Raw genomic sequence first — 72,089 nt, 5'->3', positions numbered from 1 at the left:
AAATACCCAGGAAGACAAAAAATGGAGAAAGTTGACGGCATTGAAGTAGCTAGAACGTTCAGTGCAGCGAGAAACTCGTTATTATTAAAATCTGCAGTCGCAATACCTTGTCAAAGGTACTTAATATAAATGAAAGAATTGGTTGCAATTCCTTCATTACGATTTGTAACGGTAAAAAACCGAGATCAAACTAATGTAAACACAATATAAGAAGGATGTTAGAGCATGATGTTTGTTATAAAAAGAGTCTGTAGGCCGTCACCGGACTGAAGGCAAATATTTGGACTTCTCGATCTTGTTACAGCGGCTCCATGACAGATGGATGTTTACGTACTGCTCTATGGCGATATACAAGACGTTAGCCGCTACGAGTAACTACGTAGTAAAGAAAACTTCCCTTTACTTCTTGCATTGTTCCTCTTTTTGACTCCCTAATACAGGCCTACCCTTATGTTGTCTTGAACCAGCCACAAGAAGAGGCCGTAAGCGGAGCTGAACTCAGCCTCTATAGTGATCTCTCTCGACTTCAGCCAGTATCAGCGAGTCTGGTCTCTTTCAGTTTCCGAGATCGCATCGCTCATACTCTTCCGCCGCTGTGTGCGCACTCCCCGCACGCTTTTCCTCCTCTTCTTCTTCTCCCCCCGTCTTTTATCAGAGTCATAGGCGTTACCCGTCGCTCTTTATTATTTCATTTTCTCGCTCCGGCCACATTAGTGAGCCCCAAGGCTCCGACACCGCGATCCCTGCGTCATTTTTAATGCACGCGGTCACTTCCGCAGATGAAATAACAAATGCCATCCGCTTCCGTATTCCGTGCCTTCTTGCGGAAGCCTGCGGTCGCTGTGTGCTGCCGGGCGGGGGGGGGGGGGGGGGGGGGGGGGGGGATGTGTGCGTCGCCTGTTAATAAGCTTCGACTAAATCCCAAGGGCTGGGTTGATTAACCTGACCGGCACATGTGCGAAACGAAAATAAACAAACAGAGGCGACGGGTCAACAACCATCTGCACAGCCTCACGTCACCGTGATGAAGGGAGTAAAAATACACCGCAAAAAGGAGGCACAAGTTGAAATGTCGGCAGCATGAATACGTTCATGCAAACATGGCAGTCAATCAGCCGATGTTGCGAGCAAATCTAGATGGTTTGGTTTAGGGGGGTTTATCGTCTCAAAGTGACTCAAGCTATGAAGGACGCCGTAGCGGAGGGCTCCAGAAATTTCGACAACCTGGGGTTCTTTTACGTGCATTGGCATCGCGCAGTACAAGGGTTCCGTAGAATTTCTCCTTCATCGAAATTCGACTGCCACGGCCGGGATCGAACACGCATCTTTCGGGGGAGCAGCCGAGCGCCATAACCAGTGAGCCATCGCGGCGGCTAAATATAAATGGTTCGATAGCTATGTAAAACATAGGCAGTGGTCACCGGGTTCCTCGTTGAGGGAATAACAACTATTCTAAGCAATATAACGTGTTCGCCACGGCCAAATATTGCCCCAAAAGACAGCGACGGATTTCGAAAATTTTACTCCGCGGGATTCAAGATTTGACAGGGCCACATCACGTCCAGAAGAAACAAACATGCTCAGAACTGTGCGACAGGGCTATGTTGTTCTGAAGTACGTTTATATGTGACTGCTAATGTAGAAGTGACGCTTCGCGTAGTACTGTTCAAGTGAAGGTGGAACTTGTTTTAAATATTTCTTGACATTTCGAGACTCATTGATAAACGTTCTCAATTAAATTCCCTTCACGGACACTTGTAGTGTCTGTGCGTGCATGTGTCCCCACCGTCGTCACAGCGGCCGAAGCGAACGCTGATTTGAACGCCGCCGAATGCCAAAATCTTTTTGCTCCGGTATAGGAGAAAGGTACCTTTCTCAAATAAGTTCCGCAGGTTTTGCACGAAGCAAGCGACGGCTGGGCTCACCGAACTCCAACTCTTCAAGAATAAGAAGTCTCCATATCTCTATGCAAGCATGCTGAAATGTGGCCAGCGATCAAAGCGATAATCAAGCACAGAACTCTTCGACGTTGAAAAGAGCCCGTTAGGTACTGATCAGCGACGTTTCCTGATAACTAGACTCTCTTGTTAGCCTCTCCTGTGGCTCTTATATCTCACCGGCCTGCAAAAATTTATGTAACCGCGCTCTTAAGGTACATTTTCACAGCAATCTTCTGACATCAACGTCGGAATATGTCGACGAGCCACCCAGGCAACAGAGCAGACGATGCTATTCCGCACGCGCCGATCCTTCTTAGACTAGAGCCGCCTAAAGTTGCCCGCAGGTATGCCGAGTTGGCGCAGAAAGAATTCAAGTTATGCGGCAAAGCAACACATCGCGTTTCCAGGAGACGCCAAACGGCGTAACTCGGACCGGGAAATCATCGGGCGATTACCTTTGGCAATCCCATTCCCTTATTTTACCATGGACGCCGCTGACTTATATAATCATACCGATTAAAAGGCTCCGTAAGCTTGTCTCGCTCCTCGGCTTTGCCGTATAGCTCGGATGCTGTCTGTGGTAATTCTGGAGACCTACGCACAACTCTAGGTACTTTTACAGTAATGCTATCTTAGATTACTTCGTGGCGCTGCCACAACGTGGCATCGATTTCATGAAAATTATCAATAAAGGTGGTGCTACAGAGATCAACCGGCTCTTGTACCTCTCTCTACGCGCAGAAATAAAACAAATTCTGACGTCTCTGTTTTGAGATCCTCTGTCCGTCAAAAGTCGTGTGAGTGTTTTCAACCTCATCCAATCGCCTCATGACTGCATTCGACATCGTACCACCCCTAGCACAGGCATAGGCCTATGACATGAACTTGATGCCTCCCGACAGCATGCCTGCATGCTGTCTGTTTTGAAGCAACTGGCATCTTCTCTTCGTTCACTGTCCCGCAGAGTGGTGCGGTTGCTCAAAGTCGATCACGCCGGTTAATAAAAAAAAAAATGCTCAAGGGCCGGAGTCGAACCTTACACCATGGATCTAACGTAGCCTCTGCAGCATGTTGAATAGCGTAGCGTTCGCACCTTCCATTTGGGTCACGCTCCCTGTGCGATCACCTTACAGCCGCGATTGATCAGCAGTACTCACAACTGATGTTCCAAACACATTACGAGGCAATGTTCTAGTTTTAATATCCTTACGTGCGTTCATTCGAATGCTGTAATCAGTCTACATGCCTATAGCGTTGTTATTTATTTGCAACATACTGTTCGAAACTGAACGCTGCATAGCACACGTTCTTGGATGTGGAAAAGCTGCGGGTTACCGCGTGGTACGACACCTTGTTACTCCCTCTCCAGCCTTAAGGCTCTACATTGACCGCCGATTGCTTTGTCTGAGGCCACTACGGCCCCTCTATCGCAGGAAATATTTTAATTTATTCTTCCCACCTGCCTCTCTGCAGCTGCTACCTTTGATGCCTGTCATTTGGGGCCCCCTCCAGTGCTAAAATAAACCGCCTGTTTCCTGTTATCGGAATTAAATGCCCTAGCTAGTACATATTTCTTCATGTTCATTCCGTTTAGGGTATCAATAACTGTTTTTTTCTTAGAAAAACATACTTCTACCTCTCGGTCTGTTCATTTTACCCCTATGACTACTATAGCTCAGTGCGTTATCCTCGATATAATTTCAGGATTTTCATCAGTTTCGATTATATTCTCGCTGGAGACGACTAGCAGTATGCAACCAGTGCATAGTTTTCTTTGCAAAGATATCGGTGAGCTTCTCTTCAAAACCTGAGAATGCGCGTGAAACGTTCCATCCATTCATTATCTACACGTTCCTTGTTCCTGCTCTCTCACAAAGTCCTCTTCCGGCTGTCGATTTAGTACTCTCACAAAACACTGCGCCATGCACCAACTCGTCCTCCCTGGGCAGGTCAGAGCGAACCGATTCGCCAGGAGAACCATGGCACAGCGATAAGCCGGCCAGGCCCCTCATTTGAGGATCAATGTTGCAGCGCGATGAGTGTCATCGTACTGCAACAGTGATCCACAAATGAGGGGCTTGGCCTGCTTATCGCTGTGCCATGGTGACAGTCAGTGTGGCTGTCAACCGTTCCGAAAAAAAACAATAGATTTCACTCCATGAAGCTCGTAATAAGATACAATACTAAGTCATAGTTGTTATTTCTGACAAACCGCCTGATACCGTTGACGAATTCATTCTTTGTGTACGTAGGCGGTCGTTTGAACAGTATCCGTGAAGAGCGGACAACATGATAACGTATAATAACGGAGACTGACGACAGAGAGCTGTACGGAAATTGAAGGGAAGTAAATGGTTGCTGTTATTTGATCTAGACTGATGCCCCACAACTTATTTATAACGAGTACGTTTTCAGGGGAAACGGTAAGGATCTTATTTCAGCCACTGGAAACGTGTTTCTAAGCCCATTTTTCAGCTGGGGATTCAGCTAATGCTCCCATCGAGACAAAGACTCGTTGAACGCATGAAATAGAGGAGGGACGATGGTTACGTTTCAGGAGCACATGCACACCAGTTCCCGTCAGCATTAACAAGTACCTCTTCCGTACTTGCGCCATATTCCTTAGTTTATACAACAGACACTAAACAGCCTCACTGAAAAGATTGGAATCCAAACATGTAACCAGTGGGGCCAGTATTTAAACATAAATCCACCACATAAATATATCTAAGAAAACTGGAGCAGGCATTCTGTGAGGATTGCTCTGTGAATTAGCGTTTTGTTTTTGCCATGCCACTGTCTTCACTTCGAGCCGGAGCTGTAGGCTCAATCGCTCGACTGCTGTCAGCTCTGACTTCGCAAAAAGCAGCAGCCAATGATGAAGAGGCAAAAAGGCTAACCCGGAAAATAACCGTTACAGAAAACTACGCTCGTGTCCTGTGATGAATGTGTTACTTGCTTTTTTAAGGGAGTGGATAGTGATGCTAATAGCATACATAACGATAGATACATGCAGTAGTCCTGGGAGCACCGAACTGAATCATTCAACCGAAATGATGAAGTAATGTTAGTTTTAGAGAGCACAGATAGATTTCTTTTAACGTTTGGAAAGAAAATGTATGCAGCGTTTCGCATGACTTGTGCACTGGCTTCACTTGTATCCCTCTTTGCGGGTTTTTTTTTTTTTTTATCAATGCGCATTTAAGCTTTTACTTTCAATGCATTGAGAACAGTTTCAAATTTTATGATGATGGTGATGTCCTCAGACTTAATCATCATCATCAAACTTGAAACTGTTCTCATTGCTTTGAAAGTAAAAGTTTGCTCCATTCCCGTCAACCTCGTCTTCTTTGTCTGTCTTGTGTTAACAATTTGTTGTCGATTTAAAGCCACGAACCAACTCGCCCAGCAAGAGGTACTTCAAAGAGCACAGGGGTTTACAGCACGAGAGAACATGAGCTAAAAGCCGCGTTCTGTCATTTGTTAAGGAGGCCAGTTTTGTGCCTTTGAGAGTAAACAAACCGCTTTGACGTTAACGGAACGCACGGGCAAACCGCTGACCTTGTTCACTCTTTCATTCATTCAATGCTTGTCAACAGAAGGCAAATGATTCGATCAGTGCATATTCCCTAGCAAACTTCGTCTGCAGTGCCATACATAGACACGACAGTGTCCTTCCACGAACCTTTCACGGTCACCGACCAATCTGCTGCTATCAGTCCGTGCCTACGCCATTCATGGCCGGGTAATATAAGCTGCTTATCGCAGCCTTTTTTTGGGGCCTCTTTTAGGCTCTCACGCGCAGCAGCAATAAATGCCCCGTTTCTATTTCCGTGTTCTGCTGCATAATGCCCTTGGCGTGTCCTTCATTTGTGCATCTCTCAAGTCATACCATCCTTCGCGTCTTACCTTTCTTTTTCCTTCTTTTTCTTCCCCCGGCGATATGCCAGACTCCCATAAACAGCCAGGAGGGATGTTACCGGCCACTTCCAAGTGATCGTCATCAACATCATCTTCTTCTCCTGCCATGCCCATTTGCTGTTGGACATGAAGGGCAACAAAAATGCAGCCAAACTTTGGTACAGACGCAGGCACACACGGAAAACGAATGTGGCGAGGCATATTGGGTGGTACGCGAGACTGCCAGCGCGGTCGGAAATGAAATACGCCGAGCGCTTCTACGCACCCTGGAGCCAACTACCTACCCACAGCTACCCACAGCAACAACAATCTTCGATCGACAAGCTGGGCTTCGGCGTTGTTCGCTATTCTGGTTCCCTGAAGGCGCGAGCGCTTCATACTTTTTCTTTTCCTTTTTTCCCACCTTCTTCCTTCGCATGTTTGTCGCGACGTGTTTTCTCGCGGACGTAAATAACTTCCTGCTAGGAGCCCCGCCGAGTCCGGTCATTTTCGCGCCGACCGTGCAGCGAGTTGCTTGTTCCGATCGCGACAATCGTTAATTTATGCCCACGTCTACGAAGCAGACGCAGGTGTTTGGTACGAACTTTTTTCTGTCAATGAAGTAATATTCGGGCAATACTTACGATCTTCCAGAAATTAGGACTTTCGTTACGGAAAAAAAAAGATAGGTCCAAAGCCGCAATTCTGTCGTGATTAGGCTCAGTAGTGTCCGTACGCTTTCAGCGCTGTAGCTTTAGGGCAGAGGGTCGGCCTGATGCTTCTATGCCCTTTGAGACATTTTAAATGTACAATTTCCCCGAAATTACTACAAAGATTCTTTTTTAGGTTTGTTTCTTTTACTCACATTTGCTCAATTTTCCACTCAACAGGAATTCTTGTTTTCTAGGAAATATTCAGAAGTATGTAATTTTTTGTAGAATCATCGTTCATTATTGTTTCTGCATTAAAACTCCGTGAGTAAAATTGAAACAAGTAGATAAGCACCATTCTAGTTGAGTTGCTTTATCTGTGTCGAAAGCTCACAAAAATTAGCCTTCAATTTTTCTTCATTTTTAGCAATGAGTCAAATATACTTAAAATGAGATTTTAATATGTTCAAGTTTAAAGGCACTTCAATTTTTTTTTTTTTTTTGCCAGAAGCAACATGCGCTGAAATATCTGTTTACCAGCCGCAACACCAGCGCATCACAACACCGCTTTCAATTTCATGCTTATCTGCCTGTCATGTTGCTTATTTGGACTCTTTCGTAATTCTTTCTCCATCTCTCCAAGTAAAGTAATTTCGGCGACGAATCACTCCGCGCTACTTTATCACAACGTAGTACATGAGTGATATTCCAAATGACTGCGCGTGACGTTCACTTTGGCCATGCTGCCGTCACTGAAAGTGATAACTGCGTCCAGAGAGGCAATTCGCGCGATGCCCGACACAAAGCATTTTGGCATGGCCATTGAAGACAGTGAAGCAGCGCCAGTGAAGACACTGGCGGGTATTTGCGCAGAAAAGGGAGAAGTTCACCACCTGGCTCTTGTGCTCAAGCAAACTTGGTAGGAGGAGGGGGGAGGGGTAGGGCTTTCGTACGCAGCCAGTTCAAAGGTTGTTGTTTGTAGCAAAGTGGAAATTCGTGGTCGAAACAGCCGTTCACACGGTTTGTAGTCCTCTATTGAAAACCATTAAAAGAGCCTTCAAAATAACCATATAACAGTGAAGAAATCGTGCTGCCCACAGGGAATAAAAAGAGAAGGGCGTAAAATTTGCTTTAGAATTATTTTTTGCTCTCCATTACTGCTGTTTACAGAAACTGCTCAGCTTACAAAAAATTTCACGTTTTGCCTTCAACATAATTTTTTTTTCTAAGACGAAATGTGAGAGAGTGGAACATCTGTATAAAAAGGTCTTGCTCGCCCACCACTGGATTTCGAAAAGTAGGCTGTCCTGGAGATAATAAGTGGTGGATAATCATGCTGGTCAACGAATGATGTCCACGAGAGCTTCAAAATTTGAAGTTTTTTCCCTCTTTTTATGCCCGCATGCACTGAGCACCCCACTCCCTGATTCTAAATAAAACGGAAACTCCGGACGAACTGAAAAGTAGTCGTTCATTCTAGTCGTTATATGTGCGGAAAATAGAATAGCTTTCACGAAACTCTGTGGTGGTTACTCCTTTTTCTGACATTTTCGTGCAGCTATTGGTATCCGTTACGCGCACTACTTATTTTATTGACTACACTGTATGCAGGCTGACGAGTTTAGCTCCTTTATCATCGCGCGCAGGTTTTCAGATTCAAGTCAACTACAGATTGTTGCAATGGAGGCAGATCACGTTTCACAAGGCATTTCGTCGGCGGGTCATTAGGGCAGAAAACACCCCGCTGAATTTATGTTAGAGCATTGAAAGACTCATCAGCAAAAAAAAAAATGTTCTGTCGGTCACCACATTCGCACATTGGCTGGAGAGATGTGACGTCAATAGAGCAAATAATTCCCCATTGGGTCGAGAAAAACGTCACTTCCACTAAAGGCATCAACAGCTTCTAAAGCTGTCACATTGCCAACACATCAAGTAATTACGTGTCCCCCTGGTAATTTTTTTTTTGTTTTGCCTGGTTTACCATAAAGTCCACACGGCCGAAGTTTTACCACGAAGTCGTGACCTCCTCAAGTTGGCACGTGTAAGCAGTGGTGCGTAATATTTGTTTTAAATATAAGTGCGGTGACACTTTCATAGAGTTAATCCCCACTATGTTGAAAATATGCGTAAAATACACATCCCACTCAACCAAGCAGACAGGAAATGAAAAAGGTGGGAAAATTTGAATTCTATTGCGACTTTAGTTTGTGTCGTACGTGATCTTTATTGTTATTAAAAGGCCAAGCGAACGCAAAAAAGCGCAGAAATTGAAGCTGATATCAATAATAGGGTCTCTTATAAGCAAATTTCTAATCTTGTTGTCAGTGATTTTCAAGAATATATGGTCCTTAAAAAGTATTGCCTGTCTACTCTTCGTTCAGGGCCGAAAGGGTTGTTTGCTAGCATACCTGAATATTTTTCGCTCTCTTATTGAAGCATAGACTTTAACGAACGCTGACTTTTCATAGTGACTTCAGTTTTCTCCTACTCTCTTTTCCCTTTAATTTTTTTATCTCCTCACTCCTTTCCCCCCGTGTAGGGTAGCAAACCGATTATTCTTTCGGTTAACCTCCCTGCCTTTCCTCTTCTACCTCCTCCTCATCCTTATTGAAGCATAGACATCTGAACAGCAAACGTGCCCAAAGCTGCAAGGCAGAATGCAGCCCCCTTTGAAAGCCTGTGAAGCAATAATGGAAGCAGCAAAGCCTAGCGTGAGGTTATGAAACTGAAAATGAGAAACACGTGAGCGTTGTAATTAGCGGAAATGGGAACGAATCTTTAAGAGCGATGAAAAGGGGACGTCAGACGTTGTATGGGAAATTAATGTGGGTGTAACCGTCAGCCAATGCGCAAAAGTTGACCAATAGGGCTTCAGTAATCTGCAGCCGTGCACTCTGTGGTCTGCGTTGAGAAGCGCTGTTCAGTTCATTACGTTTGCTGTCATTTCTCCGCTTTCATACGGCACCCTAATACAGGGTCCCCGTAGAAGCGACTGAAATACGCAACGACAAATGAGTGTACTGTAGCAGCGCGCACCGGGCTGCGGGGAGATTACTGGGAACTGTCCGCGCGCTGACGCTCGAACAGGTTTTTAGAAGGGCATTACACGAGTCTTACGTGGGCGAAGCGGATTTTGTTCGATGTCGTAATGAAAGAAAAGTGGGCGTACGCCCTGACTTAGTTCACCTAAGCACGCATTCTCGCATTGACGTCGACAAGCGTTCGGCCGTGTTTGCCTCCTCGCGGCAATTTTGACCCCGCTGTCCATAAAGTGAAAACCTCGGTCTGCGTAGGCGCGGTCGCCGATCTAGGGCTGTGATAACTTTTCGGTGCTGCGCTCTGTTGTTCCTGGAAACGTGAAGCGGCCGAACACGAGTTGTTTGCGTGCTGCTTTGGATACAGTCAAAACGATAACATGTATCACATATGGGAACATCTCGAAAGATGAAGATAAGAAATGACCCCCGCTTGTCTTCCATGGTTACTCACTTGATTAGCTTTATTAGAATAGAACCAGCAAAGTAATGCTTAAACAGTCTACCTTTGGAAGATAGTCGCAAACAGAAAGTCTCTGGTCACACTTTTTTTTTTCATATGTAAGCGAAATTCGGCGCTTTGTTGTGCAGCCTTTGTTAACTTGCGCCGTTTGACGAGGGCAGTTGATCGAGCTAACAGCTCACTTGCAAACTGTAGTCTATGGAACTGGGGCGAAAGACAGCATCTGGGTTAGGGTTCATACAGGATCTCTCACGGAGCTTGAAATGCTCGCAATTTTGCTTCTGCGAACAGAGAACCAACGCAGCGCTAAATAAAACGCAAAAAAGGCTTATATCTGTCAGTCATGAAAAAATAACGCGATAAACTAAGAAGTCTTGTGAAAAAGAAAACAAGATTTCGAATTTCTGGTGACACTCTTCCTGTTCATCTTTTGTTCGGTGGACAGCTTCCATTATGTACGCCATCGCACGCTGTATTTTGGAAAAGGCTAGAAAAAAATGGACGAAGAAGTAAAAACAAACGCATCAGTGCTCTCCGCAGCCAGAACTTCCCATTCGATTTGCTCACTCCCTGCCCTCACTATCTGCCCTGGTTTTCAGTCGAACAGCGCGGCATTGTCTCGCTGATGGTGCAGCAGCTCGTTGCGTCTTCTGTCTTCCTTCCATTCCCTTTTCTTTTTCCGAGATGTGAAGTGAAAACAAAGGTTGTGTTCAACCTACTTCTTTTTTTTAAGAGCCCGTTTATTTTATTATTTTATACACCTCCTCACATGAACGGCCTGTTCTGCGTTCAGTAGCTTTTTAAGGAATGGTTATTTTCGGAGTTTTCTTCCGAAAATACGCGCCGGTAACATCGAACCGTGGTTGTTTGACGGGCACTTTATGGCCAACAGGAATAGCCAACGTGATGACAGTTAAGGTTGCGCCCAATTATAAACCGACATAAAGCACGAAAACTTCCCATCAGCCGTGTCAGTCTGAATGAAGGCTGGTTCACGCAAACGCCCTCACGCTACAGGACATAAGGCAAAAATCAAACAAATATTAGAAAGGACACACTTAAGGCCAAGACGCGATAGCGTAATGGGTTAATTCCCATATAAGCAGAAGGTCATCCTCTACTTTACATTCATAGCTCGCTGTGTGTCCTCACAGTCCTCCTGGCTCAGTGGTGCGGCGGTTAAGTGCTGCGCCACTGCCCTGCGATGGCAGGTGCTCCCAGCGGTGGGCCTTGCGCGGTACAGGTTGCTTTCACCGAGCGACCAATAATTAATTTAACTGCCACCTTCCACGGTGGGCAGTTTGCTCAGTATCCGGTGGGCAAATTGTGGTGACGCTTCAAGGTCACGTGACCTAAGTGCCTACCTCTTAGGTTGCTTTCTAGGGACCACCTGTCAAAGCCATGGTCGTGATTTTTCGCTCACAAAGTGGACGCCGACAATGCCGACACCGAATATTCTGGTGAACGGGGCCTTTAACGTTATCGCGTTAATAGAGAGTTTTAGTATAGCGGGCTTTGCGTAATTGCGTGCATAGCGGAATAGCGGGTCCAGAGTGCGCATGCGCAGAACGCTAACGGGGAAATAGCGTTAGCGTACGCACGCAATTTTCAGAATTTAGCGTTGCGACATTTGCGCCCTTAGCGTGGAAACATGGCGGCGTCCTTTCAAGCGACAGCCGCCCGCTTCAGCCGATTCAGCAGCTCTTGCGATTCCGGTCGGCATGTTTACCGGCAACTACTGGTGTTTTTGCTTTTCGCTATGACTTACCTTGCTTCGCCGATAAAGTTTAAGCTTCAATTCAGCCCTGTTTTTAAGATACGCTCTCGATTCTGGAGAGCGCAAGCCTAATAGCACCTCCAGCTGCACTGCTACCGTCTGCAACGGCCCGAAACGCAGCAGCAACCAGCAAAAACGTCTGGAACGAGACAAAAATAGATTTGGAGGCTTTTCGCGGTGTTTTATGGACTTAAATTACGTAAAGAGAGTTTATATTAAATTTACAAAAGTTTTTTAAACATTAGAGGTCATGTGATAACAAATATTCTTGCTCCAACGGCTTGTAGTTAACATTGCCTTTACTAGATGGCGCCACTGTTTTACGTTTTTATTTCATTTTATTGTAATTTCGGGGTCATTTTGCAGACGAAAATGAACACTGCACTAATAATTCGTATAAAAAACTCGGAAATATTATAATTTGGCAAGTTAGCGGCCGTGTCGACCATTTTAGAAGGACCATTCGCATCCATGTCAAGCAGATGGCGTTTAACGTTTTCAAAACGCTATACTAAAACTGTCTGTGGGGATAAGTTGCTTGCGGCACGCTAACGTAATTTCCCTTAGGTCCGCTATCACGCTAACGCTATACTAAAACTCTCTAATATTCTCAGTGCAGCACTCCACAGCTGGCGAAGCACGAGATATGGGGGCGTAGCACAGCACTACACATCTGCGCAAGATGCGCAGGAAATAGCAACTTCAGAGCTCGAATGCTCCCATTCAACTCTACAGCAGAAGACAGTGGCATTCTGTAGCGGCTAAAATTCTGTGTAAACTCCGGTACTGGGCTAGTGGAGAGCGCTGTGAAGCAGCTGAATAGGTGGCGATCTGTGTGGTACTAAGGTTCGGCGTGCGTCAAACAGCGCTGGTCTTGGTTTCTTCTCGTTTTCGATGCTCATTCGTTCGGCCGTGTCGTCTTGGCAAGGCAACGAATGGAAACCATCTCCTACAGCTTTCCTCATATGTTTTTCCTTGGAAACATTTGACCGAAGTGCTGATAGCTTACTCATTTATAGCTCTAGTGCTCCAGAACGCCGAGAAGAGCCGGCAAAGAGCAATTCAAGTAAAAAACACTTCAAAACATATCTCATGTGACCAGTATATACGGCGTCACATCACCTTTCACTTATTTAATTGACATCAAGATTGGGGCACCATTCACTGGTTGCTTCTGGTTGTACGAACAAATTCTGCGGAATGGGAGTAGCTTAAGAGCCCACTGGACACCAAAGCTCCAGAAATAAATAAGGTTATTGCGGCGCGTAGCAGTGGTACTCGCATGGTACTTACGCAGGAGAATGGATTACTAGGTGCACACTAAACAGGCAACATGATAACCTGCTTCTGAAGGTTACTAAGACGTGCACTCCTCGTGTTCTGGGACGTAATGTTTTTCTCTGCAATGTGCCTCTCCTCCTTTTAGTAGCGCGTTTTGAGTGCATGTCGTCTCTGTATTAGACGCATAAGCAGAAATACATAGAATGTCAGTGCTCCGCCTCAGCATCAAGTTTCTTCAACGTGCGAACTGGCAGGCCGTAGTGAGCTCGGCTAGGAAATTAAGCGTCAGAGCAGTAGAGGGCAGGAAAGAAGTCCTCGCCTCTCACTGTTAGCCTCTCTGTACAGAAAACTGTCAAACTGGCATCCATTAAGCAAATTATTGGACCCGCAGGCTTTGTCATTGTGCCAATTGCCAACATTTTTTTTTTTGTTTCACGTGAAAGCAATATGCAGCCGTCCGCCGCACATTCAGCACTTACGACGCCGACGGAGAACTCTACATCGGTCCTGACCACTTAAAGAACGAATCTGTAATTGGCTCGAAATTAAATGCCTAATCACACGGTTGCAACGTTGGCCCAGCAAGTCGTTACCAACGTTCCAGGCCCTGTTCATTAGCTTAAATACGGAAACTTAGGCTTCGTGGTAAACGAACTGCCACAGAACGGGTCGGCCGACCGGACAGCGCGGTATGGCAGATTCCCTCTTGGATATGCCATAACTTAGGCGCATTTGCATTTCGGAGGACAGCCGGGCAACGTAAGCCTTCCGGCAGAATCGGCAATGTTCGCATTGCTGCCAGGACTGCTCAATAATTAACGCGGCCGTTCCGCGTACTTACGCAATGGACCGGCACTCAAGCTGAATGCAGTATCCTAAATTATTCGCTGAGCCACGAAGCGGCTTCATTAGTCAAGCAAGAGGCTCCACTAATCGCAGACTCGGGTAATCTAATTGTGAAACATTGTTAAGCGGATTACAGGTGCGCGTGCCCGAACGCGACGGGCGTGACCATTGGTGGGCGATATCAAGGTGGAGTTGAGTGACCTTTGTAAGTAGACCTCGCGGGCTCGAATATTTTAGTGCACGGGGCACAAAGGTTCAAGAAAGAAAAAAAGAGGAGGCGAGAAATCAGTACTGCAGCGGCGAAGTCCAAACAGGCCTGTAGTTTCCTATAGGGAAGTTAAAACACTTATTCACGGCCGTTGAGCGCCTTGTCATACACATTGTTTCACAGAAGCCCGCCACTAATTTTAATATTAAGCTTTTGAGGTATCACGAAGCCTTCGCTGGCAAAAATGTAGCAGTGTTGTCGCTCATTAAAAAAAGGAGTTGAATAATGTGGACTGCTTAGACGGATAACTATTTTCTGATCATTTACTTCTTAACTACCGTAGGCGCCTGGTTGCAGTTACAGAATTTTAGGCGGTCGTCTTAATGGTCATATCAGTTGTTAGAATTACGAGAATTCTATTACCTTTGTCGCTAGAGCTCAACAAATTTTGGCCAATATAACGCCAAAATACGAGCAAGCCCCCGGACAAATCAACACCTGCTAGCCACGTCACTTGGCGGTGAATGCGTCACATGACCTTATCGCTCTCGTACTTGCTGGAGCAGGGACCTCAGTAGAGCAGCGCAGCGGAAGCGGGACAGAGAAGGTAACGTCGCAATTGCGTAATGTAGTGAAGTTCTCGGTGGGCCGTTCCTCTACGCGTGGGTTATTCGAAAGCGCGAGTCGCTACGTGCGTGATGACCAAATTCTTTTGTGCCACTGCGCTGAAGGTAATCGCATTTTCGCATTTTTAAAAACTGACATGGCCATTACCATTAACGTGTGCCTCTAACTGCAACCAGGCCTAACTGCAATACTTACAAAGATAATTGTCACAAAGTAGGCATTCATCTAACTAGTCAGTATTTTTTACTCCTTTTATGATGTCCGCCAACACAGGTATTACTATTCCGCAAAAGCTGTCTTCATGCCTCCAAAGGCCATTTTTTATAATTAGTGGCACGCTTCCCTAAAACAACTGGTAATCAATACGCAGAGGCGGCTGATATATGTCTTACGATAGTGTACCATAACTATAGTGAGTATTCTAGTTCACTATAACCATAACCGGCTCTGAAATTTCTTCGTCGTTTCATCAGGAAGAGCGTAAATTAAGGAAAAAGGAAAAAAAATTACTACACATTTCTCTGGGGTCCCATTTATTGATGACAAAATTTTAAGTATCTGCTGTCATACTGCTGCGCACCGATGTTTTCTGCCAATCAATCCTTTAGCAAAATATTGGCTGCTACAAAACCTCGTCATAATTTAAACATGGGCCTTTCTGTAGAAACTGCATAGGCAACAATAGCACAAAGCTTAGGAAGATCAAACCTCACTGTTTGCGTATCTCATTTACAGTATTTGCCCGCTATCCTCAATGCAGTTCAGTCACTGCTGTTTGGATCCAGGTGGCGTGGTCGGGACGGAGAAGGGACAAGGAAGCCGAAGACGCTGTTGCGATGAAATAACGAGAAAACTTTGGACAAAATAATTGCATGATGGCCATACTATAAGACTAGAAGCGAGGAAAGAGATCAGTAAGGCAAGATAGTGTCTAGATGAACCACGAGAAACTTAGCACACAAAACACTGCTCTTTTTAAAGCGTGCCTCATCCCTAGGTAGGGACAACAGTTCCATCGCAAGCGTCCAATAGGCTGTACGCACGTGGGGCCACCTACAAAAATATGCGACACCAAAGCCCTCTCGCAGCAGTTCCGGTAGTGAAGGCGATGGGGCCACGAAGATGCAGCACTTCTAGCCGTGGTGAAAATTCGCTACCATGTCAAACAGCCCCGCTGGAATCGGACGATGAGCCGGGTCAGCCTAGAGCCCCCTTTCCAGAAAGGTTACCTGGCCTTGAGGAGGTCGCCGTGTTCTCTCTGCAACGATGCGTGGGGAAGGATCCCTTTCTTCCCACTGCCGCCACTGGGGTTAGCACAGGGAATATGAAGGCCTTTGTCTACCCCCGGCGTCATCCGGCCGCCGCAGTTGACGCGCGATTGTCGAGCCTCGCTGAAGTGGCTCGCTGACGACAAGGGGTATAAAACCATGTTTCCCATAACAAAAGGGGAGACGCTGTCGCCGCTGCCTGGAGTCTGATGCCTGGAGTCTGATGCCAATCCCTCGTTAGTATGCCGCCATTAGTGACAGCTTTCGGGTCTCCTAAATATGAACCCGGCGCTATTCGGAGGGTGATCACAGAAAGCAGTCTTTCCAGGAGCCTTGGCATAACAATACGTCTATGAGCCTTGGCATAACAATACGTCTATGAGCCTTGGCATAACAATGCGTCTATGAGCCCTGGCATTACAATGCGTCTATGACCCGAGTTCGCATTATAATACTTTAAAATATTTTATCTCACAGGACATGGTAATTCTATTGCCTTGTGCTCTATAAAATTTTGTAACCACTGCATACAATTTTCCTGCATATTTGCACCGCGTGCAACGCTCTGAAAAATTTTTGCGCATGATATATGCAGGCGATTATCGTCATCGCTAACACGGCTCTATGGTACAGGAGGCGGTCCAGCGGCCTCTCTTCAGAATGCTGACTTAACTATGTTCAGCATTTAGTTACCATTATTTCGTCACAGTTGTCAAATGCAGCGCCAAAGATAGACGGCAAATGCCCACGCAACGATTAATCCACACTCTGTGTAGTCATTGCCGAAATTTCCGGAGCCCTTCACTACGGCGTCTCTCATAGTCTAAGTTGCTTTGGGACGCTAAACTCCAACCAACCATTATAAAATTAGTTTCCTGTGTGGCGATCGTCGATTTCTTGTCCCGTAGCATCCGCAGTGCATGCCTTGATTACTAGCAAGACTGACCCCTCTTAGCCCATAATGGTGCTAACGCTTTCCTGCTCCCAAGCGCCAAACCGCGATCAGGATATCAAGACGTCGAAGGTTCGTTGCGCGGTTCTAAGGTGCGGTGCGCGGCTTTAATCTCCTTATCAGCTGACAATGTCCTTGGCATCATCTTATCCCCTGTCCTTATCACTGGGCGCTTTCGGCCGAAGTTCCTCGCTACTGTTTAGAAGCTTTGTTAAAATCTAGGTGAAATTACATAGCTGCACTTCACTTTTAATATTCAACTCGCCCTCTAGAGGAATCCATGGTGGCGCAATGAAAGGTCGCGATCGCGCTTATGGCCAAGGGCTCGAAGGCCTTGCATCCGGCGTCCATATTGCCCGAAACTAAAATATATGGCTCCACGCAATGGCGACATCCGCGTCTCGACGGCTAAATGAAGACAAAGTAGTCACCGGTGGCGCAAACGACGAGCTGCTGTCTGGCGCCGAAGACCTTTCGAACCGCACGCGCCGAAGAACACATTTATTGAACATCCTGTACGCCTGTGCGAGGTAGGAAGCCGGCACTCTGAGAGGGTGGGGTATAGAAACATCATACTTTGTCTGTGGCAGACCATGCCACCATTCCCTTGTCCGCCATGCTTTAACATGACTTGTTAAGTGGCAAGTTTTAACCGAGTGTGAAATTTGAAGAAATTGCTGGAGGAGGATTGCACAGAGCGCCAAACAAATTTATTAGATAAACAATTTAATTTCATCTTCTACATGTTGGCTGCCCAGGTAGAAGATCCTCTCTCATATCGCATGTATTGGGAGTTTGGTTGGTTTATGGTTGGTTCATAGGGTTTAACGTCTCAAATCGACTAATGCTATGAGAGACGCCGTAGTAGACGGCTCCGGAAATTTCGACCACCTGGGGTTCTTTAACGCACACTGACATCGCACAGTACACGGGCCTCTAGAATTTCTCCTCCAAATAAATTGAGCCGTGTGGCCAGTGATACAAGAGAAGTCTGAGAAATACTGAGTCCCGGTGATACATTACTCGTAAAGAGAGATTGTGTCGTTTGCCGGCAGCCATAAATTTCGCTTTCCACTTCAACTGACGGGTGTCATTCCACCAGTGACTTTCCACTGCCTGTCAAGTTATAGACTAAAAGCAGAGAAATTCACTCTATGGCTTACGTTCCAGGAATAAGCCCTCATTTGTTCTAAGAGTCCATCTTTGCAATTTCCACCACCACATTCCTAGTAGCGAACCGCAACAGACGCACAGTTAAATCTCAGTGAAGCCACACACCCGTCCTCACTTATTTATTCCAGCTTTCTGCCTCGATAGTGCTTAGTTCTTATAACTTCCCTGTGGCCTAGCCTTACTTCCCGCAAACTGTTTATTAAGGAGCAAGGCCCACGATTTGATTCATCGCACTGCAAATTGATCAGTTCGTCTAAACTCCACATGATTACAGACATGATGAGGTGCTTGGTATTCGGGATAAGACAACCTCGCAGCTATGACAGCGTAAATATTCTGAATAACTTCAGCGGCATGGAAGTATTTAAAGTGCAGTGACAGCACACGGGTGTCTTTCCATATCTCTCCAATCGAAACATGAATGCCGTGTCCTGCAACTGCTCCGGTTGACCAATACTGCGAGATAGTGACACGAGTGAATGGGTAAAGAATAAAAGACTCATTACAGCCTGCAGAATCCATGCTGCACTTCAGTGCAGAATGCCGCACAGGCCCTTTGTTTTTTTTTTCGTAGTTTTTTAAGGATGCGAAACTCTTCTAAGAGGCTGCTCCACAGAGCACGTTGAAAATATAGCACTGAAATTTTAAAGTGTGAAGAACGTTAGTAGTGAGACGTTTGTCATTATTTCCTAGGCAGCTGTAGCATGTATGTTTATTGACTAGCACACCGCCCTTACACTAGCGCGTCATCTAAGCAAATGGGATGATGGAGAAGTGCATGAAAGAGTGCGTCAAGACTGGACGACCGCGCAGCTGCGACAGTTTCGGCGCTCGATAACAGTGCGCTGATAAAAACACACTTGGATGTTTGGGAGAGCTGGCTGATGCCGATAATGATTCAAATGATGTAACAAGAAAAATTGCTGTTCGCAGTAATTTCGGTTTTGAAATTTGTGTTTTACGCGCTTGCATTTATTGCAGGCGGATTATCGGAGAACGCATCGTCTTACTGTAGGCGGCGAAGTCCGTGGCTGACAACTGTGCTTGGTAAGCTGTGCTTTGAGACATCTTCGTGCTGTTTCCAACTTAAAAACTTGTGTTGGAAGAACAATGACCCATTTTTTTTAGCCACCTTTAAGGGCAATCATGGTATCGAAGAGTCTGTCAGTAAGACCTGAGAGTTGCGTGGCCGTCCCGAATGTGAGCCGCTTAATACTGAGAAAAAAAAAACTCCATACCTGGGTGGCAATTGCGCAATACTCTCTCTGTAAACAGGGTAGGTTAGTTTTCCTTTGTAGTGCCTCATTAGAAGCCAAAAACGATGCTGCGATGACGCCATTGGAAGAGAGAAATGTCGTTATCTGGTGCATTATTGTCGCCACTCCTATCGTTCGGAAATCGTTCTTGAAAGGCGCAGCGTTCTCTAGAGCTCCAGAGCCAAAACATAGCGGCACGAAGCACCTTTTCACAGAACGCGACGTGACAAGAACAAGAGGTGAGTGAGGGCCGTATAAACGATCGCTCCGCCGCGAGTTTCTGGGCATGCGTATGCGTGGTCACGTTCGCCCTACTTTTAGCACCAAAATATTGAAATGCATGGAGACAAGGACATGCACTACTCAGTCGAGCCCTTCCTGTACGCTGGATTATGATAATTATTCAACTAAACAAAGTTTACTCAGGGGGGACGCAAGCAGCAACTGTATCCTCGCCACCGACAGGATTTAAATTACGATCTTGAGCACTCGAAAAACTGCCTCCTACCCGTTCTGTAGCGCAAAGCGAACGCTCACTAGATTCAAATCGCACGTACGAAGGACTAAAAATAGGCGAAAGACAGCAATGCTATCGCTACTGATCCTTTGTTCTTGAAATCTGTGAACCAAAACTGAAGATGAGTAAGTCGTTTAGAATTGATAGCAATCTCTGACCACTTCTGTCTCCTTTCGAAAAGTAATGTTAGCCATAACCAGAGGACCGTTTCCGAAGCACAAGCATATTATTCCCTTTACGAGTGCGTAGTTTTGCGTCTAAGGAGACGCCCATGCCAATTACATACTTACCAGTCGTGAGCTCCGGCCTTCGCTGTCATGAGGCGGAGTGCAACGAGGTTTAGCAAAGTGCGTCGTGGCAGGGTGCTTTAGTCTTACCTTCTGCTTGCCGCACTTCAGTGAAATTTATACCAAAGCACCACCCCGTTTTAAACGAAAGTACTAATGCAGATATTTAAAGCGTGTGGGAGAAAATATTGCAGCATCTTCTTACGCTGGGCTGCCATCAGGAGCGGGAAGTACAATGCATTGGGCAACTCGCATACACAGCGGGTCTGCAAGTACAACTGTATCATTTATTGTCAACACAGTATCTTACAGAAAACCTTCATCACCTCAGTGTCGCTAAAATACTGATTTTTTTCCTCTTTCTTCTTTCTTTTTTTGTTACTTCAGCGCATCGAAACAGCACCGATGCACAACGGTATGATGTTTACATACACAACAATGCACACAGTGATCTTACCACTCGTGCCCGCCATTGCGAAGCAAGAGCAGATAAATATGTGACAGAACAACATGGCTGCCACGGTTTCTTTTTTTCTGGTGGCATACATGCTCGCGATAGAAACAGCATTGCGTGACAATGAACTCAGCCACAATTCCGCAGTTTCAATGCCTCTCTCTTTCCGAAATGCTAACGTGAAACCTGGCGGCCTTCTTATTTCCTTTCTACAAGGTGCTTCTTTCGAGCTTTACTTCGACTAACTAGCGGAAGTAAGTCGGCAGAGTAATCATGAAAAAAAAAACAGCCCTGTCAAGCGAGCTTGCAGTCTGAAATGAACTCGCCATATGTGGAAGTCCATTTTTAACCTTTATATATGCGGCAGCAAGGATGAAGAGGTGCGTGCACAGTAAAACCTATCGCTTTACTTGGAAGAGCAAACGATGCTTTGCTTGGAGAACGTAGACTCGTTTGTCAGTGAATGGGGTGTCTGGAAGTACTCAGAGGGTAACTTAAACTAGAGACTTGCAATTTCTGACAAAGCAAACGCAAGGTATTTTCGTAAAAAAAAAAAGAAAGCACGTCACACTTGGAAGCGTGGCGATCAGCTGAAATAACTACCTTACATGTCACAGGCATTTCACACCATTCAGTGCGCTCACTAAGTGACCAAAGGTGCGATTAGGTGGTGTGTGTTCTTGCCGACGCATACCGACCCTGAATAAGTAACATGTCTCTTTGCACTCGTGAAAGGAGTACGCGGGCAACTGCCTTTGGCAAGTGATGATGTCGGTCAAGATGAGCACATTCAACAGTTGTCTCATGCACTGATGATCATTGTGACATAAGAAGGAGCAGACCGAGCTGTCATTGTGTTAGAGTGCTGTAGTAGAAAACTACTCGAAAACAGCGGAACGGTCCGTACTGTTTCAGCAATCTTAAATAAAGGTGATTCCTTAGCGTCGACATCTTTGCAGCTGCAGCACTGAAATCGCACGAAAATACAAGTAAGACACAAAAAAGGCTATATTTGCCGACTACTTACCATGCGAAAGTTTTATGCAGGAAAGCAGGCAATGGAGATAGTCTCCGAAATAATAGAAAGTACAGAACTGCAAACGCGCAGAAAGGAAACGTTACGATCACCTTTTAAAGAAGGAACGAGATGTGGAAGAATTAATTGTAAAGCATTTCACTGGACATGACAATCACTTGTGTTCCCGTGCAGGGCAATGGCGGCTTTTGTGTTGTAATTTTAGTCCATTGTATTCTGTCGCACTGTAATGTATTGTGTGTATTAATTGTATCTTTTTTTACAGTAAGGTATTGTATTAAACAAAGCGCTCAAAACTTAACAGCAGTAGAAGTTTGGTTGAAGCTCAATTATTGCAGCAGTGGGAATATGGCATCAAATAGCGATTTCAGTTCACCAGAAAAAGCCCTAAACGCTCCTGCAACTCGGAAAAAAGATAAGTTACACACATCAAGGCGGCAAAAAGTTCTATTTGTTTCACAAATGTCTAAAACTTCAGCGATCCCTTCAATACAATTTAAACAGGTCCTGTGCCTGAAGCAGGCTTTGGCTAAAACAAATCCTCTGGGATATTAACATGATTGGTCAACATCTACGCTTATGAAGACGCGCATAATATGGTTTCTTCATTATCATGATGTGCTACGGATGCAATGCATTAAAAGCTATAATCACAAGACGCATTTTCCAAATATTCGCCTCTTGAAAATGTCATGCACATCTGCCGCGTAATGAGCACGAACATCTTAATACTGTGGTAATATCTATCGACACTTAGAATCTCGGGCTTAATCACACAAAATAAAAATCTGGTCCAGATCCTTCATAACATGTGATCTTTTATGAGAACGCAATGCATGAATTAGATAGTGTTTGAAAAGGAGTGTTTTCATTGGAACAAAGAATTTCGTTTTCAATCAGTGGAATTGGTGCGTAGTAAATAATTTTTTTTTTACGATTTACATGCAAAGCATGTTTCGTGATGTAAACGGAAATCATGTCACAACCGAAGCTGATGCTAAGGCCTCACATAGTAGCGAAAAAAGAAAACTAGCGAGCGAACAAAGTTCGTCAGGAAGCACGCGTTGTTTGTTATGCCAATGATTTCATAACTTCGCGACTTATTTGCAATAAATAGTATCATTCTTTCTGACAACATCGTGTGACAAGGTGTTAGCCAGGAACCAGGCCAGAATTATTCTCTAGATATTGACTCTATGACATTTCAGTATTCTGGCCCATGCCCCTTCATTTTAAGTTGTGCAATGCACCGGTGAATATTTACAGTTCTGTCGGGGCCTTTTAGACAGGCCATTCAAAAGATGTGCACACGGCGAACCAAATTCTCATATTGGACAACATTAAATCAGATTAGTAATCAACACTATTAATTGTTTCAGTGAAGTATGCCTAAGTATCACAGACCCAGTGTGTTCTCTTTCTACCGAGGCTGATCATTTAACCGACGCGGAGTTAAGTTGTATTAAAATGGGTAACGCAAACAGTGGTGAATGATAGCAGCGCCTTGCTGTCAAACATCGTTTCTTCTGCAAAGCCACCTCTAATAACTCGCAATTTGGTTTTCTGACCATTGGACTACGCGGTGTAGGTTCACTAACGAAGAAGAAGCATTCCTGTCATTTACTTTTCGTTTCTGTCCTTGTAACTTATGCTGTGACAGAAAGGTCGGGTTAGTAAGAGCCATGCTCATTTAATATAGTAAGCTTTACCTCACGTTAATGTCACGCTCCGCATTCTTGTACAGGATGAAATTCGGGCACTGTTCGCAGCCCAAGTTGATTTTTGTATTTTCAAAACAGCAACAAGAAAGAAAAATGAAAACGTAGGCGCAGTAATTGTCCACACCCAGGCATATGTCCATGCCAAGCAGAGGCAAGCCTGCAGCGCTTATAAACGTATCGTTCTTAAGCCGCCGTAGTTACGTAAACGCGCACACTTTGTAGGCGATAAGTCGGAACATCTTTCTCATGTCAGAAAACTGCAACAACAACATGATCATCACAGTTTTTTTCGTGCGGTTATTAAGGGCGTGTCTTTTCTCAAACCTCTTACATCAAACCCCTGCGGGGACACTTTTGAACACTGAAAATTAAACGGACAGCACTCGAGACACGCACACCTTCCACGAATCACCACCCTGTGCGTCACCTCACCCTCTCGACTAGCGTGAGAACGACGCCGAAGAAGAGGCACAAGAGAGCCTTGTCCATGTGGCTCCGAGACGCGGCTGCCGCAGAGTTCCTCTCGCGATTGCGTCTGAGCACGGCTTCGCTGGGCGCCGCCTTCTGCTGACTCAGGGCCACCTCGACCTCATTGTGCATGCCGTCGCCACCGCCCGGTCCTCGGTCGTGACCCTCGCCCGGCGGTCCCTGAGACGGCGGCGGCGGTCGCTCGACGATCTTGTTGCTCCCGTCGTGATCTCCCGCGGCGCTCTTCTCCTTCTCTGTGTCGGCGCTCTTTCCCGCGAAGCCGGACAGAGCCGTCTTCTTCTCGCGCGCCGACGGCAGCTCGGGAGGCTCGTAGTCCTCGGGGCATCCCAGGTCCTTGAGGGTCAGTCTGGCCACCTTGGTGCCGCTGCTCAGATTGCCCGGGGCCGGCGTCTGTTCGAAGCTGCATTTGACGTGCCGCAGCTCGCGCCGAAACTTCTCGTTGCGCGTGGCCTTCTCCAGGTGCAGGATCCACGCCAGGCGGCAGTCACAGCCGAACTTGTTGCCTGCGGTTTACAAAAGAGGAATTCAGCATTCCGTTCCGGTACCATTAGCAGCAGGCGGAGCGGGGAAATGGGCGGAAAAGCTAATCGAATCCAGCAGTCGCCGACAGAGAAAGACAGACTTATATAAGAGGAGAAAAGTAGGTTGGTGATATATAAGTAATAAACTAATTGATTTAGAAAAAATGGCTGGCGGATTAGCACTGCTAGCACGAAATATTCACAGTTTTTTGTAGGCAGACATTACCGCCAAGTAGCTGGCATCGCGACTGAGGTGCCCACTGACCAAGGGAGTCAGTTATGCGCCTTTCCTTCTTTTCGTGGCTAGCTCAGAGGCTTCAGGTCCATATGAAGATTTTGCGGGGTATGAGGCTAAACTGCTTTCGCACTGAAAGAGGCGCCGTAGTGGAGGGCTCCGGAATAATTTCGACCCCCGGGAGATCTTAAACATGCACTGACATCGCACAGCACACAGGAGCCTTCTGGGCTTCGCCTCCATCCAAATGTGGCCGCCGCGGCAGGGTTCGAACTTGGGTATAATAGGCTGACTAAATAGTGCTTTGCTGATTACCCTACACGTGGAAAGAGGAACAAAGGTAGCAAACGGCATTCGCAAGTGTCGAGATATCATGGTAGATAAGGAACACATTCTATTGCCATATAAAGCTGCCGATACCGGCCTATAATTTTCAAACCCTCCATTTTCCTTGGCATGCTTGTTAGCTTCAGCCGGGCTTTGCTGGTAACCATAAGGCCCTAGCGAAGCAAGCGCACCTTTTCATGAGATTTTTGTCACAACAAAGTTCTTACATGATTTTTAATCACGTGGCGATCAAAGGGACGTCAGTCACGGCGCTGTGTCTCAGCTCCCTATGGATAGGCGAGGACAGATTATCTACCTGTCAATGGAGCTCGCTGCCCTAACTACTTCTTTTATCTAGGCTGCTTAAAACTGACATGAGTTTGTAACAATTGCTGTCTAACATTTCAGCCAGTCACCGCCAAAAGGATTGAACCTCGCTCTTATGCTCTTTCACATAATTAGCGCTCTTTTTTTTCAGTCGTGGCGCCGGTGAAGCGTTCTTCCAGTACAGTTTCGAGGATAAATCAAACAAAATTGCGCCTCGTTTTGGGCACAGAGAGTAATTCATTAACGGAGTGACGCGAAACTGACGTGAACGAGAGGTATGGTTAACGTGCGCCGTGAAGCCTTCCCATTAGACACTATTCTGCGACGGCACACAGCAGCATAGCCACTACGTTGCATGCCATCACGCAAAGATAATCAGTTGCAGTACGTAAATAGCGCGTAGACGTCGTCTGAGCTGCATGCATGGAAGCCTTGTGCAAGTGAAAATGAGCACTTGTCTTGGAACCAGATTACACTGGTTAAAAAACAAAGACGGGAGGTGCGACGGCTTTTACCTCCTGTCATAGTTTTCCATAATGATTGCACGTGTATGCTAACGAGCTCGGTGTATTCCGAGAACAAAGCGGTGCTTCTAGAGCGTCAGGAAGCATATGTTCAGCTTTGTTTTTTTTTTTTTTCCCCGCGTTGTAAGCTATGGCGCACCGACGTTTTTTGCTATCTCTTGGAACGAGAACGTTAACTGCAGAGTACAATTAGAGGGCAGTGCTCAGGGTATTAAGATAAGGAAAATACGTCTTAAGGATAAGAATTTAACGTCGACAAGCATTAAGATAAGAATGGTAGAGGAGACAGGCGGCAGCTTAATAAGTAATAAAGATATAAATCTCGTTTTAGGTGTTCTTTTAGAGCTCGGATTACAATAATAAAACTCGTAATAATGTCCTTTTTAAGATACTTTCAATACCGCAGGAATCAGTAAATCAACGTGTACTACAAATATTTCATGAAAAATCTGTAGCGCAGCAGACGACAAGAGACAAATTGAGAGTCACGAACACCACGAGCGCCACCTTCCAACAACGTTCGTGCTGTTCGTGTTTGCCACTTTACCTTTCGTAATCTGTAGCGCGTCACGCTGAGATGAAATAAATTATCATAATCAGGTACGATACGTCTACCGCCCGGTCTTCATGTATTCCTGTCCGGCAGCCATCATAATGCAACAAAACTTGGTAATCTCGACTTTGCATGTAGCTACGTTTTGTTCACCGGCTGTAGACTGGAAAGAAGAACGCTGGTCTATTATAAGGTGACACCAGATTTCACAAAACATACTAGTATTATCCTTCCTGCCCATTTTCTGCGTTATAATTCACCTGCGCAGCATCAGTTTATTTTCAAGGTTTGTAAGCCGGCAGTTTCAGGTGGCGCCATAAAAACATTGGTTCTTCAACTGTACTAGGTTTAATTTCTGAGCCCCGCAGTAATCTCTGCCAGCCAGTCTGGGTAACGGCCGCAGATACCACTGTTTCTACAGCTCGTTAGTACTTTGTGTTTACTCCAACTGACATACAGGTTAATTTATCTATGATAACCGCTTCACGCTTATTGCTTTGTACTGATCTTGTTGAAAAAGTAGAAGTTTCTCACTGCCATTGCCCGCGATACATTAGTGGTGCGGGGAGTCTTCTTCAATTAGCAACTACACTCTGCCATTGCCCAACAGCGGCCGAGTGCTATCTCTCCCTTGCAATAATGGCTTCATTAATTAATTAATTAATTAATTAATGCATGGAGTAATTAATTAATTAATTTTCAGTGCCATTGAAAGAGGCATTGAGTTCTTCATGCCTTTAGGCCACTTAAGTGACGCTTTCGTCATGCAGTGAGCTCCCGAACTTAATATTTCCTGTAAAACCAAATTTTCATATTAAAGGCACCTGCTTATGTTACTCCCGAGACCGTGTTTCTGAAAGTTTCAGTTTCTAACGGTTCTGCACATACCATGCTTGCGTTCATATTCTCCCCTTCAAAGTAATGTGCGCAGGGCTCCTATTAGCGGATAAATGGATCAACAGCATGCCACCTGCTCCGCCCTCTTTATGCGCAGTTATTACTGTGAATATTTTTAAAGCCCAAGAAAACCTTCTTTACAATTTCCGTGCAAGTATTCGCTACTGGAACGCTTGCGAAAATAATGGGCCGAAAATTTTGAACGGAGAGTTGCAGTTTTGTCAGGCAAAAAAGGAGCTGAAGATTAAAACTTTTTTTTTTTACGCTGCCGAAAACTGGCACGAAACGATGTACTGTCGTGCTTTCTTTTTACGCTTGTAATTCCTCGCAAGCCCGTTGGCTCATTTCTTCGTTATCTGTTGCGACGGACAGGGAAAACTATCTGCTGGAAGGCGTTATCCCTTTGGGCTTCCCGCGGTGCATGAAGTGTGTGGAATTCTTCGTTTTTCTGGCATCGGCTCTCTAATCCATGCTAATGAGCCGTGTTGAAGATGAGACAGGGAAATTCCAGTAGAGTTATTAGTTTAGAATAAAACATCTTTGCCTTTTCTTGTCGGCTCCGAAAGGCCTTAAACAGCATTGGCATTAAAGTGTCAGAGAAAAAAGATGCCCAGGCTTAGCTTGGTTAAGCCAAGAATGCGTTGCATATTGCGCGGTCTTTTTGCGCGAGGTATTGCTTGGCGGCACTCGATTTTCTCAGCAGCTTTTCCTCCGTGACGTATGGATGGATGGATGGATAGGAGCGCCCCCTTTGAAACGGGGCGGTGGCAACCGCCACCATGCTCAGCCGTTCTCTTCTTCTTTTTTTTTTCTTTGTTTTTCCTTTTCTTTAGTTTTTGTTAGTTTTTTTTTCTTTTTTTCTTTTGCTGTGTTTGCAATTCTCACCAAGAATCGCCATCATCTTTACCTACGGTTTTTCCTCCGGCTGTCGTGACGTCACGTCACGTGGTTTGGTGGCTGCCCGGCCGCGCCCAAGGGCTGAACTGAGTGATTGCAATATGCTACGCATAAAAAGAAAGTGGTTACGAGGCTATCTGCTGACCCATAAATAGTAATTATCTCGCCCTTTGGGCTTAAAGTGTGCAAAAGCTTGTACGTGGGTGCCTCAAAGGTAATCTCACAGATCTGATTTCCATTGCTCACGAACCAGACAGATTGTGTGTTTCAATGTATTACAAAAATAGCCTTACATAATCTGTTCAAAAGAAGAAGAAAAGCCTTAGTGCTCAGCTCTGCAAGTACGCATGTTGTGAACACAATTTCACTTTCAGGTAGTCCTCGACACAGTTTTTCTACAAACCAGCGTTTCTCGTTGTGGTGGACGCCAGAAAAGAATGCCGACTTTTTAAGAGACCGAGAAATGGAATTAAAAAGGCTTATATATTAGCCGGATTAACGAAAGGCTGACCTGGTACTGGGCAACTGCTTGCATATATGGATGAATAAAAGGCAGACGGCAGTGATGGCATTCGATACAGAGATCCTACAGCTGACATACCCATAGAGAAAGGCACATGAGACACATCGCACCGCTTTACTGCAGTATTCTGATGAGGCATCCGGTTCGGAGCATGCGTCACGTTTGCCTCGCGCCATCTCCTTTCCTGAGCTTCAGCGCCAGACGACAGCTTCTAACAACACACGTCGAGAGCAGACGCTTTCTTTAGAGTCGCGAGAGTAAGTGACTGGAGCCTAAAATGTTCTAAAATTTTTCTCGTAGACTGCCCAACGCATCGTGAGTCTCTCCAGAGGCTAACTACGACCGCTTCCGACAGGGGGCCGCTTGTTCAAGTGTTCCACAGTCATCTGCAGATGCCTGCTCGGCGATTTCGACCACTATACGTTTGTTGTGCTTTGTTGCCTGTGTGGCTTTTGGGCCATTTTTATGCGAAGCATACTACTTTAGCTACCACTTCAGCCCTTCACCGTGGTTATGCGCCTCCAAATCACGTGATACATGACGTCACACCACGTGACACGATGACGTCACGACAGTAGAGAAACGGGGGCCCACCTCGCGCCGTCGCTGTGGTTGTGCGCCTCCAAATCACGGGATACATGACGTCACACCACGTGACACGATGACGTCACGACAGTGGAGAAACGGGGGACCACCTCGCGCCGTCGCTGTGGTTGTGCGCCTCCAAATCACGTGATACATGACGTCACACCACGTGACACTATGACGTCACGACAGTGGAGAAACGGGGGCCCACCTCGCGCCGTCGCTGTGGTTGTGCGCCACCAAATTACGCGACACGATGATGCTTCGCATTCTCCAGGCTTAACCAAGTTAAGCCTCAGCCTTTTTTGGTAGCAAACTACGAAGTGCTCGAAATGGGAACCAAATTATATTGTTCCGGCTTTTATAGGTGAGGCCAGGAAATTATTGATTGAGCCTGCAGTATCGTGGCGCCACGGGTCAAAAGCACAAAAAAAAAATTCCAGTTTACTTCTCTGTCAAATTATGTTTTCTCAACACAGATACGAAGCGTAAAATCTACTAGGCATTGATGTAAGGCTCATTCGCCAATACCAAGTGGCGAATATGCCCAAGTATAACGTTATTGGACAAGAATTTTCAACATTGGAAAACTGTAAGGTACTGGTATAGAAATATTGAAGGTGGTGGTGCATTCTTTCAATATATAGCAAGGTTTTTCTCTTATAGGGTTTTCATCGCTAGCCTTGAGCAGTTAAGACTGCAGTAAAAGACCAATAGGGAACGCTTTTGATGACCGAAAAAACGTTCATAGCAAAAAAATTCAAGCCACCAACTGGAGATCTGCGGGTATACTGATCGTTATAGTGAAACCTTACAATATATCTAATTACGCTCAACAAATGTTGCCGTTAAAAAATGCTTTTGCACAGAAATGTTGGGTATGTGCGAAGCTGTTGGCATCCGGTGGTGCTGTTTACCATCGTACTGAGTGCAGTGCGTCTGGAAGGTGTCTACTGAGGTCGGCTTCTGGTAACAGGCAGTGCATTTGAGGTACCCCGAGAACATCTACATCCAATTATCGTTCCTAGTAAAAATTGATTCCTTGGATCTCTCTGGGTAGGTTGATGTCATCCGACAGCAAAATATGAATTTAATGCTGAGAAATTTGAATTTAAATTTCCCCACCCGCCTCCGCTCTCGATTCAAACTTGTCACGTCTACACCAAAAATGGCTCCGTGGTCGCCGTTTTGGAATTAAGTGGTGGCTTAGCCCTATGCTTAGCGAACCACGCATAAGAAACTGTGCCGTCCCCGCGCAAGTTACTTGCTAAATCGGCCGTGAATTGCGGCACCTGTGTTATATTTATCGCTTTTTCTGGCTCAAAATACTCAGCTTTTACCGAAGTAGCCTCTTCTTCGTTGAAATGTGATAATCTCTAGATACGGGTCAACATCAATTTGTCCTAATGTCCCTGTAGCCAAGCGGTGAGACAGAGCTAGAATTATGTGTTTGGCGCATGATAGCCACAGTTGCTTATGCGCCATAAAACTCCATACAACTAACTAAGTAAGAGCTAGAATTAACAGTCAGCATTCGGAACGTAGCGTTGCATTTTTAAGGCGAAAGCCTCATCGTTGTCGACAGAAGGTTGTGAGTAGAGGTGTCACGCTTTTCTAATCAGAGCAGAAAATATCTTTGTGCACGATGGGATTCGAATCACCATTCTTCCGTTCCGCAGCCGAGCGTGCTAATGGCTACGCTACTTCCTGCCAACGCATATGTAGTTCTCCTTGTCTAGGACGCTGGAGAGTGTTTGCAGAAAGGCGTCGAATCAGACGGATGCCTCCCAAACGCCCTCCAGTGTCTCCAGCATTTAAGACTCACAAACAATTGTGTACTTAATTAACATCTTAACCACACATCAGTGACACAAGCAGCAACACCGCGCTTAAGGCTTTCGCCTCACCGCACTTTAGGTCAACAAAGTGCCCCCCTGAATTTTGTTCTGCCTGGCGACATTGGTCAGTTCCTTAAGCTTCGTTTCTCGACTTCATGGCCTTTCAGCAGCGCATAATGTGTCCTAGAAGTGCAGGCTAGCTTAGCGTCACGTAGCAGTCATGGTTCTCATAGCAAGTCAAATAAAGCGAGCTTTTGATGAGCCAGGTATCCGGAATATGCACCGACAAAGCGCTCGAAAGAGAACAGTTGTTTAGCTTAGTTGTGATTTTTAATTCATTTGATATTTTAGTTTCACTCGTCGCAAAAAAAATTCTGATATTGTGAAACAATACAAAGATTCCTCTTATCTTCACTATCATGGCCCGATACTGGCGTAATGGCGAGTTCTCAAAAATGAATATCACTGGTGTAACGTTCATCAGGATTCACTGGAACCTTGCTGTTAATTATAACTATTATGACTTTGCTCACAATGTACCATCTGCCTCAACATACGCGGCTATCCGCTACTGATACCTCGAGACCTTAGCGTCTACTGCAAATGAAACCCCCGAATGTCAACCAGTACAATGCATGCACCACCTAAGATGATTCCACACTTGTAGAACGTCTGTTTACTCACCGGTGAGGCTCATGTCGAAGGACTCGGAGTCAATCTTCCGCAAGTCCTGGACCGTCCTCCAGGTAAGCGTGAGCAGCTGGTTTTGCGACAGGTCAATAGTGATCAGGTTTGGCGCACCCATGAACATCTGCGCGGGAAGGATGCGCAACCGGTTGTGGGACAGGTATAAGATGCTCAGCTGAGGCAGGCCGTCGAACGCCAGCGGATCTACTTCGGTGACCCCGTTGTACTTGAGGTCCAGCTCGAGTAGCTTCGGCATGCCGCTGAACACTCGCGCCTCAAGCCGTTGGACCTTGTTCCGGAACATATCTAGCCGAGAGACTCCCGAAAGACCTTTGAATGTCCGGTCGGTCAGGTTCTCGATAGCGTTGTCGCTCAGATCAACTTCTTTGACGTTTGAAAGCTCAGCAAAGGCCAAATCCTCGATTTTGGTGATCTCGTTCCTTTCAAGAAACAGCTGCGTGAGAGCTGGCAACGATTGGAAGACCCCAGCGGGAATTCTGGTAAGCTTGTTGTCGCCCAGCTCTAGCCTCTTCAGGCGAGGCAGTTGAGCGATCGACTCGTTCTCCAGGTCTGTTATTGCGTTTGAGTCGAGCGTCAGCCAGGCAAGCCGGGTAATATTGTAGAAAGAACGTGACTTCAGCACACCCAGGTCTGACTGCGAAAACTTGAGACGTTCCAGCTGAGAGCAATGCCTCAGGGCTTCGGAGGGAACGAAGGTGAGCTTGTGCTTCAGGTCAAACGCGTTAAATGACAAGGCGACCACAGAGGGGTGGTTTTGGAATGACTTGAAGACGATGTGGTCGGGAGTTAACGGCCTTGTGACGTAGCAAGACACGTCCGTTGCCTCCTCCGTGAAGTCTTCGGCATCACAACGGCAGTACATGGGTTGATCCATTAGCCGACAGAGGTTGGGCACCACCTCTGCCACGTTGACAGAGGCCACGAGCGGGATGGTGCATGATGATACGATGAAGCAGAGGCTGGAAAGTGAAACAAAGCTGATTTAGTATTGCAAATAAGGATGGACAGGTTGAGCAACAATATATGTTTTTATTGCGCACCGATACCTATTATCGCAGCCATATCGCAGCCAACATTGTTATATGGCAGCTGCGCACCTGGAAGCCATTCAGAAGAATTGCTGTGCAACATATTTGCAAAGTCCCGCAGGGTACCACCTATATCCGTTCATTAACACAATGGTTTCGCACAGCTACTTTTAAACCTAAAGTAGCAATTTCATTACTGTTAGAACTTTCCGGTTATGCTCGGTTTGTGTACGAGCTTTGCTCCGTCTGTATTGGTTTTGTCGTTTCCGTTATTTATCCTAACTTTTCGAAAGGTCTGTGACTCAGCCGAAACCTTAAATGGTTTTGTTTCTTTGGGGGGACTTGCTTTGGGAATCAGCTCACCAGATGACTCCCACGTGCTCTCTAACGCCAGCAGGAAGTCCATTATTTCAAACAGCTGCGGTAGCCGCCAACACAAAAGGATAAGCAGCTAAGCAGTGAACCTATCATTAAGCCTCTCTTGCCGCTCTTCGTTTAGATCCAAAAAAAAAAGAGAACAGAGCCAGCAAAAACGACACTATGAAAGTGGCGGCTGCGGGCGCACTTCCCCTAAACGGCTCGCTATCGCCTCTGATCGGTTCAATCCTGCGGGGTCCCGATTTACCCAAAGGGCTTCAATCAAGCTGAGTGGGCAGACACAGAAAGGCGACGCAGCTCGTCACTAACCCAATAAATGAGCGGTCGCTTACTCAGGCCGTGCTGCGATGCCTCACTGAAATTAATCTCGACTCAGCTGTGTAAACACGCAGTTTTCAGCCTTGGCGTCTTCAATGAGCTGGGCGCTCTGGCAACCGGATATAGCTTCACTTGTGTGCTTCTTAGTTGCTTTTCGCGCCGTTTTACTTGGTTCATTTTTTACCCCTCTCTGTATCTTTTCTCAGTACCAGAATCTGGCTGATTTGTTCGAGGAGCACACGTGCCCTCTTTCTTCATGTTCTGTCCGCCTCAGATGCTTTGTGCTTTGTTTATCGCAATAACGTCGTAGCTTCCCGAAGTAGCAGTCGCGATTGCACGGTAACCACACATTACCATCCGTTCAACAAGCTTCTTCAGTCCAGGCACATTCTTCAGCGGGATTTCCCTAAAGCGTACCAATACTTGTCACGGTGGTTCGACCACCATGGCAATCTGCCGTAAAGCATCATACCAACACTGCATACCCAGCCACGGCTGCATCATAATGAGAAGGAATGCAGTGCGCAGTAAAATAAATGAGCACATGAATGCTGCGGTGAATTAATGACGAAAGTCTCACAATTAGCATTGTGCGCACTGCCCCAGACTCCCTAGAAAAGAGTGGCCACTGTTCATGATTCTGCCACCGTAAGGCGAATAAATTCAGCCGCTTTGCAGCACTCAGTTGCACCCTCAGTTTGTAACTATAGCTAGACAAATATTATACCGCGAAAATGAAACAGTATCTCGATCTGCAACGCAAAAAGCTGCATTGGATGTCATGTAAGCGACCTCGCATTGCACAGCATCATGAGCGGACTGTTGAAACTACTGTCGAATATGTCTGCACGCTTATTTTGCGAACTACGCTTGTGGTGTTGTTTTAAACCAAGGCGCGTATGCAACATTGAGTCGGCCTAGCGCAATGCATGTGCCCCGTATTGAAAATGTCAAACAGCATCGCAAGGCGGGCACCGCTATTGCCATGGAATAAGTTGTTTCGTAGTATTTTTATCTCCGCATGAAAAAGGGGACAGCCGGAGAATAACAATAAAGAAAATGCCCGGAAATCCCGTTGAAGAACAGTTTTTTGCCCGGTACTTATTTGCCTGTTTAGAACCCACTTTATTATTTGTTTCTGTCTGTAAATCGTACGTGGGCATGAATTAACTAGGGCCGAAAAATTAAGTCTGTAAGCATAGTCGTCGCGGAGATTTAAAGAAACACCTCTAGAAAAGAACGCAAAGGGATACGAGATGAATTAGTGATGCAGTTAATTTTATGCAAATCTCCGGGCGTTTTGCTTTGAGACAAGTGAGCGCACGGCGCAGCGGACATAAACGGAGCCAGTTCTTCTGAATACAGCGCGGCGACGAGCCGATTCTTATGCACTTCTCTTTTTCTTCATCGCAATTGACCTCGGGCTGCTCCTGTGCCTCGAGCGGCACGCTGGTCTCCACTGTTCCGCCGTTTTTAATACCTCTGGGAAGTAGTGAGCGAAGTTTCGAATAACTTAAATTCTTCGAAAGTAAGCAGTTTCATCAGATAGTTCGCTGAAATAATTAGCCGGATGGTGAAATGCAAACAGTCCCGAAAAATCCGAATCGAGCAAACAATTCGCTATAGTGGCAAGATTGCTCTTCTCCATGTGCCACAGTAATTGCCACTTGCTTCTTGAGCCCACTGTACTTTATCTTCATATTTAATTTCTCTCCTCTTTCGGAAGCGATGTGCTGGCTGAAGTGAAATCCTAGCTTTCTAACAGAGGAAATTGTAGACAAACGGCCGCATTGCTCTCACCCTGTGGCCTCTCAGTAGTGCTTGAGAAAGTGCACTGTATTAGCCAACAAGGGAATTCTCCCAGAGTGTGGCTTTGTTCATCATCGTTGTCATCATCATCATCATCATCATCATCAGCCTTACTATGCCCACTGCAGGGCAAAGGCCTCTCCCATGACTCTCCAATTGACCCTGTCCTTTGCCAGTTGCGGCCACCCTATCCATGCAAGCTTATTGATCTCTTATTATCATCATTTAATTTTCTCATTATCATTAATATCAGTGTTATCATCAATGTCATTATTATTACTCCTGCCCCGCCGCGGTGGCTCAGTGGTTACGGAGCTCGGCTACTGACCCGAAAGACGCGGGTTCGATCCCGGCCGCGGCGGATGAATTTCGATGAAGGCGAAATTATACAGGTCCGTGTACTGTGCGATGTCAGTGCACGTTAAAGAACCCCAGGTGGTCGAAATTTCCGGAGCCCTTCACTACGGCGTCCCTCATAGCCTGAGTTGCTTTGGGACGTTAAACCCCAATAAACCAAACCATTATTATTACTACTATTGTTATTACAATTATTACTGACTTCGCTTTGTTTCTTCTGCGCAGAATTTATGGCACGCAGCCTCAGTAGCCCAGCCTTCAAAACACCATATTCCCTCCTTGCAATAAATCTTTTTATCATTCTTTTGTTTTGGTTGTTTCTTAGTAGCCCATCTTATAACTGCAGCAGTGATAACCCTCCTTACAGAACCTATGGAGAGAAATTGCATTCCATCCGGTAGCCAGAGATAGAATTAAAAATATTTAAAGGAAGAGTTATTCGCCACCATTGATTTCGTATCCACTGCTATGAGCCTGGGTTTGAAAGTTCGGAGTGCGGGAGGTTTCTTACGTCCTTCGAGATGTCTCGGCGCGCTCCTCGAACAGCGTTAGCTTGTCAGACTGCGAGCTGAACTTGGTGGACTCATCAGTCCGTGCACAAGAGGAGCCCCTAGATTTCCAAGCTGGATCGGCAGTGCAAGACGTCACGATGCTTAATGTTTTGATTCGATGAATTTCGACTGACGCCATGCCATTATGAGTGATGGCTGGAAATTTCATTGAAACTTAGGGGCTGCATGTGCGAAGTATGGTGACGCCATCTTCAAACATTGGATTTTTCATCTGCCTTTGTTCACGCGTTGCTGCTTCGCTGGGTTCTGCTTGGGCGTCAGCTGCGTCACCCCTGCAACGAGCTGCTCTGTGTCCCTTAACTTTTGTTTGTCTATCTATTTATCGCAGCTGCGCAAGACACCCATGCGCGTTTGTGCCCGTACTTGCGACGTATGCTGGATGCTCACCTCGGGCGCTCATTTCGGGTGGATGCTTTTGACTTGCCGTGACACGCCTGCCAAGTACAGCGTCATCGAGCTTCAAGAGTTTAGCTTTTGCAAATACGACGCGAGGAAAGAACATGTCTGCAATCCCGTCGCACGGTGCGAAAAATTACGGCATCTGTATGCCTTCGTAGAAATTTTCTTTTTTTTCTGACGGCGATCGGATATAACAGATATAAGAGTGCGATAATTGTGAAGCGGCCTTGTTTTGCACCGCTACCATCGCCAGATATAAAGTCGAGATCTCGAGGCTTATTTTTTAAGCCTGCAATATACACAAAATTAATGATACGTTCATCAGCAGCCCGTAGATAGCTGCCTTCCTTAGAGAAAATGCATTTCTTAATCAGTGACGCGGAATAATTCCTGGTTGTGTAGTGGTGCGGTTTTTCTTATTTCGGCTCGCCATGTTTCCTTTACATGCTGCCTCACCTGTTCTAATATAACATTTGGTTACTAGTCAGCTCAAGCGCGTGTCTGTTTCCCTCTGGGCCGTCTTAAGCACTGTTGCAGCCTCTCTCTCTCCGTGTATACCAACCAGCCCGCATCAGCGCTGTTCTGGATGAGATTAGGAATTTTGCGGGAATAGCGTTGTAGCCACAGTTGGCACTGAACAGTGCGCTAATTGGAGAAATATGGCAACGGCCTTTGTCCAGCAATGGACGTAGTCCGGTTGATGAGGATGGCCGCGAGAGTAACAGTAACCTCTCTAGTTATATATGTCAAATGTAGGTCAAATTTCATATTGTTCCTCTGGAGCGCATGTAGCCGGAACAATAACTGCATGCTGGGTACGATGCACTCGAATATCCAGAAAAAAAAATTGTGTCAAGCACAAGGCAAATAGCAAGCGCAGCGTGGCACTGCTGCTGGCTTGCTGGCATATGAGAATTACTTTGAGTCCACCTCATCAGTTTGATGGCAGCCATTCAGGAATGAATACATGTATGCGCACTTAGAACTTGAGCGGTTCATACCAACAACCCTTAAAGATGCGGGGGAAAAAATATTTCTCTGAAAATAAAATCTCTACACGTAAAAAAGCCTGTTTCGACCTTTATTTGATAATGAATGAAATTTACTCGCTGATATTCTTTTTTTATGTGAGTTTAGTATATACCTTTAGTAAGTAAATGGCAAGTAAGGCAAATTACAGCAGTCAACTTTTTGTTCCAAATGTTTAGAGCCTTTCATTCCTCGATATTTTTTACATCACAAGCTATATGGGGCCAAACTGCGTCATTGGTCATAAAGTGCGCCCATTGGCTGGCGGGAAGTTACGTCACCAGGCAGGAAGTGACTTTACTTCCGCTAACATCATCAAATGCTGCTAGTGCTATCGTATAGCGAACGCATAATGGAATTAGTTGTTCCTGCGAATTTTTCTGGCTTTGAAACTGTGTGCTAATGAGACTACACACGGCTTTGGAAGTAAAGAAGGCGCCACAAAGTAGCGATAAGAGTTCTGTGGTATATAATAGGGATAAGAACTTAAACTGCAGGAAGTGAATAAAATGGCATGCTAAAGCATTCGTGTGTGCGTTTTCACCTCGTGGTCGCTCCTTTCGCGTAGTGTTCATCTTCTTTTCCTTTTTCTGGGGACTATTAGACCATGCTTAACTGCCTGGGACACAATCTTCGATCACTCCCTTGGTTTTCTTACGACTGGCGATAGTAACGTCTTCCATTCAAGAGCGCGGTGTCTCAGTACTACCCGCGGCACATGTGGGCACAACTCAGACGTCTTCGGCCATTGTTCGCGTCTTTGGCTGGAGGCCGCCTTCATCACGACGAAGCAGGAAGGAACCGACTGTACCATCGGGCAAGCGGCTTGCGATTGTTCAAGCTGTCGCAGCAAGGACCAGGTGTGCTGTCTTTGTCTTTTGGGCAAATGGGAACACGAACACATCAATACACTCCCCCCCCCCCCCCCCCCCTTCCAAAACGTCTTTTACTTTTTTTTCGCTCAAAAACAAAATGAATGCTTCAAAGCCGGAAGGAAAGAAGTAGGTCGAAGTTTCTCGGCAAGACTCCAAAGTCACCTCGGGTCAGTGGCCGAGCAAACTGTCGCCTACGGCTCCTGCGTTACTTATTCTTGCGCTGTGGTTCTGGTACGAATCCGTGCCCCACGCCCATCTCGTAGTGCTTTTCCAAGGTTACCTTTGTGTGAACTCAAGAGACATTGTCATGCGATCGACAGCCGCTTTCCTTTGCGTACACAGTCGCCAGCTCTGAACCCAATGTTAAACGCAGGCAACAATATCAGCGGGCAGTTTACTCATGCTTTCAGTGGCCGCTTACAGTTCCTCTCTCCTTTCACGTAGCGCCTTGAGCACGGCAATGAAAGCGTGGTTTCCGATCTACCAATTTCAGCACGATGCTTTGTGTTAATGAGCGAGGGACGTCTGTGACGTTAAGCCAAGTGGCGCGTCTGCTCAGAGGTGTGGCGCCGAATTTTCCTTATTGGCGGTTGCCATGTTACTAGTTCTTAACACCTCTCGGCTACTATGACGAAACTCGATTCATTCTTTTGGAGTACAGATACCGTGCACAAACCTGGCCGTGAATTCCCGTGAATTCTTTTTTTCCTGGAACTGTGTTCCGGCGTTGCGATGAGAAGGTTTTGGATTGCACGGCGATGAAAAAGAAGAGATATGAGAAAAAAATTAAAGAGCTCCCCAGGCCAGAAACATTCTTCAAAAAAAAAAAAAACGCAGTGACCGTAATTTTTCCGACAAAAATTAAACGCTCAAAATGACACAGTGCAGCCACCTTTCCAACTGCCTCCTCCAAGAGTTGCTCATAAGTCTGCCCCTGGCGTCCCGTGGCATTAGAAGCGATAGAATCGCTCAGTTTGCGTTTTAAAGCATTGAGTTTTAAAGCAAAGCGCACCGCTTTGCTTCCGCCGACATTCATGCTCTCAGCTAGAGTGATATTTACACAAATGAAGGCGTCGGGCATTCTGATAATCACGGTATTGCAGCCATTTCGTGACTCTGATCTCTTCAACCTTTAATAAGATTGGGCTAGAACATGGTGTAAAAATGTATTATATTCTTATACCGTGACTGGAATGAAGGCCTAGTTATAGTATGTCTAGGATCTGATAGAGGAGAAGGAACAAGTAAGGTCGCTGGGACGAACCACTTCTTTAGTTTCATGTGCCTCCAGAATGCTTTAAGGCTTGGTGTTTCTCACTGGGTCTGACATCCGAATACGCATTCCACCGCCGTTTATGCCTTCGTCTCGTTCTCCCGCCAAAGTTGCGATTCAGGCTTCATGTCTCTAGCTTGTATGCAGAGAACAGCTTGGGTTAAGGCTCTAATACTCGAAATTGTTGTGAGCCGTACAGCTTGTGAGAGCATTCAGCTGAGTCTCCCATATTCAGTAACGATTCTTCACTTCAGTGCCTATTGTGGTCTCTATGCGGCACTTATAAATCAGAAGTATTCCTGCCGCATCGAGCTGGAGACGTCCTCTGAGCCGGCAGGGTTGCACGAGATCGAAGAGGCCATCCTTCTTGTTCTCCGACTGGTCGCAAGACAATGGGCCACATTCACAGACTGCTTCAGGTCAGCTCTCCAAACTCTTCTAATATGAATGGGGTTTCTAATATCCGACCAATATTCTGAGGTATATCAAACCCCTGCAACCCTCCGCCAGCGTTTCCAGCAACTATGAAGTATTAGAAAAGGTTCCACAGCAGCGGAACTTCAGATGTTGACCACAAAATAGGAATGTGTTTCGTTTGTATGATGTGTTATTCCCCCCCACTGTAATGCCACTTGTGGCGCTGTGGGTATTACACTAAACAAATAAACAAATAAACAAATGTAATTAAGCACATACGCACATAAATATTACGCTCGTAACCAAAAGGATCGCCTCGGAAGATCACCGCCTGATTACAACAGTTTCTTAAACTCCGTTGACGCTCGTCTAAAATGTAGCCGTCTACCTAAATAATTTCGCGTTTGTTAAGCCCTCCCTAGTGCCAACTCTGTTTCATTGACACATTTACTAGCACGTACAGATGCGGACAAAAGTGAACGGAGCACTCTATTGTGTTCAACGTTTTCTATGTGTGGCCTAATTGAAATGGGTAGCTATGGTGTGTGCATATTAGCAGCGGCCGCCAGTGCGCTCTTTTATGGACAAATGTTTTTCATTTCCTGTAGGGAAAGCCTGATTGCTCTTAGAACCGAATCGAGTGCTTCATTTGCTTATGACCGCACCAGTACGTGGTTTCAGGCCCACCCTCAGAATTTATTGTGACAAGAGTGGTTCGACTGAAACTGCGCCGAAGAGTTTTTTCGAATGTAGAGTGGTTACAGACTAGAGATGTTGTTTTTCGGTTAAAATGGAGATCATGCATTAGGTCTGGGGGCGGGTCATCCGATTTAAACGCTGAAGTTTTTTCTTCGTTGATAAAAATATCATGCAGACTCACAGGAAAACAGTCGCTCCCTCTGCCTCCGAGTCCTTTCACTAAGTTCGCCCCTACTAGAAACACGCACAGGAAAGCACAAGCCGCAGAGAGTCTCACAGCGGCGGCCCATCCGTATGGGGAAGCTCGCACGTTTATATATCGTCCCAAGCCGGCAGCAAGAATCTCTGTCCCTTTCAACTTTCCGCCTCTTTTTGTGAGAACACCAGCGGCCGTTGCGTCATCGTTTCAATCCGAAATAATAAAACTTCCGCCCACTGCCCGATAAGAATAGAAAAACAAATCCCACGCGTCGAGGAATGCGGACAGGAAAGCTAAGACTTTTGGTAGAAAGTAAAACTGGTGGCCAGTGACTTCTGACTCGCACCTGGCGGTCACATGCCAGGAGCAAGCCGACGCAAGCCGAGGCTGGGGAGGTGCCTCGCCTACGAGAGCCGTTTATCGGCGTCCCCGCAATAAATTTTCGCGAGGGGGTGAGAGAGATGGAAAGGGCAGCCACCGTAATACAACTTCTCTCCCCACCGGAACACGGCGTTAGCGCTGTACTCGAGTGCAGCACGGATAGGGTGGAGGGGATGGGGGAACACCAGAAAGCCTGCTCTTGCCACATACACCACGTTGCCTCGGGCTACGGCCGCTAGGGGTCGGAAGCTGCATCTCCTTGAACGTGTTTGTTGCGGGGGGGGGGGGGGGGGGGCAACGCAAAGTGTCCTGGAGCGCCCACGCCGCCGTGTAGATAACACGAGCTGCTCGCGCCCCGGTCGAGCCCACGCATCACGTGACTACGTACGGCCAGGTGGTCGCTCTTTTTGTGGAGCTCAGCGCGGCAGCGGCCATGACAAACCGTCATCGTCACTGGCATGCTGGGCACTTGAAAAGCGCATTTAAGTGCTAGCGAGATTGAGCCCCAGTCCCTTCGCAGAGGGCTCCCTCTCAACGGAGGCAAGGTTCGGCTCGTGATTGTAGGGCTGGGTTACTGACCTGAGCCCACAACACAAGAGGGCAGGATCCCGCACAATTTCATTCTCAGCTGACCTGCTGTTTGGCGGAAACGTGAACGCATACGATATGATACTAAACACATTTTGCTTTTCTTTTGGTATGTCCTCACGTTGTCGCAAAATAGCGCATTAGCTCTCACGTCGAAACATTACAACTACCAACTATCCCAACTTGAACCTTTGCTTACTTTTTATCTTGCAGTGCGTTCATTCGGTGACGCCGCTGATAACGCCTCGGAGGCACAGTTCAGGTATTAGGAAGGAGTTTTGGCATTGAATTTAAAAGGGAGATATTGTACTGCTCCGGGGGTGGGCAGGCGTGATGCGGTAACTAGCACCTCGGTTTTTAGAGTTATCGCATCAGACTCTGGCAGAAGCATTGGTCGAAAGCTATCTGCAATGCCTGGTGGGACGGCCGAAGGCGGTGGGCACTGTCATCTGCCATTAGGGAGCGAACTGAGGTACCACCAGGGTGGACGACACGCTACACTTATCATTTAACGCTTATTCACAATAACTGAGTCTTCTTAAAGCAGTAATGGCCGGGGTCTCTCACGGTGAGAAACAGTATCTGATGGTTGCGTTAGGCTATCTCAGGCCGCTCGAAATCACCGCACTGGCTCATTTGACCATTGCCACCTATGTAGAATTACGCATTAACATGACTCTAGACTGGTACGACACATTTTGTATTGGACGGTTTTGAACCAATTTCAACTGCCTTCATGTCCCCACCCATCCATAATTGTGAAATGGAGTATTCCAATCGGCGATCTATAGCAGAGCCCTGAATCCACGAAGGAGCACAAAATCCGACTCTCGACTAATAAGAAATCGGGATTCGAATTCTAATCGCCCACTGAAGAACGCTTTTCGACTCGCGGAGCAAGGAAACGTGCTCCGAATCACCGACTGTCATACGCCATTATGATACGTGAGCATTTTGCTTCGCCCCAGTACGGCCGTCGTTGCAAGCTTAACACTCACGCCTTCGTGATCACATTACTGAGCAACGGCCTGGGCAGCAATACATGGCCGCAATACATGGTATTGCTCATACGCCTCACTGTAAGTATTTATTGTCTCAGCGCGGCTTACTACTGAGACAAGCACGTTGCGTAACCTTTCCAACAGACCACTCGAGCTTTTGGAGATCTGTGATTCAGGATCAAATCATGACTGCGTTGCTGTACTTTCATTTTACAGAACGATGTACTAGCCAATTAAGCGCTTTGCTTGCTGTTTATTTTTTACAAGGATATATGTAGGAGGAGACGAAAGAAAAAACGGCATTGTAGGACGTCTCAGACGAAAGCTCTCGCGTTTCCCTGCCGTCTAAAAACGATATTGTCAAGGTAGGAGCCATGGAGGACGGAGTGCTGGGCTGGGGAGGGAGGGGTGCCGTCCCTGATCACGAGGTTCTGGTATGGCTGGAACTGCATAGGCTCAGGGGAAGTGGCGTGGTCACTTCGCTGTCACATTTCCGCAGGGGTGAAGGAATCTGGTTTTCACTTTTTTTACTTTCTTTCATTTCTTTCAAGGTCACCAGGCACTAAGAGCTTTGACGTTTGTGACAGCCTGCCTCCGAAAGAAGTCCTAATGCCCAAACAAAAGCAATGGAAGGCCACTCGACAAGCCTTTCACAACGAAGCCGAATTGTGCTTTGACTATTGTTGACGTCTCGTGAATAACAGTCGGGAGCTTCAGCGCCATGACACTGACTGATCGCAACCTCACCGAACAAGAAGGCCGCATCACAAGAAACTCTTGTTCGGCGGATGAAAGCCACCACCTGCGGTAGCGCTACTGATGGTTTTGCGTTTGGTATAACCGCTGACTAGGTCATAGTAAAGCTGCTGGCCCACGTACGGCACGTCTAGTAGAAGACAAGCGCAGGCGTGAGCCGAATTCCGTCAGCCGTAGTTTCGCAGATGCTGCCTGCTGGCCATCAAATAAGCACGGAGCCCTTAGGAGCGGAGCTGGCGTTCGTAGTAGCTCTTTTGTTCAAGAATCCGGAGAGGCGCTGCCTCGAGACGGGGGCCGATGCAGTTAGCCTTGAAAGCAGGTCAACCCATCTTTTCTCCCAGTTATGGGTGTCTTCTCAAGTTAAGCATGAAATACTAAAGGCCCGTAGGGAGTTTTACTGCTTCAGGGTAGGCCGGCCATGATCAGAGTTCCGATCGATATCACAGATCCTCTTCCACTTCTCCTTCTGTTGCACGTATGGCTCATGAATATCTACATATCCTAACCGGCAGATATATGGGTCACCTCAGGCGAGGGCGACTGTGGAAGGAAGGGGGCAGTGCACCCGTATTTGTTGCGGCTCTATACAACCACAAGGAGTTCAACATTCTCTTCTTATGTAAAGTCTCCGCTGGGGATGGGCAATGTCATGGGGGGAAAGGGGGGAGGGGGGGGGAGACCCATCCCTTTGCCTTAAATGCGCCTCTTCTTAAATTAGGCTATTAAATGCTCAACTTCATAACCTAAGCAACTGAACGCCAACCGGTCGCGGCAGGCTGTGTGCTGTGCCATATGAGTGGATGTTAACGATCCGCAGGTGGTCGAGATTATTCCCGAGCTCTCCATTACGGCGCCTCTTTCTCTCTTTCTCCTTTCACTCCTACCATCATCCCTTCCCTCAAGGCGCGGTAGAGGGGCCACCGAGAACTGTGACAGCTACTGCGGCATTTCCTTTCCTCAAAAGTCACTACTTAAGGCCGTAAATCTTTTGTAGCAACCAGGACTTCATGTGCTGCCCTACTTTTCGAGAGCACGCTGAAGTCGAAAGGAGCTGGCATTGAGCTCGTCTATAGGAAGAGGGGCGTTTGTGATCCGTGCCTGACTCTTTGTTATCCCAGTCAGTGCTCTTTCCGTCTCCTATCTTGCCTATGTGCATGGCTGCTGAAAATTTAGGTGCCTTGCATCCCGTTTGACAGTAACCGGAATAGCAAACCTGTGATGTGACCAATGATAATAGCAGGAACAGACCTCGTTGAATAGCTGTCGCGGGTAATATTTTGGTATATTGCAAGCTGATGATGTTATTACTCTGGAGGAACACGAGTGATTCAGTGAGTGAGCCTTTATGGTTCCAGTATCGTGCTATTGGGGCCAGTTGGTGATACATGAAATGCTAAAAAAAAAAAATCAAGCAAGGGAATAGACTCAGGAAAGGAGTAGACGGGATGAGCGCGGACTTGCAACTGTTTATTGAAGCAACGCCTTTTTCCTTCCTCAACAGTAATGCGCATGCGCGCCAAGCACTTATGGCCTTTTCAAACGAAGAAACAGTAGTTCTTTCTAGTACAAGTGAACTGAAGCGTCGCTGACATACTTTTCAGGATAATACTTTTCTATCTTCAAGACTTCGAAAACTTCACGTGCCTGTTTGTCTTTTGCACTGCTCTTGGTTTGGTTGAAAAGCGGTAGGAATTTTTTGTCGCAGGATTGACAGTGTTTTGGCAAATGTTGCCCGCAATGCGAATCCAAAGAGTGGCTGTGCTCTTGAAGACGCCTATTAATGCTTCGTCCCGTTTGACCCCCATATACCGAACCACAGCTGAGCGGCATCTGCTATATGACTTTCATTCTGCAGGGCACAGAATGTCACAGTCGCAAGTCCGCGCTGGTCCCGTCTATTTCTTTCCCGAGTCCTGTTCCTTGCGGGCTTTTCCTTTATCGTTCGATTCCTTTAGATTTCCTTTATCGTTCGTAAGATGAACTCAGCTATATGATTGGTGGGGATCGCTTTGCTCCGCTTCTCGCTTTTTGTTTTCAATATTTTAGACTTTCTTTGACTCCATCAAAAACCGATAGGCTGTAGCCTATCGGTTCTTTTCTTTTTGTGCATATAGAACCCATCACTAACACGTTTATCGTTGTTGAGAAATCAGTGTTTTGATCTGCGTTGAATTCCTAGCTCGTGTGTCGTTGCTGGATCATTTGCGCAAGGGATTTATTTTGCTTTACCGTTTGAAAATGGGCAATCGCCTTCCCGTTCATCGCCGCTCAACGCCACTGACTCGAATGAAAGCTCACCGCCGCCAACTGGTTCAGAGCGCACGCCAACCCACCGCTAATATCCGAGTGAACGCGGCGTAATAAAAGGAGATGAGTGAAGCCCCGGGGCCCGACATGCGGCAGCGCGGTGGGTCTGCTTTTCACCAAGTCAGGGAATCGCCTGCGGTCGCTTTTTCTTCTCTCCGCGTCTTGCCTTTCGGCTAAATCGCCGCGCCGACGAACGGCAGTCGCAGCAGCACCACCAGCGTTGCTCGCGTTCACCCACTCCATCTTAGCGAGCTCTGGGAGCTCCGCAGCCGACCCGGACCTTGGTCGGTGCTCGGTGTCGGTTTTCTTCTGCACCCAGAACGCCAGACTCGCACGCACGCGCGCTCGCCTCCTCTCCCCTCGAGCAACCAGCGCGTTCCTTTCTCCCCCGTCCATCTGGCTTCGAAGCGCCTCGGCTCCGCCGCCACGGTAAATCGCAGCGGCGAAAGAAAACGTGCCCCTCGCATCGTTCGCTCACGGCGCCGGCGGCAGCAGCGGTGGAATCGCAGTTGTTTAGAGGCCGTTGCACTCCACCACAAGAGCCACAGACGGCGGGGTTACGCAAGCGAACCTCAAAAACAAAACAAAATCTAAGAAACCAAACTGCGAATGTTTCAAGGAACGACTCGCTTGCGGCTGCACTTTACGTCGTCGTCGTCTTCTTTCCTTTCTTTGTCTGCGTCGTTCCTGCTTTTGGTGCATGCCAGTTTTTATTCCGGCTGCACTCCTAGGGGCCCCCAAGATATCGCGCTCCTACTAGGCAGCTCCACCCTGACTCGTGTAATCCCATTGCCACCGCGTAGCGCCCTCCGTGCCAAACGGTGGCCTTCGTTCCTGTTTGTTGGGGAGAACCCTTCGCCTTTTTTACTCGCAGCGAAAACAGGAAAGGCATCCGCAGCAACTTTCTCCGCGAACTGTGTTTCTCTCGAGGTGAAAGTTACGTAGGCACGCTGTCCCAAGCGCGCGGATTGGGCAGCCGGGTCAGTAAATAACTGTGGCACCCACCGGTTTGTCTCTGTGCTGTTGGACGCGAACCTAGGCGTATCTGCAACTTTTTGCCTCTTTTGTGCGTTGGGAATGAAGCATTCGCCATCCATTACCCTTCCACCCGACGTTAAAGAGGAGGTCACTGCGCTCGTTTGGTATGCAAAGTGGGTCCCCATAATCCTTTTGGCTTTTCTGTTTGCATTTCCGATCGCTACCAGCTGACGACCGAATCGGCCAAATGGCCTTACGAGCTAGTCGCCGATATTGCGATCAGTGCTTCCGGTGGATCTAATAGCCAACGCTGCCAGTTACAAGACCAAGGATAAGTTGAGTTTAATCCTTGGACATTGTGTTATTGGTCAAGATGGGATGCAGAAAGAAAAGAAAAAGAATGCTTTCAAACTGGTTCAATGCAATCGTTCAAGATAACGTGCCAAACTGCGCAGACGCGTATTCTTGACTAGATTGCGCGAGATTACAACTAGTTTTAACGTTACAGGCAGAAAGTGTTTCAACCGTCAACACTTGAGCACCGCCAAAAGATCGCAGGAAGAGGTCGCTATCATAAATTATATTACAACTTTCCTGCGTTCCGTGATATATTATTTCTAGCTCCCCTTAAAACATCACGTCGCATCTGTAATTCCCTGAGCCTTTAGCGCTTTACATGGATCAGCAACAGCCCTCAATCAATCTTTTTTTACCAACTGCAACAGAAAGTTGCAACCAGCTACTGGACAATATTGTCAAGTGCGACCTTAATAAATATGAACACGCAATAATCAAACGTATGCCGCGAATAAATAATATTGCATGCCTGTCTCCAAACAAGTGCTTTGCCTAGTAAAATTTTCTTTTCCTTATTGTTCCTGCCTATCGAGACTCCACATTGACTAGAATTGTATTGTATCATTCGCATTGTATGTACTGTACCACATTGCATTGTATTATACTACGCTGTGTTATATTTTATTAGCATTGTTTAATCCCATTTACATCGCATTTATTTTGTTGTCCCCCGGCAGCTTTACGTAATGCCCAATAGGGGCCCTTAAGAAAAAAATAAAGGATGATGACGGTAAGCAGGAAGATATATATATAAAAAAACAAGGTTAAATGCATCTACGTCCTTTTATGTGGACTCGATAAAAGAACTGTTTCCGGAGCCATTGATGCGCCCCGCCGTCGCGATGTAAACAACCATCTGGTATCTCTTTTCCGCGTACACGTGCTGGGAAAACAAAGCACAAACAGCGCACGTGGCGAGATGCGCCGCAGCGGTGCAGTAGCCGAAGCGGCGTTCGATGCGAGCTGTGGAGAATGACGGCAGCTGTGCAGGTCTCCATAGCAGCACATCAAAGAGGTCAATAAGCATCCGAGTGCTCTCGGTCAAAGACTGCTTTGAAGAGGGGAACCGCCTACATACACTCCACTTTGCCGACTATAAGGAGTCGGGGAACTGCTGGTCACCGCCAATAGGATACACCGGCCGCAGCTGGTCGGCAAGCCCGGCTTAAATCAGCGATGCCGCGATACCGAAGATTTAAGCTGCAGCTGGACCGCTTCAGATCATCAATGTGCACGCGCTCGAGGGACCTCAGCGCACAATAGGATTTGCCGTACACATGCGTCGCTCAATGCTATTTTCCTCCCATTCTGGCCTGTCCGCATCCCGAGTGCATCCTGGGCTGCGCATTGGCCATCATAATAACAAAACGCTCATGTAGGGTGGAACGGCAAATGCCCGCAGTACGCATGCGATTACCTCTTCGCCAACGTCGTCTATATGAAAGAGACACGTCTAGGGCGCTCTTCCTAGCACCAGTACTCATCGCTCACGCTATTCAACCCCCCGAGGGAAGCTACACTTACCCTTCCGTCTTTGTGCTTTGTCCGTTTACGATTCTCATAAGGCGGACGATGACCGAAGGGGAGGAAAGGGGGCACAACATTGTTTTTAGTTTTTGGTTCTTTCGTTCGCGACTGGCGCCCCCTCGCTTGGTTCCGATAGAGCTGGAAGTGTCGGTCGACCAGGAAGGACCAAAGCTGGCGACACAGTCGGGCACAGAAGGGGCAGTTTGTCAATGCCCTGGAATCCCTGGCGTCGAGGCGGCCTCTACTCGTGAGCGGGGCGGAAGTTGGGTCTGCGGAACAGCGACGAGCCGGCGGCGGTGATCGGCCGCAATTGGCTGTCGCGGGGGTAGTGACAAACGACGTCTGTATACGAGTGGATTGCAACAGGACGAGGAGAGGGTTCAGCTGCGTCCTGCATCGTCTCAGACCTCTAGTGGAAGGGACGCTGTGGGCCCACAGATTTTCGATGGAGAGGTCGACGACGGCCACCAGTGTGGCTGTCAACACTGATAAAGCATTCTAAGGAAGGGAGAGAATCAATTTGATAATAAGAGAAAACACATAAAAAAAGAAATCTAGGATGCTTCACGTTTTGACAACGCCCGACTATCTTGGCAACGACTGCCACGAAGAACCGCCCTCCTTCTAAACATTCTTCTCTCTTATTCTCGCAAAACGCTTCTATTCATGCAGCACCAGAAAACTCATTTCCCAGCCGAGACGCTAAGCCTTACAGAAAGATTATACATAGGATTCGACTTAGTATTTTCTCTGCGTTTCAGCTCAGATGGCTACACATTATCACCAAAACCCAAAGGACAATGAGTGGCAGCGTCGAGCAGTTTCTCCCCCCCCCCCCTTTCTCTCTCTACTCCCTCTCTCTCTCTATGTTTAACGTCGTTTTAGCGACATTGCATCTGTCCATCGAGCTGGTCAGATATTGTACGTTTTCTGCGTGTCGTATCAAATATTCACGATTTGTTTTCTTTATGTTTACGCCTCGATAGATAAGGGTACCGGCGACCTAATTCATCTTGCGCGGATTCACGGGGAAGTTTCAGTATAATTGATATTTTTTATAGTCGAAGGTACAGCTCGATTTTGAGGCCTACCGTAGGGGAAGGTTCCGAAGTAATTTTAATCACCCGAGGCTCTTCTACGTGGGCTTAAATCTCAGTGCGCCAGCATTTTCGAATTACGCGTTCATAGAAATGCGACCGCCGCGGCCGTGCTCGAACGCTTCATCTCGCGCTCAGTAGCAGACCACTACGAACACTTTTCCAACGTCTGGGTTGAGGACGAACCTTTTCTAAAGCGTTATCGCTGCGCCAGACATGTTCCCGTGCCCTACTTCTTCCACCCATTTAGTTTCATTCTCCTATTTTAGGAACGGAAATGACGGAGTACCTTGGGTGGGACAGAAGTATGACACGAAACGGACAGCTTAGCGAGGCGCAGTGACAGAAACAGGTGTCGTCCGTGACAGTTGCAACAGTGAGACGCCGTCTAATGAGTCGCGGCTTGTGAAAGCCGGAAAAAGACAGATAGCGGATGCCCGCGTGCCACGTGTCAGCAGAAGCGGAGTTGAGCGCGGACCTGGCGCCGTGTCAAGGAGGGTCCACGTGAGGGGGTCCGCTCCGGCGAAAGGTGTCACGGCGGGGCGGGGCGGGGCGGTGAGAAATGCGAACGCACCCCAGGCGGCCAGACCACCAGGCTGACGCTGACCTCCTGTCTGCGCGCCGCCCGCGTGTCTGATTCATACGAAGTCGGCAGGCCTGTGGCTTACTTTAGCACGCTATTGATAGTAACTCGTTCGCACCGGCAAACACTCAAAGCGGCGGCGACCCGCACAGACCTGTTTTACGACTGCAGTGTTTCGACTATGCAAATTCACACGTGCAGCGGAAGGAACGAACACTTTGTTATAATTGCACATGAGGTACGCGAAATATTCGTCGTTGATGAATATACGAAGAGGAAAAGCTTCTGTCATAAGCGCAGGCTCGCAACGAGCATTAACAGGTCGGCGAATGGCGGATAAAATGTGAATGTCGTGGTATGCGGCAGTTTTCGTGCCATAAGAACTTAAGACCGAGGAACAAGGCTCAGCTATGGAACGCCACCGTGACTGTGCCCATTAAGTGCTTCTTCTACCTTTTGTTGCTCGTAGTTCCCCCGAATTTTTCTGATGTTTTTTTCTGCATCTGTGCGCCTCTTTTGCACGTCGGGTGCAATTTTCAGACATTCAGCGAGCATTGGCAAAAGAAAAGAAATGAAAAGGGAGGAGTACATGCGGTTTAACGGCACTTGCTTCGTAACACAGTTCATCTTGAAAATGCACAATCATGGCCAAATTTTTCAGAATTCATTTGCGCGACAAAAAAAAATATTTCTGCCTAGCCTCGCAAACCGGTCAGCTGGCACTCATTCCAGCCGATGCAACACGTACAGTCTGTGTAAAAAATACACAGCCCAAGGTAGCTTCCAAGCCGTGTAGCGGGGCTCCTCAGCACATTAGGCAGTCCTAGGCTTGGGAGGTTTGATGAAAAGTTCCTCTCGCCCTCGTGTGATTAGGGTCCCTTAGTATGCAAGAGGAGCTGCGCTGCAGGGCTCAGAAGGAGACCCCATGGGCTGTATACTTTTGACAAAAACTGTACATATGCCCCGTCATGCTTCCTGGCTTTCCAGACAGCAAAAAGGTATGCTGTCCGCGCCGAAAAAAAAATATTTTGGCTAATTGGCAGCCCGTAAGCTTTTCCCCATGATTCTGCCCGCTACCCGATGTTTATTGACCGTACGTTGCCGTTTGTTATTGTCCGCCTAGAACAATACCAGAGTCAAATATCAAGTTACCTTACAAGATGGAAACATTGATATACTCAATAGCATTCGTACACAGGCTGCATTTCAGTAAAACAAATGTTGCCGATGTTCGCTGTAACTGGTAGGCGACAACGATAGCCACGAATGAAATGTCGAGAATGTCTTTCTCGTACGCGGATTGGGAAAAACGCCGACAGAAAATTCTTAGTTACAATAGGGGATATTCAAAATTCCGCAAGTGCGCTTTCCCGCACAACAGAATTGTCCCAAACAAGATGGGGCTGACCATGCATCTCCAGCTGAAACAAAGCAAGAAAGACTGGTTTTTTGTTAGATTCTTCCAAAATACGGTTGTTACATTCCATCCACACCTTTAGCGCCTGTCCTGTAGCCCACGTAGTTCCTTTATAGCGACGTCGGCCATCTTGTTTGCGGAAACAGAGTTATGTGGGAAAGCGCACTTGCGGAATTTTGAATATCCCCTATAGGGGCCACGTATTCATACTGTCGCTTCCCACATGCAAGTGCCAAAGTTATGGAACATAACTATTCCGAAAGCAAACTACCTCACAGTGTAATGCCAGTGCATGACAGTTTCGACTAACATTTTGCTCACACGTGTCCTATTTGCATAAAAAAACCCAAACCATGAAACACATACTGAACCACAGCGGAAAATTGTGCGCGTGACTTCAAACAATATACGATGTACATGAACAGATTACATGATGCCCAAATTGCAAACACACTCAACGTATGCTAATATTTGGTCGCGCGCCCCACATGGACTTTGCAGCGAAAGGCGGGATAGCTGCTGCCTTATCTGAATTTGCAAAGCACTGCACAAAACACGGCAGGTCGTGGGTTCGGATTCCGACGGCGGCGTGGTTGTCTTTTATTTTAATTTTATTAAAATTATCTTCCATCTTAATGACTCCGGAACTAATTGCTCCCCCTCTAATCGCCACTATACCCAAAAAATTACGCCTCCCTTTGCTTTCAGTGACGGTTTGGCTTCTTTCGTTACAATATGCAGTGCACATCGATACTAAAGAAAGTAGTCTATAGATCGAGATCTCTTTACATTCAGGAAACGTTAAGAATTCTACTCAGCCGAAGCTTGTTCACGGCTCCAATTTTCTGATCGATATCAATTTATCTCCTTAATAATCTTGTCCCAATTTTCTTTTGGTTTCTACCCTCTTCGTGGTCCACGTTAAGAGAACTTGTGAGCCTCAGCTTATAAAAGTTTATTTATATGATTGCTATTTTTACTATCATAATCCCAAGCTGCATGGTCAATTAAAAAATTATGAATTTCTCCCTCAGCCTTGCAATAAGCACCATAATGAGGCGATAGAGGCAAGAAATATTCATGACAATAAAAAGAAAGCCCTTACTGGCATGAACGTAACAAACCTGACGGCAGCAATAATGCGACTCCAGTGCACTTCAATACAGCCACGTTAACTACTCAAGCCGCGATGGCACTAACACCGGCTGGTTTCAAACTTGAAGATCACCGTGCCCCGAACAGCTTCAAGACGAATTATGATGGAAGGCACAAAAATTGAACCCCGTCCCGCCGAGCTGGCTATTGTGCGTCTGATGGTGCAGTCGTTCATGCCGCGTTTAAAAAAAACAGAATGAAACGCTCTGCGGATAGCACGCTATTCTTTAGAAGCTAGGCCTTCAGTAATGAAGAAAAGAGATTTGGCGCGGCCTTTTACAGAAAGCTAGCTTCCCATTCTTCTTGCTTCCGCCCCTTTTCGATTGTTTCATTTTATGAGGCCAGAGGCGCGCCCAACTTTGTGCGAAACCAGAACCCCTGGTAAACACAATGCACCCCCAACAAACCTGAACGCCAAGTTAGCGGATGAGCTGGCGCTTTTGTGACTCGTACAATTGAACCTGGAACGCCTATAAATAAAGCGCTGTGACACATGCGCAGCTAGACACTTTGCTGATTATGTCAGAAACAGCAGTTTGGGGAATGAAGCTCAGTACCCTGCTTTCCTGGGGAAAAAGTTGTTCTCACTAATTAAATATTTATGAATTGGAGATCGAGGAGCACCGGAGCAATCGCAGCAAAATTTTTAATTAACCAGCCTGCTTCACTCTGCGTGTCCTAGCTGAGTAAAACTAATTCTGGTAGCGCGGCGCTTTTAACCTTTCAGCATGGTGCCATCAACGAGTTTGGCGAAAAAGAGGCGCCGAACGAGGAAATGGCGGCATTTGATTTTCACAGAATGTATGTGCAAGATGTTTTCATGAACTTTCTATGTACCTGTCTCCGCAGTTTAATTAGCCTGTACTCTAGTATCTCGTTGGATATTCCGCTGGGATATTCCGCTTTCTTCCTTTGCTGCTGCGTTCCCGTCAAGCTTTAATATTAGCGAATAACATTTCATTGCCACGTGCTGCTGCATTCTATACGCTAACAGGCCATTGTATTGCTGACCTCGATGGACTTAGCGCATCAGCTAATGAGCAGTTTCTTTTTTTTTACCAATTTTAACATCAATCAACTGCTGGGAAATAGACAGTTTAATAATAAGAGAACTCTCGATCCAAAAAAAAAACAAGAAAATAAAAATATAAAGGCAAGCTGACAAGTTGGAATGCAGGTAGAATGTTGTACTGAATCGGGAAATTACTGCAAACTCTTCTTGGCCGTAGTATATACGTCACTTTCTGTTTCTGTCTTACTTCATTAAGAAATTACGGTGCTTTTTGCTTGCTAGAGAAGCCAGCAGCGATGAAACTAGCATACAACAACACAGCTACGTACCAGCAGAGGGAAGTAAATGTCAAGTAACGTGGAGAGGGAGGAAAGGAGAGATCAGTGAGCAAAGTGAAACCGCTCAACGGCTAAAGCTGCATGGGAGGCAGTGCAGTGCTATGCCAAACTGAATGAATGCGTGCGTATCCTTCCACCACGGCTACACGAAAAGCGGGCATTTGCCTGAAATATGCGAGTGTGCTCACACTGCACCAGCCATAAACGCTTGGCTGACTACCACAGTGAAGCACATAAGGCTTGGGAAATTAGGGGCTCGTCAGGACATACGAATTTATGAAGCCAGCAGTCACCGAAAACGGGGAAGGAATATGGGGATTTTTAAGTTTCTTTTTCTTTCAATTTGTGGCCGCCAGTGGGATCCGAGACTACGGCCTCGGATCCCACAGGTGACATGTGGTTTGTTTTTTCTGCTGCTTATAATCAGTGATCTTTCAACCACAAAATGATTACACTACTAACTTCTCACTGATCGGTTGCAGAAATTAAAAAAAAAAAAAGAAACATGCATTATCATCAGCATTCCTTGGTTACGGTGACCGTTGGCTTCACAAATACTGCAGAGAACAGTTATTTGGGCTCTCACGAAGACACAGGAATTCCCGAAAGCATAAGCTGCTGCTTTCGCTGTGGTTTACTATCTGGCTTCGCAAGCCAAAAACGTAACACACTCAACTAGACGCCTACATTATTTCACTGCCCAGAATAAACTTGCATATGTGTATTGCAAACCTGGCCACTGATGTACTAATAATGTTGCAGTGGAATTTGGGCTCCTGTGCATCTTAAATGCAGAGGTTACCATATTCACGATGTATTGCGATGGCGTAAGCATGCTTAAATGCATGCTTTCGGTAGCTGGGCACCCCTATTGCTATGCAAGGAGGAGATGCGTCTTATTCTTTTTTCCTGCCTGCCGGAAAAGCGTACTGCGTCTAGCTTTTCATTATCGGTGCATGACCGCCTCATCGAGGGGCCGCTTCGTACCACTCGGGAACTGTTATCACTTTATATCGATAAGGCGATTCAGCGTGCCATGCGCGTGCAACTCCACGTAGAAGCAACGAATCATGGGGAAACCATCTGCTCCTGTATGTCGGTGTTCCTCTTGAGCAAGATTAGATAGAGAGAAAAAGCACGTAGCGAATGTGCCCGCGTAGCCCCCCGGCATATGAAGTGGCTCTTGGAGGCCCGAGCGCCGGCCACTGACGTGACCTACAACGCAATCGAGCACTGCAGTCGAGCCCTGGAAACGCCTACGCATCGTCCTTAATGTAACCGGGCGAAATCGAAGGACAATACAAAGAAGTCTTTGAAGTGTCTGCGGAACGAGGCGGTGTAACATCCCAGAGAGGTTTCCCTTTGCGATGCCCACAATGCCGCCGTGAAACGTTCCGTACGACGAGTCCCATGATACTACACGGACTAGGCATATAATGTTATATGTACTTTGTATGAAGGCATGCACATTATACGGAAAATCACATAAAATTTCTAAGCAGAGCATAAACCATCGCTACGACGACACACTTAGTAACGAATCAGTGGCACTTGGCACAAATAAACGCCTTTCTTCCCCTTGTCTTTCTGTTCAGGCAAATAAGGTAGCTCTTTTGCCTGTCAATGTGCACCAGCTAGCCAGCGAGCGAGTACGGTAGGCTAATAACGATGGCTAAAAATAGGAGCGCGACATTACCGGCCGCAGCATGCCTGCAGCTCGAGATGTCTTTACTAATATGGGGACACGCAGAACGTTGACGAGACAGCAGTGACGTAATTAAGGGCAACTAGCAGCTGCCTCTTGGACTACACGGTTGCAGCCGCAGACCACAGTCGAAAAAATTCAAAAGAAGGGCACACGCTGTACAGCTTGTGTGAGCGTTGCTTGCTTTTCACTGCTACTCGTTGGATCCGCCAACCCATCTCCCCCGTTTCGCCACTCCCTCGCGGAATTCTCTGGCGGGCCCGCGCGCGGGTAGAGAGGCAGTCGCCAGTTGCGCCTCGTTACTCGCGTCCGGTCGCTGCGTTGCTGTGGCCTCGTGGCACCGAACGGATCCGCACATTATGTCCCGAGCCATGCCAGCCATGGTTTACAAACAGCAATGCTTGCGTCGTATACAGCCGCATTTGAGCATCCGTAGCGTATACTTCGAATCTCCAGAACTGCCACGTACAGTCTTTGCCTAAAGTAACCAGGGTGCACAGTTCTCTTCTCGGTCGTATATTGAAGCTATTATTCCAGCCCTCAAGCCCTAAATCTCTGAATGGCAGGAGAACCCCTGTCCTGACCTTCAAAAAACTTTTTGATCTTAAGGGAAGCCGTGAGGGCTCTTCTACACAAATAAAAGGCAAACCATGCAGCCTGGTTACTTTTGGCAAGGACTGTACATCTTTGTACATGGCAGAAAATGGTGTTCATCACACCGGTGTGGAAGGAATAAAAATAGAATGAGCCTAGTTTCCTTAACAGGAGTATTTTTTTTTGAGCCACACAAGGCCTATTTACGGTATAGTCGAATAACGTTTAAGCAGACCTTCCTCCGCGCTTGTAGTGCGCCTTGCCGTATTAATACGTTTGATTTCAATGGTCTATTTTTCCTTTCTGTTTCGAAATAAAATGCCCTGATACTGAGATAAACAGGTACACAGTGAAGAGTAGGTTACGTAATAGTGAATTCCTCTTTTTTTTTTTTATCTGTACTACTGGAGAAATACAATATAGGGAGACACCGCTAGGAATAGATACATATAAAAATTCGCATGGACGCTTACGAATAATGCAAAGGCGTGGTAAGTGTCCCGTTCTAGGTAGGCACCTCCTAAACGCACACGAGTTTAGTATTCATACGTGAGCTTTCTTTTGCAAAAGGCTCGTAGTGTAAACTCTGCGATCGCTATTTTGGAGCTGAAATTGCTCAGTTATAGTTAGCGATTGCGACCTTTTCTCGGAATCGTAGCATAAAAATCGTTCGTTATTGTTTCCTCACAGTCTGTGGTTGGACGTTTCAGTGCTTATTTTTGAAAATTCGTCGTACTTTTTAGGCGTTTATTTCGAAACGTAATTTTGGATTTTTTTTGGCGAATATTATTTTACCCTTTCTTTTTCCGATGATATATGATGTATAAATTATGGAGTTGATTTTGACTTCTTCTTCAGCAAAAGTAGCTTCATTACACATAATTAACGAACAGCTGGTAGTGTTTACACAATGATTGTGATACAAAATATTATTGGCATAATAAACAGTTACTGCATGGAAGTTTAGAGGTCGGGCTGTGAAACAACAATGTAAATAGAACTTTATTTCTAAAATCTGTGTTGCATGAAAACCCGAATAAACAAGAGAAAAAAAAACAAACGAAAGCAACACGGGAGAAAACGCATATAAAATTGCCAAGAGTCTTCAAGTGGAACATTCTCTGTCTACTCACGTTCCTACCCGAATATCTTTAAATTCGTTGTAATACAGGGTGATTTTTTAAATTGTTTGCAGTTTTTATTTTACACACTACGATATATGCGCCAATGTGGTATGTGGAGATGGATTGTACAGCAAGGTCGACATTACGTACGTGATAGAGCTCAATAATCGGACGGTTACCTGACTAAATTTACCTAATAAACTTTTGAATTTTAGATTTTAGGAGGCAAGCTTATATTATGAGACTGAAGGCCGTCAACACAGAAAGTGAGCCCTGTTTTTATATTTTCTTAATCGGCAATATGGTTCGAATTATCGCACGTAGAAAATACATAATTATGAGCTCGTGCCCTTGGCTTTCTCACACTGCATAATCATAAAATGGCGTCGCTGGCATTTGTAAGGCATCAAACACAGGTACCATTTGTGTATTCAAAGGTTTAATAGTACCTATCTTGATTTCGGCATCGATACCACGCGCAGCGACACCATTTTATATATGTGCAACGCAGGAAGGCCAACTCAACGAGGTTAGAAATGCGTATTTTTTGAAGTTCGATACTTTGAACTACAGCGCCGAATTAGAAAATTTAAAATAGGGTTTAACTTTCGATGCTAACGGTGTTCAATTTATCAATATAAGTAGAGCGAGTTGGGCGAGTTGATAGTGATCCAATACAACTAACAGCTCAAAAAACACGCAGCCTGTCATGCGTATAAGAATTGCTTTCGGTGGCAGTTAAGAGGCCCGTGTACTGTGCGATGCGAGTGCACGTTAAAGAACCCCAGGTGGTCGAAATTTCCGGAGCCCTCCACTACGGCGTCCCTCATAGCCTGAGTCGCTTTGGGACGTTAAACCCTAATAAACCAAACCAAACAAACGTAAAGCCATTTGAGAGTATGCGCTCGTCGTGTGTCCTTCCTTCTTTTCGTCCATATGTTTTCTGCGCTGTTTGTTGTATTGGTTCGAAGGAGAACTTTGCTCCGAAAATCTAAGAGAAAAAGCTGATTTGATAATTTTAGTTAATCAATCGCGTAATTGTTCACTTCTATCATGTTCGTAATGTGCGCCTTGCTCTATAATCCACCTGCATGGACCATATCGACGTATTTCTCGCAGTTTTTAAAATAAATATCACTAAACAGTTAAAAAATTTACCTGCATATGCAAGTGTAATTGATGCTTGAGGCATTGAGTAAAGCAGAAATTTGGGCAATTTGGTACGTATTCATTTTTGAAACAGCGCTACAAAGACGGGACGTGGAAACAGCGCGCTTGTCTTTACCTCAGTTTCCACGTCCCGTCTTTGTTGCGCTGTTTCAAAAAAGAAATGCTTGAGGCACACTACTGACTTTTTCAGACATGAAACAAAACAGCATTGACCGCGTCACAGGAACAAATCTTCGAATTGGAAAGAAAGAAAAAAAAGTCCCCGCAGGTCAAATCCACGAGGAGCATCAGGGTCTCCTCAGGAAATCCGCACGATGGCTCCATCAGCGAAGCCAGGGCATTAGACTCTTTCTCGACGCCTTTGCATGGTTTCGAGCGGACGGCGGTTTCTTACGGTCACAAACGCTCTCTGTGCTCTTACATGATGTGCGAAAACCTCTTAACCAAGTAATTACTGTGACAAAATTATCTCCGTCTGTAAGCAGGAGACGCTAAGCTAGTGAACGAGGCTTGAAGATGTAGTAAAGCTTCTACGTGAAACGGTAAAACTACACTAGTCAATAAAACGGTGCCATTGTAGCACCATGCTTCTTGCTTTATCACATTAATTCTGGCTTGTGACCGACTATAACTCGCACTTAATAGCAAGCGTACTGACTGTACTCGGTTAAAACCGAATTTCAAAAAAATGAATTAAGTGTACGTTTATCGTTTCTGTTCCGGGGTCTAAACAATGAACTCCAACCTCTACATATATTCCAAAAGGAAAAGAAACAGCACGAGTCCCGCCAATAAAAAAAAAATAATTATTTTGCATTTCGGCTAATGCCCTTGCTTGTTCTGCAATGTAGAAAAAAAAAGACTTTCATCGCATTTTGCAGTCTCGGGCGGATGCTTTCAAAATATAGACAAAAACTGCAACGTCTGGCGTCTGACGTCTAAGCTACTGCTAACACGATTAAGTCAGCGAAAACTTTTCCCGAGGCGGTGTTGCCGTTATTGTTCACGCTGTTGGACTTAGCGAGCACTCGGTTGATCCGTTAACGCACGTTTTGCAAGCCGCGGCTGGGTCGACGGTCCAGGCGCGGTCAAGAGAAAGTGGGGGAGAGATAGAGACTCGGGCTCACGAAGGGGCCGCATGCGGACTGATCATAGGAGGTCCCCGCGGCTGAGCTATGTATAAATATAATAAATATATAACAGTTATTCGCCGTAACTTAATTTCCCCTGAATTAGCTAAAGTGCTTTTGTAATTCAGAAATATCTCCTACACGCTTCTCAGTATTACTGCACCTCTTTGTTACCTGCGATACATTAGCGGTGCGGGCGAGGTCTTCTTGTGTTGACTTTAACCTACAGTCTGTCGGCATCTTTTTACCGTTTTTTAGAGCCTACCCATGGGCTCTGAAATGTGTTTTGTCGTGAATAAAAAGGCCTGGAGAGCTAGGGCTTACTCATATGTTTCGCATAAGAACAAGGCACTGTTCATGCATATTCAATCGGGACTTCAGCCCCAAAGAATAAATAAAATCATGCTTAACCAAGTTCCATTGCCTCGTACAGGTACTATGCAGCAATGAGGCCATATGCAGCAGCGCTGAGAAACGGCACCAAAGCTGCCGCTGCGCTGCCTGAGGAATTCGCTTCTCACTGTACGCAAGGAGAAATAGAGCCGTGTATCGAAAAAGAAACAAAAATGGCTTGCTCCGATACCTATCGTCACCCCCTCCCTCAAAAAAAAAATGCATGAGCTGATTAATAAAATTCAAGAAAAAAAATGTATTCAGTAATTTTAGTATGTTAATTACTCGTCCCACCGAGTAATCTGAAATACAAGTGCGCCGGAGGATAGCAAACTCAAAAAGCTTTTGCCACACGGATTTCTGAACGAATTGAATATGCGCATAATATCCAGCTGCGTTGAATCACAAGGAAGCGTCTTCCATGACCAGGAATAGAGCCTGAACCGTTTGATAGAAAATGAGCCTATCTAAGATAGGTGAGAGGATACAAGAATGAGGTAAGAATTTAGACAGAAAGAGTCGCATTGTATTGAATATAAGAGGCCTTAAACTTCTACCCTCGTTTTCAAAAATGATTATATAACGCGCCTGTTTCTGTCTCATGCACTTGGGCCTATGTAGTGACTCTAAGGCCCTTAAATGCCCTCAGTAAGCTGTACTAAGAGCACTCAAGATACGGACCACGTTAGCTGGGATGAACTCGACACAGAAAAACAGGCTGCCGGTTCCAGTCAGGCAACGGCGCACATCACACAAAGAGTCATTTGCCGTGATCGACTCAACGCGTTACAGAGTATAGGAGAACAGCGGAGCCAGGCTGAATAGCTTCTTGTGATCGCTTCCGGGATTCTCGTTCTGAATGCGAATGAAAGCATATGGCGCTTCCTTAGTGACATTTTAGCGCCGCCATTCGAAAGCCTACGAGTGAACCGAATTCAGTGAGCTGGCCATTAAGGTTTAATGATGAACAATGAAACCGTCGATTCATTCTTCTTTCTTGGTCGGTTTGTTTCTCTGGTCGCCTATTCCCTGTGTTGTGCTCACTCCACTCTCGGTGTGGCTGGCGCTACGGGCAAATGTCGTCCCTGACTCCATCGGTAATTGTCTACCGAGGGGCGGCGGTCCGATATTTTATTCAAATGGCCACTTTTCATTTCGTTGCCTCGTAGAATCTCTAAAGCTCTGAACCTGGCTACTTGCAGGATAGTCGCGCGCGTTATCGACCCGTTCGTTCAATCACCTGGTCAGAGTTAGCGCCTAAAGTGGGACAGCGTGTTCCCAGATTACGCGATTGAGTTTTTCGACGGAGCGGTCCAGAAAGACCCTTGAGTACTGCCACCTAATGTGCAGGGCTTCACGCATTCTTTTCGGGATTCTATTCACCAGCTGAACAATTCTGTGATGGTCAGAGGCCCAAGGAACGATTCGTTGCACTCTGCCTTTAGATTGTCCAAGACGCCATCCGTAGTCCTTTGCCGCATTGTTCTTCCTCAAAGTGGCTTTGTTCAAAGCGTTTCTGGCGGTTCGTCTTTTTTATAAACACTAAAATAAGGCTGTCACGTTACTAAAAATTTACCGCGTTATCTAGCAGGCCTGCACTTTAAGAACGCTTGAACGCAGCGGAATACGTAGATTTACATCCCCACGCTAACTATTTTTCTCCTCAGAAATAGATTTCCAGTACAGCTTAAATAAAGAAAAAATCACTAGAAAGTGCACATAATTCGGTTCGTCTCACTACCTCAAAGAGAGGAGTATATTGGTGCCTCTTCTATGAAAGTAGACTAGGTCGTGTCAGTCAAAAATATAAAGATATTAGGCAACAAAATTCAAATGGTGTAAAAAAAAAGTAAAAAGACCTCAACTCACATAACAACACTCGTTTTACGAGTAGTGTTGTTTCTCAATGCCCCTTATTACCTGAATCTTAGGAAAACCGTAGTTAGTTTTTCCACCGCGCCGAGCTTTCCCTGATCGTTCCACTCGTTAACCAGAATCGAGGGCGCATATGAGACCATTAATCAATCTCTTTCTTTCTGCTCCGCCGTCTGTCCGCAGTCTAAACATTGAAAAATATGAACCTGCTTCCAGCGCCGCACACTTGTTCGTATCGTTCTTTTTCTCTCTGTGCACATCCCACCAGTGCATGCGGCTGATGGCGGCCCCCTTCCGCCTTTCCAATACGCCCACGTCCTCAACCTGTACATAACGTGCAATTATTTTTTTTGTTCGTTTCGTGTGCCTAGTGTTTCCCGCCAAGCCGCAGCTGCATATCGCGTGTGAATGTCTGGGCGTGGCGTTAAGCCGAGGGACTAATTGAATATTGTTGAGCAGCGCCTCGCTTGCCAGAGTATTCAATGGAGTTCGCCACTGTGCCTCGACATATTAGCGTATAGATGGGTATTTTTCGTTACTATATTTGAAAATTGTGCATGATTCGCCGGAGACCTCGCAGCTCAGGTAATCGTGACGACGGCGAGAATACGTGCCTTCCAGGAGAATTCGAAGCTGACGCCTGCAGGAGCTCGCGAATTCTGAAATTGATTTCCATAATCGTCGATGCGTCCTCGTGGCCTCCAGCGAAGCCTTTTTATTTCTTGATTGGCTCCTTGATTAAATTTTCTGTTCTTCCTACTTTTGTTCATGAACGATACAGTTTTCCTAGGGAGCAGACTGCTGTGTTTTCTTTTATGATGCATCCTCGATTCGATTCTGCAGATTAGGCTTCGGTGCCCCTCGATCGAACTTTCTTCGTTACCGTAATTGCGTTCTTTGATTTGGGTCTCATTTTCGGTGAATCGTCGTTGATTACTACTACGAATATTCAGTTCAAACACTTGCACACAATACGATTATCGCACTCTTTCAGTGCCCCCCCCCCCCTTCTTTTGTTTTCATATAGCTCACGCCTAAATTGTTCTTCTTTAAAGCGCTTACTTACAACCTGATTAATACAAGAAAAAATTAAATGAAGTGTGAGCACTTTAGCGATTGATTAAAGTATCACTCATGCGCCAAGCTTCTTAAGAAAATCTTTCGGAATCCTTGGTGAAAGAAACTGCCAAGCTATCCCGATCACTCTGGCTTGCACGCAACTTTACGCTCCGTAGTTGAGCTGCGCTCTCCATAGTTCGTGACAAACACAATAGGAACAAGGTTCTGACGCCTGCCATGCGGGCTGTTTCAAAGAACAAAACGAGGTCACCGCGCACCGTGTGTAAATGCCGACACTCGGGCCCTGACCACATGCGGCTGCCGGAATATTAGTTGATTCCCGAATATGACAAAACAGCGATTCGTTAACGGGCACTTGCCAGCGCGAATGCCTGCTTCACGCTCCTTCAATTTGTACACTCGCCTGACGCTGATAAGGCATTCCTTGATTCCTACTCCATTCATACGACAGCACTACAAAGGTAACCCTGTGAGCGCGTGACGAGTTCCGACTTCAATCACTAGACAATGGGAGCAAATACAGAATTAGTCAGCTGCCACCTTTAACAGCCCTTTTCGGATTAAATCAGTCGATTGCGCATCACGATGACGGGGATGAACCGGAGTTAACTTACTCCGTGCTTTAAGTTCTTCAAAGCACAATGACGATCATTTAAACGAATTCGTTAAAACAGTGGTCGGTTTGGGTCCGCATAATACTTCGGCTTGCAACCCACTCTCCGCGCGACGAGCAAACTTAATTGGTCTTTGTCGGGTCTGTATTTTTTTTTCAAATCTGAGTGCTCAACTAACTGGTTAGGAGAGTCTCTTGCCTCAGTGTGCAGAGCGCAGCAACACGCGAGTCCACACAACGAGCCTCATTATCTACTGAATTAAGGTCAGCAGATCTGTTTTGACCTTTTTTGATGCAGTACGTAATAAACGTTACTAGATACTTAACTGTTTCACTCTGATTAAACCATTACACAGTGAGGCTTGTCTGACCATGAATGAACAGAAATATTGTTACAACTTTTTGGGATGCCAAAGCTAGTGTACGAATCTGTAAGCAGGAAATGGCCGGTGATTTTATTATGAACGAGAATGTAAGCTTAATGAAAGGTACTGTGGGTGTCCTTTTAGTCCTGAAAATCCAGAAAGATGACTGTGAGTAAAAGCGTCCGTAATTACAAGTAGCAGGACATGAATGTTTTTATTATCATCATGCGACATTGACTGTATATTAAAACGCGCTTGAGGAGACTATTCATCGCACCGCTCATGCGCTCTCAAAAATTTTTTCTTTACAGACGTGCCGTGCCCTCAAGACTAAGTGATCACGCCCCTTCTAAGCATCTTCAGTGCCTCAAGCAAATATATCAAAAAGCGCGACTTGCTTAAGATAATCCAATTAAGAAACTAGGACTTCGCGTGACAATTTCCTTCCAATTATCTTTCTTGCCTGCCTGCGTTGCTCGTTATATATTTTAGACTCCGCTTTTCGTAATCGCTGAAGGGAAACATTTAGCATATTATCGAGGGCTTTCATTACTGTTACGTGTCCCCTGTGATCGTTACGAATTATTAAGGATCGTTACAATTTTGCTGACTTCTCAACGCCGAACTCCGGTGTCTGTCTGCAGAATTCGGTAGCTGCATTTTGTTTTGTTTCCAAAAGGGAATATTACCAGATAAGGACACGCCTGCTTTATCGTGAGGCGCAATCGTACGGATAATTCTTCTAAGTAAGTTGTTTCCGAAATATGTAATCTACGTTCTAAGCCTAGAAAGTCCACCAAATGGCAGGCGTATGACATCGCACCCGTTATGACATTTTACTCAGCCATCCATTCACCACCTGCGGTCAGGCATGCAGCTTTGTAGCCAGCACCAGGATTGTGAAAATTTCTCGATTTTTCGCAGCGCCGCTTCTCTAAGCGATCCGTCATTGTCATAAGTCAGGAGGAACGCAGACTTGTGCCAAATACGAACACAATATATTTTGCCAGGTGGACTCTCGTAGCGAGAATTCCGCAATCATGGTGGATTTGTTTCATAAAAATCTTTATATCAAAAACTACACAGCATTCACTTGCCATATTTTACATGAATATCCCTAGGTGGCTTAAGAACCACTCCTTGCAAAGAGAGTGCTATTAATTTTAATCGCCTCATATCTCGAGGCGCAGAGAACAAAAAACAAGAAACAATAAAAGGAATTAACAAATGCTTCAAGTGACGGGCACGATTGAAGCTACAGTCTTCAAATAAGTTAAATTGCACATTAAAAGGCAAGAAGCTAGCCCAAGGCAAAATTAGACACTAGGAGATACCATCTTCTTGCTGTGTAGTCACATTATGATATCTGCTGCGCATGTTATATTGCTCAGAGACTTCGAATAGTTCGCGTTAAGGCAGGAGCCGAAATCTTTTCTCGCAGAGGGCCACAAGCTATTTGGGGCTTTCTGGCATGAGGCCTTAGTTACCATTTATTGTAAATTTTCAGGAAATGCATAGAAGTCCAAAAATAAATATGATAGGAAGCCCGCACTGGACCAGAGGTTATCGCAGGCAAAACTATTTGAAAATAAGAGGGGCCAACGCCCATGAGAGATTTTTGAAAACCCGCTTAGAAGGAGAAGAAAAAAGCACAAATGATGGCCGGGAAAAGATGGTTTTTTTCTTCAATGGTCGAGGTATTAAGCACGTGGGCAACCAGTCTGAAAAAAAAAAATGATAGCCTACTCAAGGCATACCAAGCCACCGCGAGTTCTTGATCTCGATTCTCTCGACAGCAACCTTTACTGTTCCGCTTCCACGCCTCGATGAACTCGCAGCAGAAATTGCCGCTTGCCGCACGCAACAGGGAGTGATCTAGCAAGGAAACAGCTGCCTCAGATCCGGCTAGCCGGCAGCTGTGAATGACTGACACGCCCGCCCGAACGCAGTACAAAGCACGAGCTCAGCAGACACGCACAAAGACACGGGGCGAAGAGAGAGAACCGGCCGTTTCACTCATCCTCACTCTCACCTCAGCAGCTGCATCACCGACGGAACCAACGGGCCGTGCTGCGAGGTCTGCTCCGGCGGCCGCCAGCCTACGTCGTCGCGAGGGGGCAGCGTCCGCCGGTGAGGAGCGCAGGAAAGGCCGGCGCGGGCCATGCTCTGCTTCTCCCCTCTCTCCGCTGCGAGACGTATACAACGGCGCGACGTGGTCCGGCGAGGCGCGCGTAATCCTTGAGAGGAGCTTGCGACCACCACGATGCGATCGGCGCCGTGCCGCGCCCCCGACTGCCGCTCGGAGCGAAGCGAGCCGGCGAAGTGAACGTCCGAGGCGCGGCGGCACAGTCGTCGGCGCTGCCGGTCGCCCCGAGGAACGGCCCGCGCTGGAGCCACGAGCCTCATGCGACGGTGGTTGTGGAATGGCCGGCCAGGGTTTTTTTTTTGGACAGGGAGACATATCAAGTGTGCTCTTTCATGGTCTACCACTTAGTAGTGTTATGTACATACAAAATAAAAAAAAAAACTTCATGATGCGGTCATTAAGGTATTACAAGATCCCTTTTTGACTAGTGAACAAAGTAACCCCGAACTCGCCTTTTCCCCCAAAAGAGGATGTGGCGGGGGCATTGAACCCTTGTTGGTGGACCCTCTGATCGCGATAGAGTGGTGGACCAAGATCGCGATAGGTATCTTGTAAATAAGGTTTTCTCTTTGTTCAGTCAACTGTCAATGAAAGCATAAAACATATTACACAGCATGTCACAACGGTTGTTTATATGAATTGTTAGCAGTGATATGGAATAACGAAGCGCAGAATTAACGCAGCGCCATTGCGAGGACCACCAACGTAAAGGTAACTAGAACGCACAGGGAGTAGAGAGAAAAATAAAAAAAATTGGCAGCTAAAATATCCGCCTTTTATATAAAGACTAGAAATCGCGACCCAGCACGCAAACCCATACGACGTGACTCAAGTAACGAGTGGTGTATTAGAGCAAAGTAGAGCCGGGCACAGTTCAAGGCTGAAGTTTCGCGAGGCGCCGATTCAATAAACTGCATTCCGCGGACCCAGAGGCTACAACCTATACGGCATTTCCTCCCTTGGTGACGCAATCGCGAGCGGTGCAGCGCCTTCTCTCCTACACTCATGCAGTCGCGTCCGCACTTCAGAGGAAAATGATCCAGTCCCAGAGTTAGGGTCCCCTCGACGCTGCGACTAGCGATGTACACCGACATATTCCCTTCCTCATACCCCCCTCTACGGTCCGGACAAGAGTGGACCCTCTACGGTCCGGACAAAAATCGGGGCAGTTGTGGCCCATCTATTGGTCGTTTTGCATACCGGGTAAGGGCCCGAACTCACACGGGGTTGTTCAGGATGATCATGGATTTTCTCCTCACTGAATGGTGTCGATGTCGAAGCATGTCCCATCGAACAAAAAAAAAAAAAGAACTTGGCTGACGTTGAAGACATATGCAGTGAGCAAGATGCTGGCTTTATTTGCTTGGATTTATGGAGTGAACGTCCCAAAGTGGCTCAAGCCGTGAGGGACTCCGTAGTGGAGAGCTCCGGATAATTCCGACCACCTGGGGTTCTTTAACTGCCCTGACATCACACAGTACACGGGCCTCTAGCCTTTCGCCTCCATCGAAATTCGCATGCTGCGGCCTGGATCGAATCCGCGTATTTCGTGTTAGCAGTAGGGCACCATAACCACTGACGCACAGCCGCAGCTAGAGTTTTCCAGCATATACTGATCTCTATGAACTTTAAGGAAGCTCGGCTGACGTTCATATGCCTATTTATTTATTAATTTATTTATTTATTTATTTATTTATTTATTTATTTATTTATTTATTTATTTATTTGTTGTGTCAGCACAGGAAAGAACGAAGCGGTCCGTCCCGTCAACTTCGTTCGTTCTTGTGGTGTTCTGCGCTTACATCCAAATCTAGTAATGCACCAACTAGCCTGCAAAAACGTCCTCACTTCATGGCACATGTGCTAGCATCGCGTGACCTTTTCTTTCCCGTGTGGGCCAGAGCAGCTACTAGTGATGAGCAACGCAGCGGAGGCCGGATAATGAAGGTCACGTGGCACTTTCTCCATGCAGTGACATGATCTGGAAGGCGTTGCTTTGCCGAGAGGTTTCCGAAAGATCGGGTGTTTCGGTAAGAGATAGCCATCATTTCTTCAGCCACAGCGCAGACGAAAACCGCGTTTCGAAATCATAAAAACTGATAAGGCTACAAATCTCGGATTTGCTTCAGGCACTTAACTGTAATAGTCAGAAAGTTGATTATCAGAAATTAGTTAATCAGCTTACTAGTTAACACTATATAGCCGTTTCCTGATGACTACGAACACCGGTATTACTGCGCTGCTGGAGCCGCCTTCATACAAAGAAATGGTTATTTTTAAAAATTAGTAGCGGGCTTTCCCGAAACACCGAGTATATATTTATTGGGCAAGCCGTCACCACAGGTGACGGTCACGAAAGAGAAGCTTCTATGAAAATAAAAACTGGGTGGAGTGCATTTTGTACTTTCAGGCCATTAATAACAGCTTGCCAATATTTCTCAAAATGAAGTTTTATTGCTCCTGTATTTTGCCTGTACTCACCTTTGGACCAGAAACTTTGAAGCTAATTAAAGGGCTGGAAATTAAATTGAGGAGATTGCCGCGAGCTCTGAAAAAGAAAATGATGCGAGGTCATGATACAGTAATTTGGTACAGTGGGTTCAGCAACAAAGTTAAATGCTGAGGATATTTCCATGGTCAGTGCAAGCACGTAGCCAGAATTTTTTTTCGGGATGGGATCAAGGTAACTCTTCGTATAAGGAGGGGGGGGGGGGGGGGGGGAAGGGGCGCTGGCTTGCCACTCACTTCTGCATCAGGAAAGGGCGTCCCCCTTGTGGTACAAATTGAGCAAGTTCGTCTATCCAGTGTACGTTTGCTGCTTTCCTTCTTCAATATTCATCATCATTAGTCTGACCACGTCCACTGCAGGGCAAAGCTTCTTATATATCTGCCCAGTTAACCCTGTCCTGTGTCAGCCGTGGCCACCTTATCTTCGCAAACTTCTTAATCTCATTCGTCCACCTAACGTTTTGCTGCCGCCTGTTATGCTTGCCTCCTCCTGGAATCCAGACCGCTGCCCTTAACCACCATGGTTATTTGTCTTCATATTGCATGCCCGGCCAAGGCGCATCTCTTCTTGATTTCGTCTAGGATGTCATTAACCCGCGTTTGTTCGCTCAGCCACTCTGCCCTCTTCCTGTCTCTTAATTAGTTACACCTACCATTTTGCTTTCCGCAGCTCGCAGCGTTTTCCTTTTTTTTTAGTTCAGCTGTTTTCGTTAGGCTCTAGGTTTCTGCCCCACGCGTGAGTACGATAAGATACAGCTTTTATATGCTGTCCTCTTGAGGCATATCGGTAAATTGCCATTCATGATCGGAGAGAGCCTGCGAAATGCGCGTCACCCCATTCTAATTATTCTAGTTATTTCACTCTCGTGATCCGGATCTGCGGTCTCTACCTTCCCTAAGGAAACGTATTCTCTTACCACTTCCAGCCCATCGCTAGCAATCGTAAACTGCTGCTTCTTTCTGTGATTGTTGAACAATACTTTGTTTTTCTGCTTATTAGTTTTAGACACACACTACTCCTTTGCCTTTCAAACTCATTGATCATGTTTTGCCGTTCATCTCCTTAGTTACTTAGCAAAGCGATATCTTCAGCGGATCTCAGATTACTAAGGCATTCTCCTTTAACTCTTATCCCCAACATTTCCCAAATATTGGCCTCTAAATACCTCCTGCAAATGTGAATAGCATTTGCGAGATCGTGTCTCCCTGCCTGACATCCTTTCTTATTGGGATTTTATTGTTGTTTTTTTGGCGGACTACGCTGCTTGTTCAGCCATTATGAATATCTTCCAGTATTTTTACGTAAGGCTCTTCTACATCCTGCTTCTATAATGCCTGGATAACTGCTGAGGTTTTGACCGTGTGAAATGCTTTCTCGTAAACTGTGACAGCCGTTATAGGGGTTAGTTGTATTCGGAGCATTTCTCTACCACCTGACTGATAGTGCGAATATGACCTATTGTCGACAGCCTTTACGACCTGCCTGGTGATTTTGTTGATTAATGTCTGAATTCATCATGATTCTATTAGCGATTGCCTTAGTATTTAGACAACGGACAGTAAGCTGATCGATAGGTAATATTTCAACTCCGTCAAGTTACATTTCGTATTAGTATGGGAAGTCCAACGTTCCGAAGTTGCATGTCAGCGTTAAGGGACGCGGCAATTGATGTTTCTAGATTAATTTTGACATCCTGAGGTTCTTGCGTTCGTTCTGCTGTTTTAAAAAGCAACCTTCTTATGTTGTTTTCGTAGCACTTAAAGCTCGGCTCAAGGGCAGAGGGAGGAGGCTGGGGGTTCCCGTTATCTTATCCAGCATCGTGTAGTATTCTTGTATTCCCCAGATACATACTTCGAAGACGGAAGCTTTCCATTCCACGTGTTCTCAGAAAAAAAGGATGGCGCCAGCGACAAGCTCCTCAATTGGACTGCGCAACTTACAGGCGCGCACACAGAGGCAACAGAAAGAAAGAAAAACGCAAACAGAGACGGAGAGCAGTCGTGTTCGGACAGAGCATGTATGTCTGCGCTTGGCGTCTGTACAGCTCCTTGCAGCCTCGTAATGTCGACTGGCTTCCGGCGCACATTTGCTCTGGTAGGCGAGGCGGTTCGGACAAAAGGCAGGCTTGCGTGGCCGCTCCTAATTCCCTGGGAAATGAGACAACGCCCCCCTCCCTGTCCCTTCTCCCCCCCCCCCCCCCCCCCCCCTCCTTCCCTATACCCCCTACAGTCTAGCTCGGCACCTCCGCCCCCTCCCTGTTCGCATCCTGCCTCTTCTTTGGAACCGAGGCGTTCCTACTCGCCACCCAGCGCAGTTCTGAGTGCGGCGGTGGGGCAGCCGTAAGCGGTAATCGCCGTTGCGGGCTTGCGGTTCCGAGTTCATCGCAGCGGGGGCTGGACATCCGCAACGGACGAGGCCATTGTGGCCGACCCGGCCGCAAGGCGGATGGCTGCGAGTCACGGGCAACTGCCGACCCGCCGTTCCTCTTAACGCTGCGTGCCGAATAATTTAAACGTACATAAAGGCAGCCCTCTGTTTCTATCGAAGCAAACAAAGAATTCCCCTTGTCTTTCGTATAGCTTTTGTTAAGGCTCTCCGGGCGCCTTTGGTTTTGTCCGGGTAGAACAAAGAAGCTAGTGTGCTTAAATTTTTATCGAACCATGTGGAAGAAGCTATTCTGCCGGTTCACTGGCGCCGAGCGTAGCGCGTGAACTCTT

At 46.4% G+C, this 72,089-nt stretch overlaps 1 protein-coding gene across 1 annotated transcript; it reads right to left on the bottom strand.

Annotated features, from left to right (window-relative positions):
- Positions 1 to 20,448: 20,448 nt before the first annotated feature.
- On the bottom strand, positions 20,449 to 67,004 carry LOC149340067 (uncharacterized). Its single transcript, XM_089548818.1, has 3 exons — positions 66,750 to 67,004; positions 31,795 to 32,777; positions 20,449 to 24,386 (listed from the first exon to the last, which is right to left on the bottom strand). Exons 1-3 carry the CDS (start codon positions 66,878 to 66,880, stop codon positions 23,818 to 23,820), a joined length of 1,683 nt encoding a protein of 560 aa, XP_089404944.1. The 5' UTR covers positions 66,881 to 67,004; the 3' UTR covers positions 20,449 to 23,817.
- Between the last annotated feature and the right edge of the window lie 5,085 nt (positions 67,005 to 72,089).

Source organism: Amblyomma mixtum, chromosome 6, assembly GCF_055824585.1.
Source record: "Amblyomma mixtum isolate Tamu chromosome 6, ASM5582458v1, whole genome shotgun sequence".
NCBI classification, from domain to species: Eukaryota; Metazoa; Arthropoda; class Arachnida; order Ixodida; family Ixodidae; genus Amblyomma; species Amblyomma mixtum.
This window is presented reverse-complemented; position numbering and strand designations above follow the sequence as displayed.

Coding starts and splice junctions, on each gene's coding strand:
- LOC149340067 (XM_089548818.1), bottom strand. CDS start 66,880: ATGGCCCGCGCCGGCCTTTCCTGCGCTCCTCACCGGCGGACGCTGCCC. Junction 32,778..66,749: donor TCGGTGATGCAGCTGCTGAG/GTGAGAGTGAGG, acceptor TTCACTTTCCAG/CCTCTGCTTCATCGTATCAT. Junction 24,387..31,794: donor CTTCGACATGAGCCTCACCG/GTGAGTAAACAG, acceptor TGTAAACCGCAG/GCAACAAGTTCGGCTGTGAC.